Raw genomic sequence first — 63,944 nt, 5'->3', positions numbered from 1 at the left:
TAGCTCAAATGACGAAATGTAGTTAACCCGAATAAAAATGAAACAAAGGTACGAGCATTGTAAACACGAGGCCCACCCACTTGAAAAACATTTCTGAAAGATTTGCAATAACCATATCATCGTACAAAGGTACGATCTTACAAGGTACATGAATATGACGAACATCCACGAGTTAAGATCTTGGATGAGCTCTTGTCTCTTTGTTAAAATTTGAAGTGTGGGTAATAGAGTATATTGATGGCAATAAATTAGAGAAGAAAAAATTAAGTTTTATTCATCTAAAAACTCTAGTACTTTATTCATCTAAACTCTCTAGTTTTTTAATTACAGATATGTAAGACTATATATAAAGAATAGAGTCTTAGCTGAAGAAGAAAACTAACTCACTTTGAACTCTAGTTGGCAACAGACTCAACAAAAATTAAATACTGAAATACTAATAAAAAATAAATACTGGGAACAAAAGGATAAGTACGAGCAGAACTTAATAAGTATAGGCAGAACTTTCAACAGGCATATTAAAATAAAAGGGAAATCCCCACTATAAATAAGTCCATACTCCCACACACTTGAGGGGCAGATTCAACTACAAAGCCATCATGGTGAAAAGCGGGGCATTCGCTTACTTTTTTTAGGATTAAAGGCAATTTTTGTCCCTTAATTTAAGATCATTCTCGTTTTAGTCCCCTAAGTTAGTAAAGTTCCATTTTGGTCTCGTAAAACTGAAAAAATTTCAATTTTGATACAAATTTGATCAAAAAGTTGAGTCACTCGCTAAAAAAGGCATGTGACTTTTTAAATTGGGACTTGCATTGTGATTGGCTAAAAAAGATGATGTGGTGAAGATATGACCTGAAGTTAGGGGACTAAAACGAAAATGACATGAGGTTAGGGGACGAAAATTACCTTTAAACCCTTTTTTTTATTTTATTAGGACTCACACTCTTAAAATGGCTTCGATTACTAGAATATCGTAGCAAAATTCTTTATTTAGCTAATCTATTGGGAATTTTTCATATTTATAAATTTACCTACATCAGCCATCGATGAAAAAAATAAAATAAAACATTGAGCAAATCGCAATACTTTGTAATTTTCCCAAAATCCTATTCCCAAACTATTTAATTGTAATAATTTAGAATTTTACTAGAATAAATGAAGTATATTTAGAGTTTGTAAAAGAAAACAAACAAACAAACAAACATAATTTATTTTGTCTACATAATTTTCTAAATGTATTTGCGAACTAAACTGCAAACAGTCTGGGGTAGCTTTATATATATAATCACCACCGTTAATCCTTCAAAAGGCGTTAATCATGGCATGGGAAGAAGGAAACCAAATATCAAACAAACTCTTTGATGAAATTAAGAATGGCAGTTGCCCTCCTTGTGTCGATCAAATCAATCCCATGAAATCCGACGTCGTCGAACCGCGCGTCAACGCGCACTCCCTGGTTTACCAGCATATGAACAAATTCCTGCTGTCGGTCGAGCAACGGGTCGCCACCGAACCCTACCACTAAACACCTACACAGATTCCTCGCTTTCTTCTTCATCGCCTCATCCAGAGATGGGTTGCAGAATCGGTGATCGCGGTCGGCTCCGACCGGCAGCGCCAGTTCCCACACCAGATCTTGAACCGGCAGCGGGAAATACTCGTCTGTTGCGTGCTTTAGCTCGCTTTCAGTTCGCTTCTTCCCGCCGAAGAACGGCTGGCTGAGTATGATTCCGGCGAGTTTCAGGGGCTGCGGCCTCATATCCGGCAGCCGCAGTGCGGCGTTGAACGCGATGTTAGCACCGCAGCTCACGCCGTAGAGGTAACACCTCGTGAGATCGCCGTAGTCCCTTATCCATGGATCGCCTCTCACGCGGTCAGACGACTGGTTCTTGACCCAAAGGAGGGCGTCCATGGCGTCCTCGTACTGCGCCGGTAGGCGATGCTCTGGCGCAAGGCGGAACTCTACGGCGATGACTATGGAGGAAACTTCGGCGGCCAAGCGGTTGCTTTTCTCGTGGATGAGGGTATCGGCAACGCTCATCATTATCCAGCTACCGGGATGGAAGTAGATTATGATGGGGAGGCGGGCGGAGGAGGAGAGCTTAGTGGGGCGGTAGATTCGCATCCATGTTTTCCTCTCGGAGTCGAGGGTGACGTCCTTGCTGAGGACGGCATGGCCTGCGATTTGGGCGTCGCCGGTGGCGGTGGAGGTGGGGAGCTTGACGTAGCGGGTTAATGAGCCGTCTCGGTTGAGAGAGACGTTGAGGTGTTCGTAGGGGTCAAATTTGGACATAGTTTAAGTAATATTTCTTTTTACTTTTGTTTTGTAATAAGTATAATATAATTTTAGTATGAGGTATAAATTGGCAAAGTGGGTATTAAGGCACATGGATTTTTTACTAAAAAAAGTAGGGCTACCCTTACATTTCGTTCCCAAACATAATAACGGTTTAATTTATGGGGGGTTAGTTAATTATTTAAATAAAATCATATTTTAAAAATAATTACACCTTAAAAGATGTATATATGATTTCAGGGCTGAAGTCAAATCCTGTCAAGCCCATATAGTCGATAGAGATTGATTTCGGGTCGAGGTAGGCCTGTCAATAGGTAAAGTTTATTCTACTCAAACTCAAACCAAAAGAGGCCTAATTTAAAAAAATTTATGTCCAAATTTTACCCAATTTATTGAACCTAACTCAACTTCCATGGGTCTTGAGATCTATGGGTTTTTATACTCGACTAGCTTTGATTTATCAGGTCGGGTCCGACCCATACCACATTCTTTCTTTCTTTCTCTCTCTCTCTCTTTTTTTTTTAACAATAAATCTAATCGATCTTTAGAAAAAGGAAAAAATTATTATTTTAGTCCACTAAGTATGCCTAATTTTAATATTTTTGTCCGATAATTATATCCATTTTTATTTAAGTCCAGTAACTTACGAAATTGCTTGTTTTTAGTCTTCTTACAAATTTTCGGACAAAATTTTATCCCTATACAACTTTTGAAAGACAGTTTTAGTCCATATGCACTCATAAGGGTAAAATTATCCGAAAATTTACCAGAGGACTAAAAATAAGCAATTTCGTAAGTTATTGGGCCTAAACAAAAATAGACATAGTTATCGAACTAAAATTAAAATTAACATACTTAGCAGATTAAAATAATACTTTTCTCTTAGAAAAAGTAAAGGAAAATTATAAAGACATAAAGTCACCCCCAAACATAAAAAAACCTCAAACTTTATTCCAAGAATTCCGTCACTTGCAACATTTATTATGGCTATGAATCTTAACAGTTGTTGTTCATTAACATATTTTCTTGCCTCCAAAACTTGATCCTCATGCATCTAAACACTTCATGCACTAAATTAGAGGTGTTCAGTTTGATTAATCGATTCTTTTCATTTAAAAACCAAAAACATCAAATTTAAAAAATAAAAAATGAAAATGATTTTGCACAATTTTTTTTTTTTTTTTAAGAAAACTGAACACCGAATTGAAAATTTGATTCGAACTGAATTTTGGATTCAATTAAGTTGGACCAATATAGCCGAATTGTGAACACTCCTACACTAAACCACAACTAAAGGGAAGTACAACGGGAAGGAATGTAGCGCCATTAGTGACTGTGACTTTTACAGAGGTGTTCTCATTTGTACATTTGAATAAAATGAAGTTTTGCCACAGTAGGCTTTTGCACTGGAATTTGGTCCAACTTCTCAGTCTCTATCAAACACATTGAAACAAATAAATCTTAGTAAGATGGGATGCAAAAAAGTAAATTGATACATAAAACAAGAAACAACATGGAGTAGGGCAGAACCTGTAAGAATGAAGATATTGTAAAATTTCTAGTGAAAGTACACAAGAAAAGAGTATAAAACATCATTGATAAGAGAAGTATTCCACAAATGGCTAAAAAATAATGCAGAGTTTTTCTGAGAAATATTTGTACAGTGTTCTTCAATTCTTGAAGAAGATCAACACTGGTCGTGTATACATATTCGCCTTTATGTACAATTTCCAGCCTCTAACTAACTTAACTAACACACCTCTTACAGCTTATAAACTCGCGAGTGAGCTTACATAAAGAAGTTGCTTTCTTGTCTTTTGACTAATAAAGTCGCGTTTCCAATGTTATACTATAAAACGCCAATCCTCATATTACATTTTCTTCGAGCTTCTCTCCGAGCTTCAGCTTCTGTTCATTCTTCTACTTCAAAGCTTCTGCTACAATGCCTCCTCATCCCGATGTTTCTTTACACGCCCTCCTCAAGTGGAGCTTGTCAAAATATTGACGAGGCCCAACTTGAACACAAGATACATGAATCTGGGACCTAGTAGTGCTTTAGTAAAGATATCTTGCTGGTTGATCTCTAGAAACAATATGCATTGGAGCAATTGTACTTGTCTCTAACCAAATGACAATCTATCTCGATGTGCTTAGTCGTCCTCTCATGAAAAATAGGGTTAGCAATTATGTATAGGCTTGCTTGGTTGTCACAATAGGATTGAATTGGTGGTGTTGTTTCAATCTGAAGATCCTTGAGCAAGTTCTGAATCCAAACAAGCTCACATGTAGTTATTCCCATGATTCTACACTCCACTTTTCCTGTGGACCTTGAGACAGTCGTTTGCTTCTTGATTTTCCATGATATTAAGTTTTTTCCAAGGAAGATACAATATCTAGTTAGAGATCTTCGTTTGTCTTTGCAGGTGGCCCAATCAGCATCACAAAACGCCTTTAGCTCAAAATTGTCCTCTGTGTTGGAACTGAAGACCTCTGTTTACAGTTCCCTTCAAGTACTTGACTAAGTGCAAGGCTGCTTCCCAGTGTTCTTTATACTTATATTGCACAAAATGACTGAGTTGTTGTGTTCCATGACAGATATCAAGCCTAGTGAATCCTAGATATAGGAGCCTTCCCAACAATCTCCTACAAGACTCAGGATTGGGCAATTGTTTTTCCCTTGATGCAGTGAGTTTCATACTTGCTAGTTAAGGTGTACTGGTGGCTTTAGCTTGTGTTAAACCATCATCTGAGATTATATCATTGATGTATTTGGTTTGAGTGATCACAATCCCTTCATCAGATCTGGAAATTTCCAAACCAAGGAAAAATCTGGCTTTTCCCAGATCTTTGATAGTAACCAAGTTATGCAGATAAGCTTTAATTTCTGTAACTGTGTCTTCACAAGGACCTACAAGCAATACGTCATCCACATACACAAGCAAATAGAAAAAACCATTAACAGTAAGCTTGGTAAAAAGATAGTGGTCAAATTTGGATCGAATGAAGCCAAATTTCTCTAATTGTGTTGTGAATTCTTGATTCCACTGTCTAAAGGTCTGTTTAAGGCCATAAAGTGACCATTTTAGTCTACATACATGATCTTTGGGCACTGAATAACCTTCAGGGAGTTTCATATATATCTCTTCATCCAAGAATCCATGCAAGAAACCATTGTTAATATCTAGTTGATGTAAGTGCCAATGTTGTTTGGCTGCTACAGCTAATACAGTTCTAATTGTTACAACTTTGGCTACTGGTGAAAAACTATCCACATAATCTATTCCTTCTATTTGATTATATCCTTCAGCAACAAACCTAACCTTATATCTATCTATAGTACCATCTGGATTTAATTTCAATTTGTAAATCCATTTACAACCTATTACTCTTTTATCCTTAGGAAGCTTTGTTATTTCCCATGTCTTATTGCATTCCAAGGCTTTTATTTCAGCTAACATTGCATCCATCCATTCCTTTTTCTTTATAGCATCACCTTATATTCTAGGTTCCTGAGGAATTGCAGCTGCTGCAAGTAGGCAATTACGCATAGATGGGGAATGTATAATGGTAGGTGTATCTATGTATTCTTGAGTTTTGGAACAAACATAGTCTTGGAATTTAGCAGGCCTAGTAGTTTGTCTAGAGGACCTTCTTAACACTAAATTTCTCTTGCCTAATTTTCTTGACTTTCATGCAAAAGTACATTGTCTGCAATTTTAGAGTTTACTGGATTTTCTTCTAACTCTGCTGTATGTTCTTGATTTTTAGAGGTTTCCAGGTCTATTTTAGTCATCAATGTAGGTATTGAACAAGTAATAGGGTCAACTAATTGGCCTATGTAAGGGAAGACATCTTCCTGGAAAGTAACATCCCTAGAGACTAGCATACTTCTTTTATTCAAATCATACAGTTTATAGCCTTTCTGATTAAGAGCATACCCCAAAAATACACACTTTAAGGCTCTTAAATCAAATTTAGATTTACGTGGCAAGTTATTTGTTGCAAAACATAGACAATCAAAAGTTTTCAAATAAGAGTAGTTCACAGGTTTCTGAAACAACACTTCATATGGAGTCTTCCATTTCAGTATAGGGGTACGTATTCTATTTATTATATATGTGGATGTTAAAATAGCCTCAGTCCAAAATATTTTTGGTAAATTAGCTTGAAACATTAAGGATCTAACTACTTGCAAGAGATTTTTATGTTTTCTCTCCACAATGCCATTTTGTTGAAGAGTGTATGTGCAAGATGTTTGATGAATGATTCCCTCTTCTCTAAAATATTGAAAGATTGTTGAAAATTATTTGAATAATATTTAATATTCAATTTAGAAATTACATTATTTTCAGTATATTGATTATATGCAATATAACTTATTATAGGATTCGGGATAAAGTAGAGGATTGAACAACTCCTTATTTGCTAGTAAAACGTTGTAAGATCGAGGTAAGTAAAAAATTAGTATTATCTATATATGTTTTATTTTTTTATGGTGTTATTTTTATATAACTCTGTGATTCGTTGAAGTTGATTTATTCGAAAATATGTGAGCGGTGGTTTGATTTAATTTGTGTGATTATATTGGTGAACGTGAGATGAGGAAATGCACTGAAATATTCCATTGTTGTATGATGTGTTGTTGGTGCTAAAAATGAAAATATATCAATATATGATTTTACGTCGCTAACTGCTTACAAGAATAGTGATATGTGAATTGAGGGAGTGGTGAAAATTAAATATAATTGTGATGTGAATACCCCTTAATGTTGTTGAATAGCCTATGTGGCAAAATAAAAAGAAAAGAGCTATGATGCAATGTGAAAAGACATACGATACGATATGTAAAGAGCTATGATTCGAATTGAAATAGCTATAATGCAAATAAAATTGATGAGCCGGCGTGTCAAAGGAATTCAGTTAAATATTGTATAATAAATGGTGAGATTGAGTTAGTGAAGAAGAAAACTATATTACCTTCTGGTAAGCAAACTATGGAATGAGGAGCTTAGTTGATTGTCTTGTTATGAGTTGACTATTTTATGTAATAAAGTTGATTACATTGTAGTTAAATTGATTGTATTTTATGCATGTTGCTCTTTTTGTCTTGTCTGGAATACAATTGATGTACATATATAGATAGTGTCGGTTATTTACTTGATGAGTTGCAAGCTCATTCCTCTACTAACATTTTTTCAAGAGTAGATCTTGAGGTGTCTGCCTATCGAGGGATAGGTCCAAACATTGCATTCAATCAGGTCGGGCCAATACATGATTTTCTCCTCATTCTTCGGTTAAAATACAAATCACGTTTTGGTTGTATAAAGAGGAATTAAAAGTGTATGGAACTACTTATGATGAGTTATCTTGTGGTGTTTGATATATGCATATATATATAAAGTTTTGGATTGATTGTGTCTGTTGTGACGTTGGAATTATGTATGCATCATTATGTGCATATTTATATATAGAAATAGGATTTACTTTAAGTATGATATTTAGGGGAGATATAATCATAGTATTGATATAGGGTGCTACAGTCTCAGTAGCTCGCGGAGGTAACTGGTTTAGCCAAGCCAAAACATTCCTTGAGATATTGATATGAAATAACTTGAGTAAACAACATCATTTATTTCCAGTAGATCAGCTCTAGCTAGGAGTGAACTAGATGGAATTGTGGATCTCCCCCTTTATACTAGTCCAAGTTTGGATTTAGCCCCGGATTGCAAAAGTTCAACCATTTTGGGATGCAAAAGGACTACATATTCAGTAGTGCAACTGGTAATGGGAAAGTTGGGATTTTCCCTGATCTTACAAGGTGGACGAACTTGAGTGGAAGAGGTATTTGACCTTCCATCTCCCTTTGAAGTTATCCTCATCGAGACGTCACTCCTCCAAAAGGGGGAGGTATCTTGAAGCTCCCCTTCTTGTGATGGCTCTCTTCCAAGTGGAGGAGATGCTTGACCTCCTTCCTCTCCTTGGCCATCTCCTCGTCGAGATGACAAGCTTCCATGAGGAAGAGGTGTTAGACCTTCTCTCTCCTTGGGATTCTTCTCTTAAGAGGACACACCTCAAAAGGAGGACACGCGTCAAAAGGAGGAAGTGCTCAACCTCTTCTCTCCCCTTAGGAATTTGATCCTTGCAATGACTCTCCTCTAGAGGGAAGTGCTTGACCTCCTTCCTCACCTTAAGAATCTTCTTCTCGAAATAACACGCCTCCTCGACACCCTCTTTTCAATTGGGACTCTTCTCCTTGCGATAGCTCTCCTACAAAGGGAATGCGCCTGACTTCCTTCTTGTACTTGGGGCTCTCCTCTTTGAGATGACAAGCTCTCAGGATGAGGTTCGAGCTCCTCTCTCGCCTTGGGATTCTTCTCCTTTCAAGGGCTCTCCTCCAGGGAGAGACACTTGATCTCATTCCTCTCCTTGGGACTCTTCTCCTCGAGACTCTTCTCCTCCAGACACGCCTTTAAGAGGAGGAGGTGCACAACCTCTTATTCCTTTTGCGACTCTACATGTCTAACTCGTGCAAGGTGTTCATCTTCAATGTTTTGATCAAGTTCTCACAGAAGGAGCCAGTTTTGATGGGGAATTAATAGGGAACTTGCTATCTAAACATATTTCACATTTAGGAACTAGGAAAATTCTTCCTCTTTTAATTTCTCTTTCAAAAGCCTTCTTTACAATAAAACTAGGAAGTATTATGTGTAAAATCAATTTTATTCCCTCACCAACCACTAATTTGTGGGTACAATTTACTATTTAGGGGTGATCCAGTAACTTTGTAATAATTCAAATCATATAATGTTGATCTCTTGTCGCTTTTTATTGAAATGATTGTCGTTTTGAGTGGCCTTTTGATTGATGTTCTTATCTCCGTCAGTGATACTTTCGTTATGCATTATGACTAGGTTTAGCAAGTCTAACGTGGGGAGAATCAAAGTTTGACCGGTAACGTGCTATTCACGAGTGTGATTATGATCAATTTTTGTTAGAAAATTGATGGTGGACCAAATTTGTGAATGATAGGACCAATGTATGAATGGTAGGGCTAAATGTGTGAGAAAATGAATTATATATGTGAAGCCCAAGACTAAATGTGTGACGTCCCTAAAATTTTTCACATAATAAAACTTGAACGGATTGAATTGGAGTTCGTAATAATATTTGAAAATAAATTATATTAATTAAGAAAATTAGGAAGGACGTAATGGATATTTTAAAAAAAGTTTAATTAAATAAATAAGATAATAATAACATTATATATAATATATATATATAAACATATATGTAACAATATATATACATCAATATATATTTTTATAATCAGAGAAGAGAGAGAGGATGGAGTGGCGGCCACCGCCCACCCACTTCTCTCTCCTCTCTTTCTCAATTACAATACACACACATGTACAATTACACACACAACACACATTGTAAATTACAGTTCTTCTATCGGCCGAAGGTGAAAACAGAGGTATGAAATTATAATTATAATTTTTATTAATTTATATAATTATATTATTTAATTAGTTCATTTATTATATGTTAATTATATTGAACAATGTACTATTTAATCGAAGTATTTTTCACGAGTTTGGCTATTTAAATTAGTGTCGAAGTAAATATCACGTTTGTTATAAAAATGATATAGTTGGTTAATTAAATTATTAGATTTATTATATTTAATTATTATTATAGCTAATTTACACAATTCCATCGGAATGATAAATCAAATACGTAATTCTATGTATTATTATTTAATTAAATTGTATAGCAATGATAAATTGATAGAAAATTAATAGAAATATTTCGAAAATTATATTTAAGAAATATTATGTTATTAGAAAGGGAAGATGAGGTTTAATGATAATCTCATTTACGAATGTTATTAAAAACGATAGTTATAAATATATAAGGGGTTTGATTAAATGAATTTTTACGAATTAGTTGATAAATTAAATATGCGTTTTAGATTTAGAAAGTGTAGTTATTTAAAATCAAATGGAACACGGGTTTGGACTTTAATATAAAAATAGAATATTAAAAGATTGATGGAAAATGTACGAACATTATATAATATTTTATTTAGAGTTTATGATATTCTAAATATATTGATTATACGTATAATATTCTATTATAGGACGTGACGACAAAGTATAGGGTTGAGCAGTCCATCGTGAAATCGAAGCATTTTGGGATTTAAGGTAAGTATAACTAATTGAATTTATATGTATAGCTATATGTGTAGTGTTGTATATATATATTATATATATTGGTTTTTTGGATGTGATCGTGAACTTGGCTTTATATTTATATACGTGGATTTCATATATTGATTATTTATATAATTAGTTGTGGATTATTTGTTAGATTCCTGTAATATCGGTGAAATTGGTACTATGTGTTATGTGATTATAATGTAGGGACATGCGAGAAACGATTATGTGATGATTGTATAATTGATTGTTGTAAGAAATCAAATTTGGAGTTATTATTGAGGAAGTAATTATTATAAAGAATAGAATGATGATTGTTAATTAAAATAAAAGATGATGCTTACCTAGTTGGGAACACAGTCCATGGTTTATCATAAAATGATTGATGATGGTGTGATGATGATGTGATATGAAAAATATATGAATTAAGCTAGGTACCATGGCGCGTAGAGTACCAAGATATTCCAGGCAGCGGGGAATATCCTGTGCTGTTAGCTACATACTGGGGTGGTTTGGAGATATCATGCTTGTATGTCCCGTGCTGATATTGCTACACAATAGAGTAAGAAGAGTGTGGGAAAATTACATACAACGGGTATTTTGTGTTGTATATGATATGACGATGAGATGATGATGGCCTTTAGTTAATAAATGATAACGTCAAATATTATGCCGTGGGTTGTTTTACAGTTGTAGGGGTGTATTACCGCTTATATATGCTATTGCTATATGATGAATATTTGTTAATGATGTGATTGCATTTTACGTGACATCTCAAGCTGGAGTTTTCGGCTGCTGGGTTGTTAAATATTCTAGTCCTTTATCGGGTTTGTGTTTAAAATTGTGGTACTACTTTCCTTGAGGTTATGTACGTGAGGTCATCTAGTGAGGGTAAATATAAACTTTTTCTGGTATCTATTATCTTTTAAGATATATATATTATATTGATAAATTAAAATTTATTTTACGGGTTGAAAGGGAACTACTTATAGAATGAGTTCTAAGTAAGAAAATGATGAAATAGTGATAATTAAATGTAGTGAGTAGGAAGTGCTACAAAATGTGTCAATTTGAAGACCAAGTGTGCGATGGGTATAAGTTGCATTACTATATTTATAATTATTATGACTACAATATTACAATTGTCGTACTCTCATAGTTACAAAACGAAAAAAATAATTCTGCTTGAAATTAATCTTATTAAGTAGTTGGCCTACAATATAAAACAATGATCAATCACATTCAAGTGCAATAATATTTACAATCTGATCCATTTAATTAATTTGTGCTCAAGTTTAATTCATGTAAACAAAAAATCTCCAACACAAACACAAAAACGAAACAAAAGATGAACAACCTCAAACATAATTCTCAAGAACTAGCTTGCCCTTGTGCTGGCAACTCATACTGTCGTCCCTTTCGATTATAATCTCTCACCACTATAGTCAAAACCGGCATTATAAATGGCATCACAATAGACAAGACGATGAACAACACCAGGATCCAGCCATTGGGTGTAATCGCCACCATACAAGTGTCATAAGTCGCTGTCAACGCAAAAAGCGCAACTCTAAGCTCGAACTGCAGAGGAAGTCCAATTGTAAGAAAATTCATCATGTGCAGTGCCATGAAGAAACCCAGGGAGTTGAAAAGTAGGAAAAGACCGTATGCCACGGCTTTGTTAGTCCCCATCACTGCCTGCCCAGCCATGTGTCGTGGTGGTCGCCTAGCCGATGAAACATTATTCTTAGTATCTGGCCAAAAGTCGTCCTGCCACACCCCACCTGGAGGGCTAAGCACAGCCTGGTACGTTGCGGTTGCTATAAGCACGGCTATCACGAGCAACGTGTTGCGAACTTTAGTTGGAGAGTCTTTGATCTTGTCATACTTGAAGTAATCCTGCAACTTCTTGGAGGCGGATTTGCGAGAATTTCTCTGTTGTTCTTGGGCTGACTGATTTTGCAACGGAATTTGAGATGAATTTATTGAATTTTCCGTTGCCAAATCCGGCAATGTTTGGGTTGTCGTAGCCCCACCTCGACTAAGCATTTCCTCTATATCAGTATCACCTCCTTCTGATCTTAGGACATCATGTGGAGTGAGGCCATTTTTGTTCAAGAGATTCATCTCCAATTTGCCCTTGTAACCAAAGTTCTTGTCCAGCAACAAATCAATGACCTGATATGTAACAAACTAATTTAGTATTTGAATCATCTGTGTAAGATATCAAGAAAATCATAGAGCAAAAAGTTTAGTTAAGTTACTACAAATTCCCCCATGTTAGTGTAATTATTGATCCTACCTCTTCCATTCAAAACGTTGAAACCTCCCCTTAAATCATTTAATATTCGGGTTTACTACAATTTACGCTCCTGTAATATTTAAATAAGTAAATTCCCTATTAAAAATAAATAGCAATTTATTCCCTTATTTAAAAAATGAAACAATTTACCTTCCTGTTTAAGGACATAAAGAGGTAAAATTGGTAAATTTTGAAAAACATAGGAGGGTAAGTTGCTATTTTATTTTTTTTAAGGAGTTGTTTGCTGATTTTCCGTAACACAAGTAGGTAAATCACAATTTACCCTTTAATATTAATATCTTAACAAACACATCAGTCCATCGATAATCACCTCGTACTGCTTTCTGGACGTCGCGAGGTGCAAGATAGTGTTTCCTCGATCATCCCTCTTGTTCAAAAGATCCTCTTTACCGAACACAATGACGTGCTCGACCAAAACCTTAAAAGCTTCAAACTGATTGTTCTTCACAGCCAGATGAAAACAGGTTTCTCCTCTAGCAGTCACTTCAGTGATGGAATCCGAACAGGCTGACAGCAACTGTATTATGACCTCTATTCTCCCTTTAGCCACTGCACAATGAAGTGGAATTCTCTTCTCTTTTCCCTTCACCAAGCAGAGATGGCAGCCTAGTTCCAATATTTTTCTCGCAATCTCTATATCTCCATTAGCTGAAACAATGTGCAAAGGGCTAAAACCGTCTTGGTTCAACTCCAAGACGAGCTCCGGGCTAAGATTCAAGACATCTTTCACAAAGTTTACGTGGCCGCCAACGCAGGCAATGTGCAGCGGTGTGTCTCCATCTGCTAGAGCAACGGCCCGTAAGAGGTAGGGGTCGTCTTTGAGCAAATTGTGCAGCTTGTTTACGTCTCCCTTTCTTGCAGCCTCAATCAGCCTAATTCTGTCCATTCTTCGTGAGACTTTTGGAGTCTTGGTCAGTTTTGAGTGTGCTTGTGTTTTGTTCTTGCTGTTCCTTAATATGTTAGGTTATGATCAGGTCAATGGATGTCTGAACACCATACAAACTCCAATGTCTAAACAGAATGAGAATCCACGTCATGTTGCACAGGTTAGGTTGACCTGGTCCGACCATTCCCACAAACCTGAAATCTCATCCCTTGATTACAAATATTTGACCTTTACTTGCAATCCTATTCGTCCACTCAACTGTTTTGTTAGTCAGGGCATTTACACAGAGCAGGCAATGTGAAAGGAAAAAAAATTAAAATACATGCATATTTTATCAGCAGAAAAAATAGAAAATATTGCCCAATTGTCCACAACAACAAAATGAATAATAGTTAAAAATCCAAACCTTATAGCAAATATTGAAGGTTGAACTTTAGGTAAGGTGGAGAAGATACTATACACCAGAATCATCGTGTTTAAGTTCAGGTTCCTCGCAAATTTGGTAGTCTTGCAACGAACTTGATATTTTGAAAAAAAAATGGTTGTATTAATAAACGTGATCCGGCTCAAATTTAGTGATCCCGAGACACGAACTCGTCACAAATAGTTAACTCCTCCAAAATCAGATTTTGGGTTCCTTGAGAATAAGACAAGAACCGTGAGCTCGTCGGGCACGTCCCCGACAAAGACCCTCCAACGCTCAAGTTAGGTTGATCGAGAGAAAAGTGTGCGATCTCAATGTTCGATCACAATAAATGCAGAACAGTTACCTTTAATTACGGCGTTTCGGGTCTATATATAGGGCACAGCATGGTAGTGTTGACCAGCCACGTGGTCTCATCCTACTGGCCGGCGTCCATGATTGGACGGCTACAATTGTCCGGGTGTTCAAAGGCAGACGGATCCGGGTCGGGTCCTTTCGACCTAACCGATGAAAAAGGCGCGGATCCTTGCTTAAATGCCTAAAACGCCCTTAATAAAGGGCATTTTTTATATTTTCCTAGCACTTCTTCTTAATCCCACATTAAAACGAATAACATAAAATATTCAAAATTATAACTAATAATAACGAAGAATTTTCCAACAAGAATGATGCTACTATAAATCAAAACTAGTAGCCATTGAAGAAGGGAGACGTAGGGTGGAAGAAGATGGAGGAGAAGCTTGCCGATCTTCAAAAATGGAGACAAGAAGGCGAATTCTTTGCAACAAGACAGCCATCGTAAGTTTAAAAAAAGTGATTGACATCGTGTCATGTCATGCAGGCAATTTGATGAGATAATTAATGAAAATCAAGGCTGAAATTGACAATTTTCATACAAGAATGGGGACAATTTGGGTATCACAAAGTGGTGGGCCATGATGATTAAGTAATAGAGTCCCTCAAATCTTGATCGAGTCATGGCACAATCAACAATTATACCGGGCTGAGGGATAATATCACGGGCTGCTCAAAAAGTAAGTAAACAAAAAATAACCTCAAGTGAAGGTGTCCTAAGGATAGAACTGTTGTCTTGAGGAACAATATTGCATGTTGATCCCGTCATCTTGACACTGACCATTAATATAAAGGGTTAATTATATTTAGACCCCCTTTAAAAATATAAAATTATAATTTTTTTATAGAAAAGTTTTAAAATTACACTTACATCCTTCTAAAAATTCACTGTTTACACCTAATCCCCTTTCGTTATGGTTTGGACGAAAAATACTGACGTTAGCAAAAAAAGTGCATAAATTTTCAATTTTTATCCCTTAGTGAACATTTTCATATAAATATTTTATACTTATAAAGGAAAATATAATAACGTTAACTCACTCTCTCTATATATATACATATAATATTTATTCATTTATAAGTATAAAAATATACATGAGAATATTAAATAAGAGATAAAACTGAAAATTTATGCAAGTTTTCTTTACTGATGTCAGCATTTTTTTGTCCAAACTCTAATGGAATGAGGTTAAGTGTAAAGGAAGAATTTTCGGAGGTAGTATAATGTAATTTTAAAACTTTTTTTAGAAAGAAATATAATTTTATATTTTTAGAAAGGTCCAAATGCAATTAACCCTTAATATAGTGAGTAACAGAGAAACTAATGAAATTAACCATGGCTTGTGTAATGGTTTGTTGAGTTTATGATAGTAAGAGGGAAAACGCCATTGAAGTTTTCATAGCATGGTGTCATAACTTCTTGATTTGATGTTGTAATGAATTTAAGAACAGTGAAGTAGTGGAAATCCCATAACTATGTAATAAACATGGTTTTGTACTATCGTTGACTATCATAATTAAAAGTAGGGAAAAGTATTATTTTAGTCCGTTAAATATGCCTAATTTCAATTTTAGTCTGATAATTATGTTCATTTTTGTGTAGGTCCAGTAACTTACGAAATTGCTTACTTTTAGTCCTCTAGCAGATTTTCGGATAATTTTACCCTATGCAACTTTTGAAAGGTAGTTTTAGTCCATATGCACTCACAGGGGTAAAATTGTTCGAAAATCTACTAGATGACTAAAAGCAAGCAATTTTGTAAGTTAATGGGCCTAAACAATAATCGACATAGTTATTGGACTAAAATTAAAATTAGGCATACTTAACGGACTAAAATAATACTTTTCCCTTAAAAGTAAAAACAAAACAAGTGATACTAATTAATTACGGCTTGTGCAAAGGCTATTATGCGTTATTTTTTCAAATGAAGACAAAATATTTGTCACAATTTTCAGCAGTAGCAAATTTTTTACTATAGGTAAAATCATAACAAATGTTGAATGACTGAAGTCAAAACTTAAATTTTCGTATTGATTTTATCTAACTGTGATAGATTGTGTTGATTACTATGATTCTTAAACCTTAGTGAATTATAGTACATGGAATAATCAATTTCTTTTGTAGTGTGACCGCATGTTGTGGGTGAACTTATAAGTTTTTAGCAATATTTTATAAGACATTTGAAAATTTATAAAATTAATGAATAAACTATTTAAAAAATTATAAAACATATATTAAATCGACATGAATAACGCGAGCCCCCAAAAAACAAACAAGGCATAAAGGAAGGAAAAATTGCAATTTTAGTTTTGTAAATAATGGGGTAGCAATTCATATAAAACTAAAATTATTAAAATGTATTCTTATAAAATTAAAAACCTACCTAGGTTTTGAAAATAGCTTGAAAGGCCTCTCTGTAATATGAAACCCTACGAAAAAAACCCCTCCTTGAAAAACAGACGGAGGGTGGCCTACACGATCTAGAAAGGCGAAAGGAGCAAGTTTTCAAGTGTTTTCCTATTTGAATTGACATAAATGCCCCTTTTCATCCTTATAAATATTGACCAACACAACGTACATTCTACCCCATTTTTGCAGTAGCTGCTTGTGCAATTACATTACAGGTACTAAAATTTTATTTGTTCTATTTGTTAATATTTTGTAATTTCTTTTGATGAAAATTGACATGCTTTGTTATTAATTTTTTTTTTTATTTTGTAGAATGTTTTATGTAGAAGATCTTCGTCCAAAGAAGGAAAAAATTGATTTGAGATACCAAAAACCAAGATGTTATTGTAAAAAGTATGCCGCAATTAGAGTTGTAAGTTCAACCAAAGAAAGTGATGGAAAATTATTTTGTAACTGTAGGACAAATGAATGTAATTTTTTTTGTCGGTTGGACCCGATTAGTATTTTTGGAAAAGTTTCACAGTCAAGTTCAACACCTACACATCCAACAGTTCAAGAAGAAGTTCATTCTCGAAGTGGAACAATTGAAGACAATTTTAAAGACGTATAGACAATTGCCATGAATTAACAGTGAATATGAAAACGTTAGAGGCAAACTAAAGAATGATGAAGGCATTATTTGTACTTGTTATTGCTTTGGTAATTGCAATAGTATTGAAATAGATTATGTATGGAAAACTGGGACCATTTTCAAGAAATGCTCTTCATTTGCTGTTGTGAACTCCTCAATTACGAGTAAAACAAAGTGCGTAGAACCACAAACCACTCAAAAGGATTGGCAAGAAACCAGAAATTCAGACAAGGAGATGTAATAACAAAGCAGAATTCATATACATAGTCAAATTTAGCCAAAAACATAGACAAATACTAGCCAAAATAATGCCAATAATGAGCCAAAAAAATTCAACACCTCACAAATTGAGACAATTAAGTACATTTCATTCATTCTTCCCAAAAAGGCCAAAATGATGGAACCTGTTAAATACATCATTAGTCAAAGATGTAAGAAACTTAAAAAAACCATAGTATGTCTACTGCTTACAAAAAACTACGAATGGTTTCACAAACCATATAGCATGTGTCCTTCTTAGAAAGTAGTTTCCATCCAAATATAGTAATCAGGTAATTATAATCAGTCCACACTAAAAACTTACAAAAAAACTAACAAGCTATCATTTTTCACCTTGACTTGGCCTGTATGATGCAAAAAGCTTCTTAAGTTGTGAATTCAAAGTACTTATATTTAAAGGGCAACATTCCCTTTGAAAACGGAGGCCTACTTTCTTTTTCTTGGAACCTGTGGTAATGGCCTTTCAATGGAGGCCTACAAATTATATTAAAGTGACATTGGGGAATTACTTTAGAAAATAGTGTTGCACAAATAAACATCTTATTAAAGTAGAATACCTCTAGGTTGCTCATTGCTTGAGACTCAATAGGTGCAACCATTTGCACATACTCATACTCAGCCTATGCAGTATAATACAGAATTAAATAGTTTTTCTAGTAAACAAACTGAAATTAGTGTCTGTTCGGAGATATTAAATACCCGAAAAATGTTGTTGGATTGTGGGGAAATCTGGAATGGGCTTCTAAATTGAGTGGTCACATCTCTTTGTGTAGGATTTGAATACCTTGGGGTCACAAAAGTTGATTTTGAATCATATTGTATGCGCCTCCTTAACCTCTGTAAAACTGAAGAAGGTAGGGGCCTTTGTCCACTCCTCATCGGTTGAGTAAAAGATGGTCTTGATAAGGGAGGCCTTTGGATTGTTGTGTTTGTTTCTCTTGCTGCAAGTGTGGTAATAGGATTGCATTTTGTGCTTATTTCATGTGATATTTTGACCTCTTTTATGATCAAAATGCTCCTAATTAAATATTATTTTGCAGCATTAGTCTATTAAGAAAAAATAAAATGAAAAATAAAGAAAAGAACCAAGATTGAGATTTGGACAAATTTGAAAAAATAGTTAGGCGTGCCCACGCCTAACTGGCAGATTTTCGCCTGGAAAAGGAAACTACTCAAGCTCGATACTGGCAGGAATTTGGGGTTGCTTGAATTACCTTTTTGATGAATGGAAGACTCTTTTTGCTAAAGGAATATCCCTAAGACTATGGAATTAATTCCTCTAATACTTTTAGACTTGTTTAGGAAACTACCTTTTTAGCATTAGTAAAATTAGGTAAGTAGTAGTCTATATCTATGTGATGTAATTCACTTTGGAAACACTTTTTTTTGGACTCTTGAAAATTATAGACCTTGAATTTAGTCTCTCTATTTTCTGCGGTTTCATAATATTTCTTACTTTGCTATTCATGCGTTCTTTCATGAGCATGTCTAGCGAAATTCTCTCATTTGGGATTAAGACTTGGTGAATGCTTAATTCTTATGTGTCGTAAGATCTAATTTATGCTTTCTAGTCTCATTCATATTGATATTTGTGTTATTCTCTATGTTTTTATTACAAAGAGTTTGACTTATGAATGATAGGGCTCATTCTTCATTATCAAGAATATATTGTCTAACCAATTGAATTTGTAAATTCATAATTCTTTTTTTAACTCAATAATCAGTGGTAACACAACATAATTGATTATGCACAAGTTTTCGATTATGTTATGGAGAATGCACAATCTAACTTAAATAAATCCTCGTAGGAACTTATTGGTTAGAATTGGTCCTTTTTAGTTCTTAATGTTGTCGGTAAATTAAATCTTGACCATGTTCCCAAGGTTGTAAACTGATTAGGGATTTGGTCAACAGACGTTCCTTGACTGTCCACAAGGTAAGAAAATATGAGGTTGTTAGATCGTACCAATGCCCATAATCAATTTATCTATTGTGAATGAGTGTCATCTTTGTATCTATAATCTACCATGGAATTAAGCTTCATCTTGTCTTTAACTGGAATATCCTTCTCATATTTATTCTTCTTTGAAATACTCTTTTTATCTATTTAATTTCAGATCTAGATTTTGAATCAAAACCCCCTCTTTTTTATTTTATTTCTATTCTTCAAGGAATTAATTTAAAAATAATCCCTATGGATTCGACCCTGCTCATCACTTTCACAAGTTTTTAGTACGACTATTTGGTGGATTCGACACCCATCATGTGGGGAAATAGAGTGAGGTGACAAGTCTCTGGGGCAGTATTTCAACATTGTTGCTTTCAGTCTGGAGCATATTCTGGGGTATTTGCATCTTGAACAAGTGCATTAAGACCTTTGATTTTGAATGTTATCAGATAAAGAACCAAATTTTTACCTGATCACTTCTTGATTGGAACACTGGTGTCGCACTTGAAAGGTATGATTAGCTGAAAATTGTGATGTCTACAACAAACAGTTCATAATGTCAATCTGAAACTTAGTTAAATTAACTTAAACTATATTTAAAGTGTTAAAGCATGTGTTAAACCTCTTCAGTTTGGGGCATATTCTAGGGTCTGCATCATGAACAAGTGTATTAAACCATTGATTTTGAATGTTATCAGATAAAGAACCAATTTTTTTACCTGATCACTTCTTGATTGGGAAGACTGGTGTGGTACTTGAAAGGCATGATCATTTGAAAATTGTGAAATCTACAACAACCAGTTCATAATGTCAATATGAAAGTTAAATTAACTAAAATAGTATTTAAAAAATAAAATACCTGTGCGTTTTCAAATTGAGATGAGTAGGATTTGTACGGCTCATTTTATTATGGTCTGTTCTTAAACAATTTGCACAAGTATGAGACAAGCCCTTCCTTGACACCACTCCATCTCTAATGTCATTGACATCCCTCGTTCTTACTTTCTTGGGCCTTCCAGGTTTTGATCTGACTTGAGGAGGTTAAACAGTACCCAATGGTGATTCTTCATAATCATGCATTTCCGGCACAAGATTAATCATGTGCCCATACACCCTTAAGTAAGTATCTTTGTTGAAGTAATCATCAATATACTCCTCCTGTCGTAGCTTATTGAGGCAATTGCATGACAACAAGGGAAACTTACCAATTGAAACATTCCAAAAGAACAGTGTCTATCCCTCAGATACACAATGTGGTTTTCCATAAAGTGTTGCACTTCAAATTTGTCTTCACCAGCCCAAACTGGAAAACAATTTCTGCTCTCATGCATTTAGCTCTCAATCTTTTTGCAAATATTAGGACAGACAACACCCTGATATTTCTCCATTGCTTCCCTTTTCACCTGAATTCTTGTCATACATTTCCTTCTTATGCTCTCAAATATTTCTATAATGGGTTGTTCCCTTGGATATAAAATGTAACTATTGAAATACTCTAAAATATTATTGACCAACGTATCACATTTTGTTCTTGAAGGGAAAAAACACTTTGCTCAATGAGGAACAGGTATCTCACTTAACCAATCATATGTAGTTTCATCTTCAGGGAATGTATTAGGCATCAGTCTTTCTATCTCTTTCATCCACCTCAAATGTTGTTTAACATTGTATGTTGATGCAGCCTTCCAAAATAATTTTTTCAGTTCTTTCCCCTTAAAATTTTCCTTTGAAGTTGTTGTACATGTGTTTGAGACCTGTCAACCTTCAACACAAGCGCACTCCTGGGGTTGTGCTTCTCTACGGTTGCACAATAGGCATATAACCGTTCATATTGCTTTTTTATGTTGCCCTGCACCAACTATTGGACATACATCATGGCTCTATACACTTTATGCAGACTACACTCAATCTGAATGTCCCTTCTGATCTTGGTTTTCAAAGACTCTAACCCTCATTTTGATGATCCCTTATGATGTGCTCAATTTTTCTCCCAATATACTTGTAATTTGCTTGCTTGTTCTCAGTTCTGTGTGCACATGTGTGTCTTCCTTTAATTGATTTAATTTGGAGTATTGTTGTTTTTGTGATTGTGAAAGCACGGATCCTCCATAACATTCATTCTTGCATGTGGCAGTAATCTTATATTTTTCATTCTTTATGAATTTCAAGTCCCAACCTCTTCTCACTGCCCAATCTCTCAACACATCCCTGTATTTCTCTCTAGTAGCAAATTTCATCCCTGTTTGCAAGTCAACATCCCCACCATCCATTATATCATTCCACACTTGAAACCCATCACCTTCATCTTCTAACCACCTCAAAGATACAAGCTCGTCTTCTTCACCAACATCACTGAACCACCCACTCTATCTTATTGTTCTCTCCTCTTGTTTTCTCTGTTCTCTCTCTGCCCTTCTTTTCATTTTTTTGTTCCCTCAATAAAGCCAACATTGTTTTAAAAAGTCTTCTAACATAACGATTTGGCTTACTCTCAAATATATCATCATCAAGTGGACCCTTATTTGGCATTAAATTACATACTTCTATTTCCGTAGGTGATCATAGAAACAAGGACTACTAGGGTATCTAATCCCATTCGCTCCCCTAGCTTTCGTCTCTCAGTGTCAGTGTCGGCCCAGCAGAGTGCTTTCACCGTTGGTGTTCTTTCTGATCTCTACGCATTTCACCGCTCCACCGGAAATTCCCTCTACCCCTACCGTACTCCAACTTGGTAGTTTCCACCGCCTGTCCAGGGTTGAGCCCTTATCTACTTATAAGTCGTTTCATGGCAGTTCCGTCTATCACTTTATTGTGAAATACCATACTGGCCCGTTCTGCCATAAGTACCTCCATATTTTGCTGAGTACGTTTCGACAATGGGTTTGAGTCAGTAATTGAAAAACTTCCCCCATGAATATTCTACTATAACGGGTATTCAAGAATCGGTCCATGAAATTTTAATGAGTCTCATACACTACGGGGATGGTGAGAAGAGATATATTTTACATCCCAGAGGGGCTATAATTGGAGATACCATTGTTTCTTGTACAGAAGTTCCTAGAAGCCCTCGCTTTTAAGCATCGGGGAAGCTAGAGTCGGTTCATGGTCCATCAGGGGGACTCTAGTATCCATGAAGGACATTGGGATGTTGAGGAATCAGAGCCACCAAAATCTGAATCATCCCCACCCTCATCACTAACCTTCTATTGGTGGATTCTCAGGGTAATTTCCACCTGTTTGTTCAGGTTCATGGGGGTCTCAGGTGTTTGCTCAATTTCAGTAGGATTTTCAGGTGCATATTCAGGTTCAAGAGGGTTTCCTGATGTCTATGAAGGTCCAAGTGGATTTTCAGATGTTTGGCCAAGTTTAGGGTGGGTTTCATATGCATTTTCAGGTTTATTTGTGATTGGGAGATCTTGCTGGTCATTTTTAGTTGCAAATTCAGGTTCAGGTTGGTCATTTTTAGTTTCAATTTGGGGTTCAGAGGGATTTTCAGTTTCAATTTGGTCATTTTCAGGATTTTCCAACATATCAACAAACAAATCATCTGTAAATTCATTTAATGGATTACTTTCAGGTTGGTTATATAAGGACAATAAAGGTATTGTTCATCTGTTGGAATAATACTACCCTGAGTATCAATCACAAATAAAGGCCCTATTTTTCTTCAAAGTAAAGTTGTATTACATCCGAACCTTCATATGCTCTCAATAATTCAACAATGCCATCACCCCCATTCAAAAGCCTAATACTATTATCCAAACTTACACCAGGAAGACAATAATATACAACAATATTCAAACCCTTACCCCGTGCCTGACTATACATATCAATTATATCTCAATAGTACAATCTCTCTCTATCTACTTTGGAAAATCACATCCTAATACCGCCCACATACCTAACAATGCGTACCCATTCAATAACCACACCAACCCATTTATCAAAATCTGCATAATTAGCCAACACCATGCTGCATAAAACAAAACAACCTACCATTACTAACAGAATTAATTCTACAGAACATCAATAGGAGTGGCAGATGAGTCAAGTCGAGCCTCGCGAGCCGGCTCTATTTTGAGCTCGAGTCGAGCTCGAGCTGAATTATTTTTGTTCATCAGCTCATGAGCCTTTTTCTATTTCTTTTATGTATATATATTTTTTTAAATTTTTATACATTTAATTCCATATTCAATACTTTATCAATTTTATACTCAAAATTGACAATATATTATAATTATTATTCAATATCATACAATTTATTTTGGGTAATAATAAATTATGGTACTTTTATTTATACATTTAATCTTTATACAAAAATAAATTTAATCAACAACTTAGTAAATTATAATATTTTTTTATAATTAAAATTATTATTTAATATGACATATATAAGCTTTACGTTATATTTTAATATATATTTGTATTACGTTATACTTTTTTAAAATTGACAAGTAATTCACTTATGATTTTTTTATCTATTTCTAAGTTTTATATTTATATAAGATACATACTATGCATTATGAAATCTATTTTATTATTTATAAATTTATATCAAAATTTAGTAATTCCTATGAATTAATCTAAAAATACGATAATAATAATAATGATGGTTGAACAATTTTAATTATTATTTTATTATATATATAATGAGATCTAAAAGTTTAATCAATAATTATGATATCATAAAATTCGGGCACCCGATTCATACTAAACTTAAATATATACAAGACTGTGTCCATTAGATTATATCAGACGATATGATTTAAAATTACATGGCCTGATTTAATAATATATCATCTTGAATGATTACTCTTATGTTTCGAGTACGATATCTCGACATCCCGTATATCCAATAAGTCTAAAATTTTACCAAATGTATTTTTCTATAAATTTGATCATATCTAACGGTTTGATCTGAATTTTGATGGCCAGATTAATCCATATTATTCAACAATGTAAGATGATAGTTATATCAATGTTATACTAACATTTATAAATATATAAATTTTGCAGATTGTGAATATATTAATTTCAACTATAAAATATTTTTATGTATTCAATTGCATTATTTCAGATAATGGATACTTTTCACAATTCTAAATTGTTCAGTATAAATTTTATTTTGGTATATTTTACCCATTTTATTACTACTAAACTAATCAGTAGTTTATATTTATAACAATAAATTAAAATTTCATGCTATAGTTTGGTATATTTATAACATAGTATATATTACAATAATCTATTTTATTACTTATAAATTTATGTAAAAATTTGATGATTTGATCCCATGATTTAATCTACTACTAATAATAATAATAATAATAATAATAATAATTAAAAAAATTATACCAAAAAATTAGCTCGAGCTCAAAATGTAAGAATTGAGCTCGATAAGCTCATAAGCTCGAGCTCGTCAGATGGAGCTCGAGCCACTCTCCTGCAAATCGAGCTCACTAAAAAATATTAAGATCGACTCAAGCTCGACTCGTTTACACCTCTAAAATTATTTAAAATTACTTCAGTCATGAGTTGGGGACAGGAAATGTAGGGGACAAATAGGCTATACAATTAACTAAAATTACATCACAAACATCCAGCTGGTGGGGACCATTAAAGAATCCAATTAACTATACAATTGAACTTACATAAATAGACCATTACTTAAATAATTCAACAGAGCATCATTCAGTAAAACTTTAGTAATATAAAAAAAACCATATGAAGATACCATAACATAAAAGGCCATAAACAAACATGAAAATTAACCGCAGATTTGTTGGGACCAATATTTACCAAAAGACAAACCAAAAATCCAAATTCCTAGAAATATGAGGACCAAAAAATTAAACTCAAAAGCAGGAAATTAAGAGCTTATTGATTGTGTTTTCAATTAGATTTTTTCCACTTTTTTACTGTTTGGGTAGGTGCGAATTTGTTTGGTCAAGTCATTTTTAGTGAGAATGCATTCCCATTTTAATTCTCAATTTCAAATTTACATAGGTCACATGGGCTTGTCATAGTTATCTTTCTGTCACATCAAAAATACATATACATATATTTAGCATTCTCACACCTATATAGCTATATTTGGAAACAACTAATCTAAACATATTCTCAGTTTTTGCATAAAAATCAATAAAGCATTTCTACACATTTTCAATTGTTGGAAACTGAAAATGAAAATGAAAACAGAACCGAACGAGCTCTAATATGCTAACCTGTAATATTCTTCTCAGGGTCCCAATTCAACCAAAAAAGCAATATACTTTTTCAGTTCTTGGGCAAGTATTTGCTTAGTTCCAACAAATAAAAAAAAAAAAAAAAAACAAATCAACATTGAGTCAACAAAGACCGTAATATTTCCACTATATTGAAGAAGATAAACAAATAGAGTTGATTACCTCCAAATCGCCTTGCTTTTCGACTGAGTTTTCTAAATCGAACTTCGACTTATTAATCAACATAGAAATTTAGTTTACTTTCACTCAATTTTTACGATAATTTCCGCCTATCAGTAAGATCCAAATATTGAAAGAACCGTGACCCCAACATTATGTTTGGATTTGTATTTTAATTGTTTTGTTTTGTGTTTTGGAAATAGAGAGAGAAAAATAGAGATAAGTAAGTGTGTGTTGAAAATAAATGATATGTTTGAATTTGTGTTTTGGAAAAATTTAAAATATTTTAAAATATGTGGTGTAGGTTTGATGTTGGGATTTGGAAGACAAAAATCACTATTCATTGTCAAATCATATATTTTTATATATAAATATGTATATATATTAATATTTTATGTTTAATGTTGTACTTTTGGGATACAAAAATTACTGTTTATTGTCAAATCATGTCTGTTTTATATATATATATATAAATGTATATATATATATATTATATATAGAAAGTTGAAAAACAGAAAAACACGCAGATAAGGTGTAAAAACACAAAAACAAACATTGAGTGTGTTTTATCTTGTCTCGGGAATTGCGGAGTAACAAATCCAAACAAAGCCCAAATGTTTTGATAAAAACCCTACTCCAAAATTTTGACTATCATCTCCCGCAAAAACGAATGGTAAAAATTTGATTTTTACCTTAAATAAGTAACGAGGGTATAACGGGCATTTTCTTTCACACACTAACGCCGTCAGAGTTGACTAATGGTAGTGGGACATGAGTTATATTTAATTAAACACATAGTTTTTTTAGATTTAATTAACATAAGGGGTTTTTTTAGATAAATCAAAATGCAGGGGGGTTTATGCAATTATCCCATTTAAAAAAAAAAAGGATAATACAAAGCATGATAACAAAAATGGATTGACACTAGTTGCCGTAGTAGCCCCGGCAATGCAGATGTAGCGGTGGGCCTGGTGGCCAGTCAATTGACCACCGCAATTCACGGAAGTCAGCCTTTTTTTATCTAAATAAAAGTAAAACTCTTTTATATTCAACATAATAATTATGAATAACTCCTTATTATTAAAAAATTATAAATACCGGAATTACTAAGTGTTGAATTGAAGCTTAGAATTAGCAACTTTATCTTTGTTTTATTTTTTTTAAAAAATTGAAAAAATAATAAAAAAAGTGAATGAAATGGGTAAAAAAATTTAAAAAATTACAAAAAAATCACTTAGTCCATAAAAGAAGTTTCAAAATTAGTTAACAAGGGTATTTTGGTTATTTCACCTTAAAAAATAGATGAACACTTTACAAAAACTAACGGGTTGAGTTCATTGTTGGATAATTTCAAAATCAAAAGGTACTGATAATTTCGACAAGTATTTAGAATAATGTCAAATATTAGGGCAGTACGTTAATTTACCTTAAAAAACAAGTAGGAATAATTACAACATGTAAAAGTTCATAACAGACAACGCAGAGGAAAAGCCATGAACATTTAGTAGAGTTTGCACAACAATTTGCTTTTAATTTCGGAAGTCTGTGTGTTTACAGAAATGGCAGCTACCCCTTTAGATATAAGTAGCTTAGAGGCGGCAAAACAACCAAGTCTAGAAGCAATTAGTTAACTACTTCAGTAAACTAACTTAACTACTGATTTGAGAAAGACTGCCAAACTAATAAAAACATAACTAACTAAAAAACATTAACGCGTCGAAGCTGAACTAAAAAAAACAGAAAACATGTTGGACTAGTAAAAGTGCAAGGGAAGGGACAACAACGACTTCAACTATTCATTTGAGTGCTTCATATCAAGTTGATTCCACTGATGCTATGTTGTTGTTGATGCACACTTCTTAACATCCCTTCCTCAACTTGAGTTGGGAGAATATTGATCAACCCCAAAATCGCCCAAGAGAGGGTGAATGGGATGTAGTCGGAATCAGCCGGAGCTTCTATCTCAACGATATTTTGGAAACGACGGGATGAAGATGCAGGAGCAAAGAAAACGGGGTCGTTGGATGTACCTACGACCTCCCTAGGGGAGGTTACGGACTACCCAGACATCAAACTCAAACTAGAGTTCGACTCAGACTCAGACTCTTAGTGAGAACTAATACTAGTAGACATTGAAAAGCAGAAACTTAAAAGAGGGATGATACTTGGAAGAAGGAAGCTGATAAAGCAGAAGACTGCCGGAGTAGATCGAAAGCGACTAAAGCAGGATGGGCGATCAAAAAAATTTAAATGAGGGACTATATACAGGGAAAGAAATGAACCAGCGCGCCTTTCCATATGAAACGAGATGATGCCACGTCATCAACATCAATGGCTAAGATTCTGCGATCTGACAGGCGATTGATCAACTCCTCTTAGTGTCATTAATGACACTAAGAGTAGTAGGAGAGTAATGATGAGGGTAAATATTAAATGACCAAAATACCCTTACTTTTTAAAGGATTTTACTCCTAATGGCAGGATCCACGCGTGAATATGCAAGTCGGGTCGGATGGACCCATAGAGTCAACCCGTCTATCCAGCCGTTGGATTGCATGACGTCAGATCATCCAGATGATGACACGTGGCGCTCAACCATGCGATACTGTACCAGTATAAACACCAGCAAAAATGAATATTTCAGTAAGTACATTTATTACTTTTTCTTGATCTCATTCGTCCTCACTTGATCGCTTTCTACTCCATATATCTAACTTAAGCATCAAAGGGCCTTCGCTGGGGGCTACCCAACTAGTCTCATGTTTGTTCTGTTATCAGGATCTACTTGTAGGGAGCTCGAGAGAAGGATTCAGCGACCCGATCCAAAATTTGCGCGACCTACATCAGACAACAATGGATTCAACTATTCGTTTAGTGCTTCATCTCAAGCTGATCCCACTAATGCTCTATTGATGATGATGCACACTTCTTAACACAAAAGCCTCCAATGAAATTGCATTTAATTACATATAATTCCTTAAATTTAAAAAATTACATACATCTCCCCTAATACTAATGGTCATTAACCCAACAATTTTGATAAAATAACTATTTTTTCCTGCATTATAAATTACACGAACCTCCTGTGAAGTTTATTCAAAGTAAAGGCACTTTTCTTAAAGATTTGTCATATTACAATTGTTCCACAACAATCAACCAATAAGGCACACCATTCTTCTTTAACATGATAATGAGAAGCTCTCTGTGAACTAGTGATAAAATTATAGTCGGATTCGATCAAATTGTAAATCAAGCCCATGATAATACAATTCAAAAAAAGTAATTAGTCATATGCCAAGTGTATTAAAGTTACTATATCATTAGTTCGATCAGTCATATCTAGTGTGGAAAATCACAATTCCAGCCCTCTGGATTGGATATATTATTTTTTTTCTTTTTATTTTGAAGGAGGTTAATTTGATATATCTATTAAGAAATAATTGCGATTTACAACACTTAATATAATTCATTATAATATCCAATTATTGGATCTTCTATTTGCATTAATCATCATGTCCTCTTTCATATAATGTTTGTCTCAGTCTACAAGCTTTCTTCAGTAGCAAGTCTATCTCAACATTCGCACTCCAAGCAAGCTCCCAAATAAGAGTCTTGCTCTATTATACGGAGAAAGTTTTGGTGCAAATCAGATTTGGTAAATTAAATTAATTATTTAGTAAATATAATTATATTTTTTTTATGTGATTGATCACAATAACTTCACTATACATAATCTGAATTTGTTCCGTTGTAAAATAACCTAATTAATAATAGTATTATGAATTATTGACATGTTCTCCTTGTCGTTTTGGCAATTCACAAAGTAAGTGTGAAAAGAAAAATTTGAGAAAATTTTAAATTTGGTACTTCCGTTAGAAATCTAATGACAAGTCGCACGTGGCCGTTAATCATGCGCCTTCACATGAGTGGTTGTGGGTAAAATAATTAAGACACAGAGAGAGAGAGTTATAATTTTGATACTATAACTTAGGAGCCCCTTAAAATATTAATACCACAATATTAGTTGCTTGCAGTATTGGTATCATAATTTGGAAAATAGCTTGAAAAGGTGCCACAAAATAGCCTCCGTCTTCACTTTTGGTGCTTTTGTTAAATTGACAACAATAAGACTAACACCGGGATGGTGGACAAAAAATAGTGGGTTTAATGTATTTTACCCCATCTCATAGTTGTAGGGGAAATAGCATTTTTGGTACCATATGTTAGGCCTATTTCACTTTTGGTCTCAATCATTACGGAATTAGCATTTTGGTCCCACAACTTATAAAAATTAGCACTTTTAGTTCTTATTCGATTTTTTATCTATAATTTAACGATGTAGGTCACGTACCCAGCACATGAGCGCTAATTATTTCTAGCTGGATGGAAAATTTATGCGTCTTCCAGTTTGGGACCACTTTCATGGGGAAATGTAACTAAGAAAAATAAATCTTGAAGAAAATTAGGGGAAAAAAGAGAGATTTCTCTCTTCTCTCATAAAAATTGAATCTCATCCTTCCCATGTTTCTATAAGTTAAGGTCAAGTAAAAGCAACACAAAGAATAAATCTTGCACAAGTGAATCAAGTAGGAAAAATGGGGCATTCACGTGCTACTGTGTGAAGAAGGGCCAAAACCCCCCCAACCAAAAATACTTAACAGTCACGTGCTAGGCATGTGTCATACATTATTAAATTATAGATGAAAAGGTATATGAGAATCAAAAATGCTAATTTTTATAAGTTACAGAGCTAAAAGTGCTGAGCTCATATGGCCGAAGTGAAATAAACCTAACTTATGAGGCCAAAAATGTTTCCCAGATAGTTGTAAAATTAAAATAAAATCTCTAGAAAAATTAAATACCAAAAAATCCCCTTATAAAAATATATATAGGCAAAAGAACCCCACCCCCCACATCATGAGTGCACAACACCTATCGATTTTTTTTCGCAACCTTATAGTCAAATAAATTATACCCTTTATCATAAATCATTACTATAGTACCATTATTATGATTGAATGATTTTTTCTTAAAAAGAAACTATTATAAGGGGATAAAATGCATTAAACCCACTATTTTTTGTCCACTACCCCGACCTCAATTAACAACCACTTGCAGTGCATGTGGTTGCCCTTAACAATTTAACAGTAATACCAAAAGTGCAGACGAAAAGACTATTATGTAGTACCTTTTTAAGTTATTTTTGAAGTCATGATATCAATATTGCAAGGAACATAAAATTATGATATCAATATTGCAAAGGACTCTAAATTGTGGTACAAAATTTGCAATTTTCTCTTTTTTTTTTTTTTTTTTTTTGTTTTGCTTCCCCCATCCCACCCCACCTTCCCAAGCCACTTAAGTGAAGGCACTTGATTTAACAGTCACTAATAGAAGTACCAAAAGTATAAATATTCAGTTACCATAATACTTTTTCAAGTAATTTTTTGAATTATGATACTAGAGAACCTAATTGTGGTATCAAAATTATAATTTTCTCGAAAAAATTATATTATTTTTTATATTGAACTTGATTAAAACCCGCAAACTCGTATAGTTGGGAGAAATATGTGTACTCTATTATTGAACATTAGAATAAATCACATAATATAAAAGTAGGGTAATTACAATGAGCTCCTTTAAAGTTTGGTATAACTATAAATGTTCTCTTATTGTTTGAAAAATTATCACTACCGATCTAATTTTAACATCCATCCAACAATTTGTCACATTCCTTTAGTATCTATTAGGCTCCATCCATTTTTGTGGTTGGCTGACTATACCCTTGTCAACTATGAATTATTTTTACCTATTTCAAAAAAAATTAATTTTTTATGGACTAGAAGGGCAAGAAGAAAACTTCACCTTATCATCCTTTGTTACAAATTTTTGAGTTCAAAAGGAAAAAAATCAAGGGCAAGCAGGCACTTCCAGGCCTCTCACTAAAACAAAACGGGATTTGGAGAGAATTTTATGACTGTTCCAATGCTCGTTTCTAGTGGGAACAATCATTGGAATTATTGAGGAACGAAATCACGTCGTTGATGTCACATTCCTCTTATATTCCATCCTTTAGTTTTGGAACGGCAAGTCCGTTACTACAACTGTTCAATTATTGTGTTATAATTTGTGTTTCTATTATCGTGCCAAAAACAAAAAAGTAAATATTATAACATAGTTTGGAACGATTTTGTAACCATTGGAACAACCCTTCAATGGTATATGGGTATCGTTCCAAAATGTGGTCCAGTGGCCGTTGAAATATGGGAACGTGAAAAAAAATCATTCCAAAATAAGGTACAATCTGAGACGATTCCAGTCCTTAGAAATGCTTGTATTACAATACACATTTCTAAGTATGGTATTTGTGAGATGTAGTTTGTGTTTCAAATACTATTCCAAAGTGAGTTACAATTTGGCACAACTTTGATAGATAGAAAATATTGTTTTACAAGACCCTTTCCAAATATATTACAATGGCTAAATTTTAACGGCTATTTTTGTATTCCAAACCGTGTGTCAAACCCCATTCTTAAATGTGGTGCAACGGCTATATTCTAATGGCTATTTGTCGAGTTTCAAATACCATTTAAATGCTCGTTCCAAATTTTCTTATAAATATGTCGCTTTTACTTCATTTACTCTTACTCTCTCTTTTGTATTCTTATACAATTGATAGTAAATTTCATCAATCTCTCTCTAATTTTCTTTGATCGTTGAAGTTGTTTTAATTAGGTAACAATTTAACCTTTTTTGATCAATTAAAATGAATGCAGTACTTCTTAATTGGTTATATTTGTTCTATTTTTGTCAATTAAAATGCATTATTTATAATATATATATATGTATGTATATGTATGTGTAGGACAAACTATGTTAAAATAATTGGGGAGATGGATGCTGAGAAGAATTTGCCAAGGATAGTTGGTCTTCTGTTGGAGTTTGAGGATGGTGTTACTGCATTTCTAAAATGGTCCAAGTCTCAACATGCATATATGAACGATAAGAAGATTAAGTGTTCATGTCGGAAGTGCAAAAATAAAATTTTTAAAACACCAAGAGAGGTTAATTTTGACTTTTATATGAAAGGGTTTATGCTAAAGTATTATAATTGGACTCCCCATGGCGAGAAAAACGTGCAAGAGTATTTTAGTGCCGTCATTGTACCCTCTCTGCAGAAGGAGTAAACTCCAGTTGCTCAGGAGGATGGTAGTGCACACTGGAGTGATGCAGCACAGATGGATTGGGGGTAGAGGATGATTTTAGATGCCGTCAGACAGGCTTTCTAGTCGTCTTATAACATGAGGGTGTGCTTGCTGATGGTATGAGGTCCTATCCAACTGATGTCGTGCCTAGTTCATATTATGGCGAGGGTTGTCAGATTATTTTTTCGACGAAATGCGTGCTGTCAACCAGCATTGTGGAACAGCTGCACCCAATCTCAATTGCCAATAGTTGTTAGTTTGGTGAATATCAAGCTGAGAATAATTTTTAAAGCTAGCATATGATTAAGTATCCTAATGGATTAATAATATGTTGCCCCGCAATCACACCCTGCCCCTCGATTTCTATAATACGAAAAAGAAGAGACTTGGGTTTACCAATTGAGAAAATTGATGCGTGTAGAATAGTTATATGTTGTATTAGAAGGAAGATATTGATATGGATTAGTGCAAGTTTTGTGGAGAAGCCAAAGTTCCAACTAGGAACCAAATCCTTACTGCAAGAAGACTCCGTATGTCATTTTTAGGTACCTGCTGCTTACCCCTCGGCTGCAAAAGTTGTATGCTTCAGAAGCAAATGTCGAGCACATGACGTAGCATGCCAATCATCAAACATAGGAGGAATCCATGCGTCATCCATCTGATGTAGAGGTATGGAGGCATTTCGATTGGACATATACCATTTTGCAACAAGGCCCCGTAATGTTATACTAAAGTTGTGCACGGATGTTCACAGCACACGGGCAATATGGTCATACTTACTTATGTTGGCCTGTTATACTTACACTGTACAATATTCCATCGAGAATGTGCATGAATTTTGAGTATATGATCCTGATGATGGTGATCTCTAAAATGTGGGTGTATTAACCCATGATAATGCCACAAACCATAAGTTCATAATGCGTGTCGCATTAATGTGAATAGTGAAAGAATTACCTGCTTTTGGGATGGCATTTTGATGGAGTATCGCTGGTGTTATTGGGAGTCCAGTTTGTATGAATGACACATGGGCATTTCATTTGCAGCATTGTAGAAAGGCATGCTACTTTGACTACCATAGATAGTTTCTCCCCTAGGACCATCTGTACCCCACGAACAAGAAAGCCTTCATTAAAAATCAAGTAGAAAGGAAAGTTTTTCACCTCTGAGGCTGATTGTAAAGCAGATAAGCGATTAGGTTGTAGAGTTCAGTCCTGCAGTTGAAGTACTATTGACACTCCCACCGGGCTACAATAGTGAGCACAAGTGGATGAAGAAAATCATCTTTTGGAAGCTCAAATACTAGGGGAGGCATCTGATACGGCACAATCTTGATGTCATGCACATTAAGAAGAATGTATTTGACAATATATTCAATATTGTGATGGATATAAAGTAGAAAACAAAGGACAATTTGAATACATGGAAGGACCTAAAGATTATATGTAATAGGCCAGATCTTGAGGTAAATGAAAGGAGACCAAACGTGATGCCAAAATCCGTATATACCCTAAAGAATGACCAGAAAATGAGGATATGTGATTGAATTTGTAGTCTTAAGTTTCCTAACGGTTACGCATATAACCTAGCACGTTGCATCGACATGAAGCAACAGAGGGTGAAAGGCATGAAAAACCATGATTATCACGTATTCATGTAGAAGTTGATCATTGTTGCCTTCTGTGAGATGCTTCCTAAGCATGTGGGATAGTTTTTACAAGTCTTGAGAGTTTTGAATATATATTTATATGTATCTTCTTTTTTTTACAAAAAAACATAGGTCATTTTTAATGAACTCTATGAGCACTACCATTCGGATGACCCAAATATTGATCAACTAGTGAAACTGAATTCAAAGATGGGTTCAAACATTGGTAAGTGTCAAACCTCATTTATTATGTTATAACTATGAAAAGGTTATTCGTCCATTATCTCTGCTATGTAAATTGCAGGTGAAACCCGAATTGAACTACACGGACAACGAGCTATTGAAGTTGCATTATTGGGGTCCTAGGGTAGAGGTGAGTACGTTCCCGTGTTACTTCGTGAATTGTTATATTTTCTACACTGAACGTGACAACGTCGGCAAGTCAAATATAAATTGCGGGGTGTGTGTTAAAAGCTCACCCTATACAAATACAGACAGTGACTTCTACGAGATACTCGAAGAGATAATTCAATTGGATTACCAATTTATTCTGGACATTCACATCATTTTTTCCAAGTGTCGTTGGGTCGATCCCCTAAGACGTATGAAGATACACCCTCGTTATCACCTTGTTGATATAAATTTCAAAAAGGAGTACCAAAAGGATGAACTATTCATCCTGGCGCAACAAGCGGTACTATACGGAATACTAGAGCATGAAGAGAGAGAAAGGTGATTGGATAACTGTATGCAAAACCAAGGCTCAATGAATAATTGATGACTCTCGATGGATCAAAGTCGCATTGGAGCTAGAGGAAGCCATAGTTACTCCAGAAGTTACTACAGATAATTACGACCTACATCATCCAAAAGGTATACAATTAGTCGTTGATCTTTCTGTGGCACATCAACGGGGAGCAAGTACATCCTTTTCAGCAAATTGTGAATCTAATGATGGAGATGATGAAGATAGCTTTGAGAGTTATGAGACTGAAGAAGACCATGATTGAGTGTCTAGCATTTAGTTATCAATCCAATTTGTAATAAAAATTTGAAGTTTATACATTCTATTAATTATACATTTTTAATAAATAAAATAATTTTGAAACGGTTCTAAATATAAATAATATGATTACACAACCATTGCTAACTGAATGGTATTTTTGTAAAATTTGCAAGGAACGGTGTTTTTCATTTCTCCACTCGAATGCCCATTCCACAAGTAAATTAGATATGGCACCTCCTGTATAAAAAGGAGCGAAATTTAAATTTGAAATGGTTATTTCAGTTTGAATGTTCCACAACTAGTTCCAACATAATTTAATATGGCGCCTTCTGAAAAATATGTGAAAAATTCAAAATTGGAACAGTTATATTATTCTAAAGCCTCTCCTAATTATAGCCTTCCAGTTTATAAATTATCTAGAACGGTTCCAAATGTTACTTAGAATCATTCCAAAATGTGTATAAAAAATATCCAATGTACATTTTGGTTATGATATCCTAAAGAAAGTGGATCGATCCGGAAAGCGCAAAATTAAAATTATCGTATTAAACGTATTAATATTCGATAAAGGGGTGTATCCTTGATCTTTTTTAGGCGTTTGGTGTATAATAAATAAGAAAACAAGCCATGAATCAAAGCAAGGAAAACAAGAGACACAAAATCGTAAAGAGAACTTTACCCTCATCGTTTTCTTGAACCGGCTACAAACGTTGTTCCTTTTTCAACCCTATCTTTCTCCACAGTCCACTAGCAAAACTAGGAAAGGGAAGAAAAATATCACCGAACACGTTATGAGTTAATGACCTTGTATGGATAGGGATAAGAGAATGGCTGATCTTTTAGAGGGAGAGAGGCTCAAATTTGTGAATTAGGTGTAGGTTAGTGATAAGAGGATTTGTTAGTGTTTTTGACCTAGCCAAGAATCACTAAATAAGACCTAGCTTATCTAACCTCTTTTCTCACAAACCCTAGGCTAAATTTTTAGCCTTTCAAGCTCTGAATTTCGTCCACCCCCTCTCCTGAAATCAGCCAACATGTTATTTGACCTAGATAAAGTCAAATTGGGTCATGGGCTTAGTTTAAAGTGGACTGGGCTCCAAGAAATCAAGCCCATGTCAATGAACCTAAATTCAATCCAATTTAATCTTAAGTCCATCACTTTAAGTAATTTAATCCAATTAAAGGATCAAGCATATTCTCTCATTTAATTTATAAATTCAATCCATAAATTAATTTAATTAATTTAAAAGGCTTAAAACTCAAAATTAATTAATCTAATTAATTAAACTTTAAGAAAATCTAACCCGTGGATTATATAAATAATCCAATCATTTATTCTCTTCAAAAAATTAATTTAATCCAATTAAATTAATCTCTACCTTTTGCAACTAATTCTAAATTAATTACATTTAGAGTGTGACTCTTTGGGTTCACCCTCCACTAAAATTGGGTGTGTTTTCAATGCAATTAATTAAATCTAATTTAATTACTTATTTTCGATTATCTCATAACCAGAAATAGCCCGTTACTATGGGTGCCCGTCTAGCAACAGTTCATGGCACTTGAGATTAGGTGAATAATGATGAACATTTAGGCAACCAAATTTATATAAGTAAGGTCCTTCATTTACCCTACTGAACTATCACGGGGAAACCTATCCCACTGATTCAGTCATTGTGACAACAGATTCTAATGGAAACAAGTCTTAGAGTGCATAGGAGATGTCACTGTCATAATACTGACAAGGGATGGATTCTGTCTTGGAATGCAACGTGTTCACTACACAATCTGACTACACTAGATAAGGCTTATAATGGTCTTATCTTTTGACATAGATATTGCTAGCCAGATCTAAGAGCCATCATATGCATGTGACTGCTATGGTTCTCCAAGTCCGAGCATTAATCTCACACTATCAGAATCGAGAATCCCAATCATACCGACCAAACATAAGAGGCTTCCATATGACGATTCCCGCGAGTCAGCACAGTCAGTCAACTATCTTGCCAAACAATAAGTTGCACAGACGACCTAAATCTCCCGCTAAAGAAACATGGCTGCAAAAAAATTTTCACTGTGTTTGGTTTTATGTTTTTCCAATTCCCAAGACAAGATAAAACACACTCAATATTTATTTTTGTATTTTTACACCTTATCTGTGCATTTTTTTATTTTTCAACTTTTTATATATAATATATATATACACTTATATATATAATATAAAAGAGACATAATTTGACAATAAATAGTAATTTTTGTTTCAAAAAAATACAACATTAAACATACAATATTAATATATATACATATAAAAAGGATATATAAAAAAGATATGATTTGACAATGAACAGTGATTTTTGTCTCCCAAATCCCAACAGCAAACCCACACCACTTATTTTAAAGTATTTAAATACCTCAAAATATAAATTCAAACATATCATCTATTTTCAACACACATTTATTTATCTCTATTTTTTTCTCTCTATCTACAAAACACTCAAAGCACAAATCCAAACACAATGTTTGAGTTTACAATTACCCGAACCCAATTTTGAATAGATCAGGTCGATTTTCAGGTGGAGATAAATGCCGATCAGGTTAATCAAGTACCGGACATCTAATTAAAAAATAAAATATAAGTGACTCATTGTCCTAATTGAAAAAAACATAAAGTCAAACTTAAAAACTTTAGACTATAAATTAGAAAAGACTTAAGCCAAACCTATTGTCCAACATTGAAAACGTATCAACCAAGTTTAAAAACTTCAGGCTACAGATAAGGAATAGTTTAAGCTAAACTTGTTGTCTTAGATTGGAAAAGCATAGAAGTTTAAGTACTTGAGGCTATAAATATGAAAAAGTTTAAGCACAAAAAATAATAATATTTAACTATATTTTTTATTTTAAATAAAAAATAAGATCAAAATCAATTTTGATTGGGTCACCGGGTGACCAATTTTGGCTAGTTTTGATCGGTTCTCACCGATTTTAACCATACCCATTGGAACCTACAAATTGGCGTGGACACATGGCTGATTCTTGGTTGAACTAGTCAATCCTGCTGAGCCAATCTGATTTTGAAAATATGGCATATGTAACGAGTGTGCTTCGATTGTTAGTATTTTTTATTAAGGGCAATATGGTATTTTTGTCATGTATTATGTAACTATAGGCCGTTAGCACTTTTGGTCCTGTGATTTACTTCATTTACACATCTGAGATGTTTAGAACTAAAATCATAAAAAGAGAGAGAGAGAGAGAGAGAGCAGAAGAAGAAGAAAAAGAAGAAGAAGAAGACGAAGTTAAATGAATCAAAAATATTAACGACCTATATAATTTTACCATTTATTAAGTATGGAGGGGCTAGAATTACTATTTTTATTGACAGAATTCATATCAACTAAAAAACCATAATGCATAGTTTTTTTACACAAAATAGTCATTTTTTTAAAATTTTTCTATATATAATATTTATTAATGCACATTTAAAATTAATAAAAAAAATAGTTTTCATTAGTTCTTTATTTTAGTTTTATTCTTTTTATATAATTAAATAAATAAAATCATATTGTATTTGCTCCATAATTTAATATATTTATTAAATATGAGACCCCTAAAGTAACGGTGATGAGGGTCGAAATGGATGAGAGCTCTTTGATGGTTAGGTCATGCTCGTTCTCATTCTCCTAGAAGTATAGTTCCTGAGAAAAGAGAAGATTTTTAGGGTACTTAGGAGATCCCCAACTAAGATCCTGCGATGCTCAAATCAGTGAAAGTGGTGAGATGGTCGCAAGCGATCTAGAGGAATAAATGAGGTAAAAAAAAGTAGTCAATGTAACATTAAATGCATGCAAACAGTAGTATTATAGGCCCAAATGTCCGTACGTGGCTGGTCTACGTGACGACATCTTGCATGGGGTGTCCCCAAAAGATCTATGGTCAACGCTCCAGGTTTCTAATACGGGTCAGAGCCAGCGGGTTGGGTATGCAACCAGACCCACGAGAATAGCGCGGATCCTTTAGGTTTTAGTGTGTTCTTTTCTCTCTTAGGAGGGGCATTTTCATCCATTTAACCTACTAGATAATGTACCCTCATCAAACGGTAATAGTTGGCAAAGTATGAATAGTGTCTAAAATGCCGCTATCTATATTTATATATTCCACAAAAAATAATCTTTTTTTATTAATTGATTTTATTGATTGATCCTTTTCATACATATTTAAAATTAATTTATTTTATTAGCTCGTTTGAGATCAATTAATAAAAGCTTGTTTGAATTTTATTTATTAAACCTAACAAATCAAACTTGATCTTTCTTTTTTTTTTTTTTTTGTCAATAAGCTTTCAAGCTCGATTTGAACTCGATTTGATTAGTATAAAAATAACAAAATATACTTAAAAATATCATATTACTCGAGCTCGACTCATATTTTATTCAATAAAAATTTGTTTAAATTAGATAAACCAATAATCAAATCAAATTCATAATTTTCAAACTCAATATTAGTTCAAATAAATTTGAACAGCAATGCGTTCAATTGGACAACAATCATATGTGGCCCTAGTTGGGAGCAGAGGGAAACGGAATGGTAGTATTACAAAATATAACAAACATAAATATAAGGGATAATTACACCTTCGAGGTTTGTTGTAATTATACGTAAATTATCATGATTTGAAAAATTAAAGTTAGTACTCTTGATATTTATTTTTATCTAACAAATAAATCTATTCGTTGGTCAAAATTCACAAAATTTGCTGATATTAGAAAAAAAAAATTTGAATGAAAGTCTATATCAACCCTCGATTAACTTATTATGCGTCAAAAAAATATTTTTGTAATTATACTACCCTTGTACGTTTTAACATTATAATGCATGTGAGGAGGTATATCTTTACCCTTATAAGGATGATTTGATCAAAAAAGATTTGTTTGACGTGCGTTAAATCATTAACAAATCAACTGTGGGCAAATATAATTTTTTTTACAAATATCAGTAAATTTCTGAATTATTGATGTAGGAATTTATTTGTTAGATAAAAATAAATATAAAAAATATTGAATATAATTTCTTATTATAAAAAATTTACCTATAATTATACTAAAATTGAGATGAAAATGTTGTAATCACCTCTAAATATAAACCGCGCGCCAAGCCAAAAAAAAAAAAAAAAGGGAAAAGATTGAGCACCCAAAATCAAATCGAAATCCCATTCACTCGCGAGGAGGAATTGAATAAAAAGGGGGAAAAAGAGAAAAGAAAGCCCACGCGGCCACGCCTCTGGTTTCGCGCACGATAACAGCCGCCCACCTCCCCCGGCGCACGTTAGCCTCCCCTCCCTAAGCGGTGGCCTCTCATCTTTCTAGATCCTCCAAGTCAGCCCCCCGCCTGCCCCTGCCGCCCCCTTTAACAACCCTACCCCACCGCTTCCCCCTCTCTCATTCATTATGCCACAACCACTCACCACCACCACCCCCACCCCCACCCCCACCAGATCTGTTGTCCTGCGCACCCCCTTCCATCCCCTCCCCTCCCATGGCCACCATCTTATCCCCATCCTCCAACTCCCCCCACGACCACGACGACGACCACATCCCCACCGCCACCCTAGCTCTCCCCTCCATCGCCACCGCCTCCGCCTCCCGCCGCTTGCCCCCGCCCTGCTGGTCCCCTGACGAGACCGTCGCCCTCATCGATGCTTACAGAGACAAGTGGTATTCCCTCCGGCGCGGCAACCTCCGCGCCAACCACTGGCAGGAGGTAGCCGACGATGTCGCTTCTCGATGCCCCGCCAGCCCCCCTAAGACCGCCGTCCAGTGCCGCCACAAGATGGAGAAGCTCCGGAAGAGATATCGTGCTGAGATCCAGCGAGCCGCCGCTCACGGAGGGGTCCGCCGCTTCACCTCCACGTGGGTCCACTTCCAGAGAATGCACTCCATGGAGAAAGGCCCCAATCCTTCCCCTCCTTCCTCGGACGACGAAGAGGAGGATGATCATAAGAACAGCATCAAACGAATCAATGATTTGTATAATTATAATAATCAAAAGGGTAATTTCGGAAGTCAAGGGCTTGAGAGTAACGGGGCAACAAGTGCTTTTCGAATCAAGATCCCGGGTCGGGCGACTACGGGACCTTCTGGGGCGAAGGTCTATTCTAAGTTTGATGAGATGGGTGGTCAGAACCCTAATTACCCTAACCCTAGATTTGCTAATTCTGTTGCTGGTGTCAACGGAGCTGCTTCTAGTAAGGTTTTGAGAGATGCGTTTGTCGGAAGAGGTGAAATAGGAAAGAGGGTGGGTGAGATTTCGAAGAAAAACAAGGGGGATGGGGTGGGCGAGGTGGTGGCAGCGATACAGGCATTGGGAGAGGGATTTATGAGAGTTGAGAAGGTGAAGATGGATATGGTGCGACAGGTTGAGGAGATGAGAATGGAGATGGAGTTGAAGAGGACGGAGATGATACTCGAGTCGCAGCAGAGGATTGTGGAGGCATTTGCAAAGGCAATATCTGAAAGAAGTGCTAAAAGGGTTAAAAGAAATTCCACTCCTCCTGACTGCTAAAATTGGATTATGAGTGAAAGGTTGGATATTGGATAGTGTATCTCCATCTGTATGTAACTTGAGACTTGGAATTCGGATTTTCTTTGCTTAGAGGTGGTCTTTTCCTGCTCTATCTGATTGTTAACTTAGGCATTTGGAAGTTAGTTGGTCCTAGCTTGTTCGGAAGTTGGTGTAGCTTGACCTTGCTTTTTGATCAAATTTTTTTTGAAAGGTATGGTCTCTTGAATATGTAAATCAGAGTTTCCATTGTTGAATTCATAAATTTTCAGTGAAGCTTCTTCCTTTATGAATGTTCGTTGACAATTGGATTGGTTTTATGTTGATGATTTCTTATTCTCTAAAAAGGAGGTGTATCCTTAGCATTTGGCTTGTAAGAACTATATTTCCAAAATCTGTATGAAGAGTGACAGAGAGGAATATGGAACGGAAATATCAGTTTGAAGGTGAAGAAAGATTTGAATTTCACCATAGAAAGTATGAGATTACAGAGCTTGCAATCTAAATAACTTGCAGGTTACTTACTGTAGCTGTTATTGTAAGCAGTTCTCCGTTATGGCAAGACCCACCATTACCTGGGGCTCGTTGTTTTCTTCAGTATTCCGCAGCTGCAAATTGTACAACAGGGAGCTCTCAGAGTTGGAGCATTCTTGTTTAGTACATGTGCGCGCATTGCAGAGGGGTGGTGTTTATTATCATGTTGTTTTCTGTTCTATGTATAGTCCATGCTACATATTCTCAGTTGTGCTTAGGGGATGTCTATTTCCTTTCTGGTTAGTTGCCTTCAATTGCGTGGCTGCATAATCACTATTTGACGAGCTCTTGACTTCTTTCGTTCTTTTTCTCTTGGGTCGTGTAATCCAAGTATTTTGTGCTTAGCTCATTACACAGGTACTTCAAAATCTGATTCTGGGATAGTAATTGAGAATCTGCGACTTGATCAGAGAGAAATGTTTAAACTGCTTGCATCGTCCCTTCTTTCATCTCCCAATAGATGATGATCCGGGGCGTGCACTTCTTTCTTTCATCTCCTAATAGATGATCAAGTAGTTGTTTGTCTCATGGTTGCCACTATGTTCTGAATTCTTGAGTGCTCTCCAGTAGCTTGTAGTGCTGCAAGAACTATTTTCATTTATCATCATTGTTTTGTGGACTATACACAAAGCTTGAAGGATGACTATGTTCCAATCTTCCTAGTCTTAGGCGATACAATTCAATATCTGTTACTGCTGTTGGCCAGATTTGAACTAAGGTTTTCCGATGGCCTCTTTCTAGCTATAAACCGCCTTGAACTTCTACACTTTTACATCAAAGCTGCGCTTGCAAGAAATGCTGGAGTCAAATTTGCTGATAAAATGCTAAGTATTCATACTCAATTGAAGTTCATACAAATTTCAGTAGAATATACTGTTCAACTAAGCCCATACATCACTTGTAAAGTTCTTCAAAACTCGAAGGAGAACTTTTCGAACTTCTTCAAGACTTGAAACAAAAAGCTTCGAATGCACTTGACCGGTCCCTCCATATGCTTCTGACTTTTGAGCACACTGCCGAGTTTTCTACCTGCTTTACTCCATTCATGTGCAATTCAGATCTGTATTAAGCGTCTACAACTTTTGAAAACGGAACGAGAGCGTCCGAATAATCTAGTCGTCTAGTTTGAAATCCCTATGTTATTTTAAGTCTGTGTATATGAAATCAAAGTGCAACTGTGGTTGACGACCACGTTGAGAAGCTTACGGACTTTCAGGATCAAAATCAGACAAAAGGATGGGATCCAGAGGGGAATTGAACCCGACGTGAATCGAACACGCAACCTTCTGATCTGGAGTCAGACGCGCTACCATTGCGCCACGGATCCGTTGTGATATTGCTTCCGCTTGTAATATATAAAATCGAGGTTTTTACCTTTGGCTTGGACTTCCCATGCTATCAAACACAAGACGATCTGGAAAAGCACACTGCTATAGGGACTCGCATTCGCCTTAAACATCGGTTTATCGCACATGCTCCTTGAAACTTATAGCCAGTGCCGGGGAAATACAAGGCGTAGAGGAGCGCCCAGGAAACAAATTTACCATTTGTTTTGTCTGCTATAATAACGTATCATCTTTCAGCTTAAAGTTCGGCCCAACAACAAAACAGACTCGGGGCTCATTCCAGAACATTCAAACTTCAGAAGCACTAAATTACTACCTCAATATTATGTTATATCTTAGAGTCATCTGTAAATATCATAAGCAGTTAAAAGCGAAGGTTTTGTGCCCAAGCGAGTAATGAAGGTTAAATAAGTCCCCTGCTATTGCTCATTGCAAATCAAAAGGAAAAAACAATCACTCCCTCGATTGTATCATTTCTTAGATCGTTGCACGCAACCAATGCTCCTAGTACACAAAGCAACCCCACATTTAGATCAGGAGCAACCAATCTTGGACACTCAACATATTTCTCAGATCATTCGACACAAGCTGTGTCTCTTAGATTGCTTCGCCCAACCAGCATTGCAAGTTCACAAACAAAGGAAAACATGACAAATGTATGAAGCCCCCGAAAACAGATGAAGAAGCCTGCAACCTCATGAAAGCTACCTACGACGGTGTGAGAGCTCTAAGCTTAGATGAGAAAACATGTGTCATCTCGATTGCACAATCTAAATAATGAATTTAACACCAACTGTAAATGAGGGTGCATAAAAATTCAACTGGTTCTTACAAATAAAAGGAATCGATTGCATTTTGTTTACATATTACAAGAACCGTGCCATGTTACAAATTACATTCTTCAAACTGCCAATCTAAAACTCAGAAAATTGCGATCCTACCTTACACATTTACAAAATCAGAAGGAAAAAAATAGAAGATAAACAAGTCACAGAGCACACATCGTCGAAAAATTCAACCACTAGATCCTGCGACCAAAACTTTGTTAGGTAAATACAATCCACCTGCCTCTAATTTTCCAATCTAGGGCAAATAAAGGACCAACATCCGGTGCCTAATTGAAAAGTCGGAAGATAACACCATGATGCATGTCCAAGTCATTTTTTTCTTATCATTGCCTTTTAGGCACCAATTTGATTGTCACTGTTTACTACATTCCTAATTGTAAACTGAGAATTTATCTTTTATATAAGAACCACACCAAAAGAGAGGACAGGAAAAAATACAAAGATATTAAAATAGCATAATCAATTAATTATGATTAAAACAGAAAACCCACAGCTATTATCTGAATAATTACGTTGACACCACCAACACATGATGCCCCACTAAAAAAACAGGTGTAAGAACAATAAAAACATCACAGGTGGAAGGTATACAAAATGAAAGACAAAGCATAATGTCCCGTCTTAACAATCTGAAAGTCGATAAGGCGTAATTATACTATGGAAAACCAAGTGTTTTTTTCAATTCTATACAGGGGTTCAGAAAATCAAGGTTCAAGAATGCAACAAGGTAGGTGCAACATTTCAGACACTATATTTGCATTTCACACATAAAGATATCGCACCACCAACATTCCACTGTTCATGAAACACTTTTGAGTAACAATTTTAATCCACACAAATTCTCGAGTAGCACCTGGATTTAAGAGTCGGAACGTCAATGAATCCAATTACAAATCCATATGACTTGCACGATGGGATTCGGATCCTTTAACAGCCACTTCAAGCTACTTTTTACATCTTTATGAAAGACTCTAATAGCAATTCTACCTAGCATATTAGTAACTTGATATTCTTAGCTCCAGGTCCCTTCCTCAATCATAAATCCATTCAGCTGTGTAACCCAAGTAATAAACAGATTCCCCCTAGGATCACATGTCCGTTCACAATTATCAGACTAAATACTCCACCAATTCAAACTATTGGGCAACATGGGATATTTACGGTTAAATCAACACCATAGCAGCCAAACATCGAAAAACTTCTCCATCAACACAAAAAACTCATGTAGAGCTAGTGCAAATCAGATCACCCACCATCAATAACCATTAGACACTTATTAGCGAAAGGAGCCCTCTTAAAGGATGATCATCCCACCGCCAAATCAAGGGAGGCAGCATTAGGTACGAATGGACATATTCAAACAACTGTCTGATCACCATTTGATCTTATGATTCTTATCCATTATTATTCAGAAACATCTTTCTTTTTTAAAAAAAAAAAGGCCTAACAGAAACTAGATCTCAGCATTTCTAAGCTTTAAAACACCAGGAGCACTCAGGCTTGAGATACTAGTATTCAATATCAAAAACATCCCATACAGATGACGCAATCCTCAGATCCAACTACTCAAGTTCCTATAACCCAATTGCTTTGAGGTAAAGTGCTAATATCAGTACCTGCTGAGCAGTGTTGGGCAACAACAAATAAGACATGCCAGAGGCACACAGACAGAACACTGGAAACAAATGTTCACGCAACAACTTCAACAAGCCAATAGCACCAAATGGGAAAGGACATGTACCCCACTGATAACTTAACAGTATCCATGTCTCATCAAACAGATCAAGCTCAATACTTGACAAGCCCGCTACTTCCTACTGATGGGAAAAGAACTTCTTTGGGCACTTTATTGCCCAAACATAAGCCGTTTCCTTACACGTCAAACAATAACTGTAGAAATTAATCATTCAAAAGAACATATCTTGTAATTTAATTCCAAACTTGTCTGGTAAGTCGGATAGTCTAAGGTTCAAGGAGATATAGCAATGGACCAGAGTTTTATCATATCCAGAAGAAACCTTCTTATTTAATTTTAAAATCCTATGAATACTCAATCCACTTTAAATATTGAATGCCATGCCATTATTGCTGAATCACGAGATAGAGAAGACCAGAAAATTTGCTGAAACTTAATAGACAACCTTCTCCGTTATGCTCTGGCCTTCCAAGTTATTCAGTTCATCCACCAAAATTAGAAATGAAAGAGAAAATAATGAACCGTACAAATGGAACCAACTTTCTCCATCCAAAAACTTGAACCAAGTAGCACAACCAACGATTCTTATCTTAACACATGAAACACGTCTTCCAGCTTTTTCCATATTGTTCACCATCTGACCAGACAATGTTTACTTTCCACTTCTTAAGCACACAAGATTTACATAATATTGCACACTAAAAAAGTCTCCCTTTTAGTTCTGAAAAACTCCAGTGTCCTTACAGTAGAGAATAAACGAGAAAAAATCCAACCACGGATCTCAAGCCTGGTGCAAAACATTTCTCACTCTCAATCCATGAAGAGGCTTTATATGTCCAAATAATGCTTCATCTGGAATCTGAGCATCAATATGCAAACTTTCAATAATCCACAGCCTACTGCAGCCTCTTCTCAATTCCACTCTGTGCCATTGACAAAGTCAAGAATAACCACAATGCTCCAAATCCATCGAGCACAACATTTAGCGAGGGGACTTGTAAACTTTGATTTGGGGAAACCATGATTTAAACCCGAAGCAACCATTGTACACTGTCTGGTAACGTTAATTAAGCAAGCTGATGTAGAAAGAAAGAAGGATACATAAAAGAAAGTGGCATACCTCAATAGTATGATCCAGAACCACCACTTCCCATATAATTATTACCACCTAAGCTACGTCCAGGATAGTGTGATGAGTAAGAGCTACCACCAACCTACAAGTTTCATAGACACACACATTAGAAAGTCATGGCAAGCCATAAGAATCATCCACATAAACAGAGTATAAACATACATCAGTTCCCCGAGACATATAATCACCACCGTAGCTTGATGAGTACATACCACCAACATCACTACCACCATAAGAGCCTACAAGGAGAAAAGTGAAACAACACCGGAAAATTGTTTCTGTTTCTAGCAAAAACAAAATCAAGCAAACAAAATTTTAATCTAACAAAATCTCAACCATACCTCCACCTCCACTGTAACCCATACCATGACGGCCGCTATAGAACCCATGAGAATCTTGACTGGACATGGAGCTCCGACCACCGCCATATCCTAGGTTCGACCTCCCAAGCCTGCCATATAAACAAATAAAAGCCAAACGGCAGGCCATTAGTTTTATAACGGAAAGAAAAGAAACTAAAAGGAATGGAAACACTATACAATAATGACAGACCTATCACTATAAGCATCCCCATAATGGGAAGCACTGGTACCAACATCATAATCCAAGCGAGCACGAGAGTGGCGTACTCCTGTCTCAGTATAGCGTGGAGGAACATCATCCTTATATGCATACAAAAAATCAATTTCAATATTGCACATTGCAGATTTTGATAGAGTAGAAAAATTGCTGAGAACATAAGATTGTAATAAGTATTTCCAGCAAATTACCATGGCAGTATATGGACGTTTGGAACCAGAGAGAGTATCATAATCGCGCCCATGCGCCTCACGATAAGTCAGAGGTGGCCTTTCATACCTCTGGTTGTAACCCTGATCAGGATAAGCTCTTCTAGCTGTAGATCGTGATGTACCACCTCTAGGTAAATCTGGATAACCAGATGCTCGAGGAGAATAATCGTCTCTATATGGTGCACGTCTATCAGAAGGAAATCTTGAACTATAGTCTGTAGGTGCTCTGCTCCTGGGGGGAATTTCCTCACGATGACCATAATCCCTATTCAAGCCACTCTTGGGATATTGGGGGACTGTGGATCTACGGATTAGAAACAGTGCAGAAAACTAAATTGCTCTAACACAATGAAGAGATATGCATACCAGGTGGTCTCCTATCATAGGGTCTTGGAACTGGCGCAACAGGTCTGCTCCTCGGAGGAACAGCCATAACTGGCCTTCTATCTCGAATACTGACAGGCCTTTTGAACCCACGATCAACAACAGGTGGAGGGCGAGGTCCAATTCCTCTGGCACCGCGAAGAGGAATACTACGTGAAACAGGACCACCCCATGCACTCCTCACACCTCGAATCGAACCACGAGCAGGACGGAAATCTCCACGAGAGATATTTTTTCCTTTGCTTCTCTGAAGTGGTCTTGACAGTCTCGCCCTAACTTTAGCCTGAAACATGTAGTAATTTAACATAGCAACTCAACAGCATTCACTGAATTCTCATCCAACTCAAGAAGATGAATGAGCAGATCATCTTTTGAGTACTAACCTTACTATCTCCTTCCCCCAACTCCTCATTATTGATACTTTTGGCACAAGTTACTGCAGCATCATGAGTATCAAATGTAACGAATCCAAAATCCTTTCTCCTAGCAGATGGCATATTACGGGCAAGCTCAACCTTCTCAATCTCCCCATATTCTTTAAGCAGTTCCTTAACATGACCCTCATCCCAGGAAGCAGGAAGACCATCCACAAACACTGTTTTGACCTGATCTCAAGGTTATGAGGCCGTAAGCATAAGAAATGAGCAGAGAGGATCTAAAGAGAGATAAGCAACAAGGTTAAGAATTAACCTGTGGTTTTCACCAAGAAATCAGAATTCCAAACAATACCAGCTAAGGTATCATGTAATAGTGTAAAAACATGTGCAAAAAAATATCTTATACTCTAAAAAGATTGCATTCTCATAGGGACGAACATAAAGTTTACAGCCAATCTGGATTCCTAAAAATATAAAAAGTTATGTGAAAACATTTTCTTCAATGTTCAGCTCAAGAGAATGTATCATAAACCAGAGATAGCAGACCAACTGACCATGACAAGACGGAATATAAACGCATCAAATAAGCCAAGATACCACAAGAGAGGAATGTAGCCATTGCCAACCATAGGGTTTTCCAGAATCTATAATGGAGCCACACTTCATGTTGACATTAAATATGATGTAAACTAAGCAGGGCCATGATTCTTCTAACCAAGTAGAGAACTTATCCAAGTACGTACCTGGGCCATGATTTCATCACCAGGGTCAATGAAGGAATCTGCAAACGAAACCTTAGCAGGCCGTTCCACTCCAAAAACAACGTTCCTCTTCTGCAGACGCTTAAAAGCATCCATGGCATCAGATCGTGAGGCAAACTCCAAGAAGGCAAAGCCTCGATTCATCCCCACATTATTAGTGTCTTCAACCAAAGTCAAATCCTCAATATTCTCAACACCATAATGCTTCAACTTCTCTTTCAACTGGTAGCAAATTGAATGCAATGAGAAGCAATTAAGTGACTACTCAAATATACCAATGGTGGAAAAAAATTGGTCTACTTACAACTTCTTTTGTCCATGTCCTGCAGATGTTACCTAAAAATAAAGTATCGCTGTCCTGACTCGGGGTTACACCACACTGCTTGCCATGGACCTGGAATTTGGGTTCAAGGACATGCCATTCAACATATAGTAAAACTAGTACACCTGAAAACTACAGAATTAAGAAAGTACCACAGGATTTTTCAGCTGAACACAAGCTCGTTTTGCCTGTTCCACTGTTGCAAAACGCAAGAATGCAAAACCTTTGTTCTTCTTAGTCTGGGGATTCATCATAAGCCTGACTTCAGTAACTTCACCAACTTCACTGAACACTTCTCTAAGATCATTCTCGGTAGCATCCTTGTCCAATCCCCCAACAAAAACTTCAAACTCTTTGCGCTTGCGTCTTTCTTTGACTACTTCATGATGTTCTTCTTCCTCTGCAGCGTCAACCATCTCAGCGCGCCCCTCTCCTACATGCTCATCATCTTCCTCAGGTTCGAGTTCTTCTCGCACACCTTTCATCTCATCCTCAACCATGTCACCCTCCTCTTCTCCAACAACCTCCTCAGGTTCTTCCTCTATTTCATCTCCCTCTTCTTGAGGATCTTCCTCAATTTCCTTCTCATCATAGTCTACGGCACCATATTCTTCAGGTTCATATTCAGGGTCATTGTCCTCCAAGTCTAACCTTTCATCTTTTTCGTACTCATCAACAGGTTCCTTTGCATCATCATCCTCTGCCACAGAAAAGATGGAAATACAGACATCCAAGGGAAAGTGAACAAATTGAAACAACATATGTTGGAACACCATTTATACCCACTCTTAATAATATGTTGGCCATATTTCAGTTCATCCAGAGAGATACAACATCACCAATATAATAATCCTTCTAAACATAAACAAAACAGATAAAATCCAAAGATTGGAAATAATAGAATGTTCCTCGTATTAACCTTAGCATAGAAATCTTGATAACTTAATAAACCATAATGAAACAGCACCATAAAACCATAACCTAAACGAGGTTCAACCACATCCAACCTTTAGAAGGAGAAGGCAATAAGAGGCAAAGGATGCAGAATATACTCAACCAGACAAATAATTTATCACAATAACTAAAGCTCAAAGAAAGGATAAGGAGATCAACTAACAAGCAAATGGAGCCATTCATTAATTAACTGATTTTACTATAGCAGCCATTTCCTTCATCCAAACATAGCCCACACCACAATCATCTTAACTTAGTCAAAACTCAAAGTCAGGAGTCATGGATCATGAATTGAATTCAGTCTATAATTTGTCCTTTCTCTTTCCAAACAAATGCCAACTGGTTCACATCATGTAGGACTTATATCACTTGTTGGCAAAAAAAGAAAGAAAACCACGAGTAGTCCAAGCAGCAGCAAATGTGGCAGACTGCTCTATGGAGGAGGCTGCTTCTCAGCTCATCCAATAAAACCAGAAACAGGCATACTTTAAAGTTGAAATATACAACAAATGTACTACTTATCACATCATGTAGCAGTTATAGTAATACCTATACATATAAGTCAGTTCCAGTCTGAATAGGAACCAAGATGCCAAACCCTCATCAATTTCTAATAGGAAATAAGTACGATTGAAAAACTAAACCAATCATAACACAATAGAAACATGAAATCAAGTCGAGAAAACCACTTTAGTTACCTGAAATAATTTTAACATGTTTGCAAGACCAAAGGAAAAAAAAAGGAATGCCCAGGGAGGAAAAACAATTTAATTACCATAATTATTTCTCATACCTTTCGAGAAGACATCAGAGCCAAGGGAAAATAATGTGCAAATAAAAAGCAATCAAGAAGTTATTTTTAGGAAAAAGCAAAGGTCAATAATGGCGAAAACGATACCAGCTAGGAGAAGGCAGTTTAATTACCCTAAATAATTAATTCCATTCAGAAAAGGCATTAAACAATGACATGTATAAATGTGGGCTTGGCCCGACACTTGGAAAAAATCAATTGAGTAACGCTAAAGGTCAGATGATGAAAAAACAATTGGATTACCTAGCTAGTCCTTCTCGAACAGAAAAAGACAGCACAACCACGACAAAAGGAATGCCACGTGAAGAAAGCGCAAGTCTTAGCCAGTTATGTTATTACTAACGCTTTAAAGAAGTATGCCCTCTTTGAGAAAGGCAAAACGACAAATGAAAACTTTGCGCCAAATTATTTCCGGGTTGTTTGGACTTTCAAATATATCCTGTTTGGTTATTATCCTTTACAAACAATGCACACTCCAAGAACAGCTCCTCTTAGCATCAGCACCAATAATTTGAAATAAGCATCAGCACCCAAAATTTGAAAATAAAGGCCTATCTTTATCTTTACATCTAAAAAATGCAAATAGTATATATATTTTTTATCATGGCATCTACCAGGGAAAAAACTTCACCTCATCAGACCCAAAAGAAATAAGATCAGGAAGAAGACGCCTGATCCCCCAACTAGAAATTTTTCAAATTCAGTAAACAGTACACAAACAGTAATACAACAGAAGGATACAGGTTTATATAGAGAGTAAGACGATTAAAAGGCAAAGAAAAGCCCCAATAGAGAGTAATATTTCCTAATATTAACCATTGATATACACAAATCAAATCTGGAAATAGAAAAGATTAGCCATTCACCCGACATTCACATGCGAACATATAAAGATACAATATAACACAAAATAACCAGATACCATCACAAAATCAAAGCATAACCTTGACTTACTCTTTATGGAAGCATCTCGATTTTGCTCCAGACCTATCTCCTCCTCCGCCTTTACCATTTCCTCTTGCTCCATCTCCTTCTCTTTTTCCTCCCTAATTACCGGCGGTTTCTCTTCTTCAACCCTCACCTCCTTCAATTCTACCTCCTCCTTGTCTTTCACGTTCGATTCCTCAGGCACCGCTTGTACCTTGGCAGCCGCCGCCGCCGCCGCCCTTCCCCGCACAGCTCTCTTGCTTCCTGGACCGGCCGGAACTCGCTTTGCCGCTCTTGGTGGCATCCTTTCTCGCGTAATTTAGTATGTATATATGTGTAGCCCCAGAGAAACCCTAGCAATAAGTTTGCAGAACAGACTTCTTACAAAGAAACCGGTCGCTGATTTATATACGGGAATCATAATCAGGTGTTCGCACTTGCACAGGTAATTGTTACACAGGCGCATTATTACTTGACACGTGTAAAAGATTCTGTCTCTCTTGACGTGGAAGCCCGATGTAGGAATTTGATTGGATCACCAGAATGGTACTTTCAACCGCGTAATAGCAGATCTCATGCTTGAACCAGGCGGTGGAAAATTGCAAATGACATCTCATTTTTAGGACAAATTGCACTTCACTCCCTCAAAATATTGAGGTCTTCAACTAAACCCCTAAAAACATACAAAAGAGCTTATAATTCTAAAAATTACGGTACATTATAATAAGCTCTCCTGAGTTTGGTATAATTATAAATACCTCTTATTTTTTTAAAAATTAGAAATAGCCTCTAATATTCGATGAAACCATATAACATTTGGATAGAGGTTTGAAATTGTCAACCTTACTCTTACTGTACTTTTTTTTTCTAAAAATGAAAATGTATAAACAAATTGGACAAAGCGGATACAAAATTTTGAAAAATTATTATTAAAAAAAAAAAATTTGTCCGCTTAATCCCTAAAAAAATTCATAAAATTTTTAAAAATTAGAATTTATAATCCATAAGGGATTTTTGTTAGTTTACAACGAAAAATGGATGGGCACCTAATAGAAACTAACTGATTGAACTAGTTGTTGGATAACTGTTAAATTTTGGGGTATCAATAATTTTTCAAACAACGAGCGTTGTAATCTATCCAAACTTAAAAATTGTTACATATTGCCCCTAATAGATCAATAATGCCCTTACAAATGCTTTAAAATTTATTTTTCTCGGGAAAAAAGTCTTATTTTCTTGATTTAGAGGAGTTTAGTGCTAAATTCAAAAACTTTGAGAAGTAAAAATTTGGTTTTGTTTAGTTACATTTTCATTTTCAATTTTTAATTTTTGAAATAATAATTAAAATAGAACATGTTGGTTTATACGTATTCTTATTGGAGATGCTTTCCTATCATTTTAATTTCAGTGGTTACTTTTTGTTATGTACATACATATATATAATATTTTTTTAATCAATATATTATAAATTAATTTTTTTTTTATAATACTTTGACATGATATCACTAACAATAAAAAAATAAAGCTATTATCTTTATCAAATAAAGAAATATATATTGATTGGACACTATTGACAACATAAAATACAATCTTATTAACAAATCCAAACATATTATCATTTTCACACTAAAACATACACAGAATCGAAAACACTTATGTCTCACTAAAAATTGAAAACTAAAACAAAAACAAACAAGGTTGTGTGTGTGTGTTTTCTTTTTCTAGGGGCAAATAACACGGTAAGTGAAAACATGTTTATTTATATATATTTTCATTAGAAATATTGATTTGACATCACAGTCTAATATAAAATACATTCTCATTAATTAATTCAATCATATTTTCATTCCGGACGAAAACCCACATAAAATTGAGAACACCCATTTCTCACTAAAACTTGAAAATGAAAACAATTAGTGTCTTTTTTCCTCTTTCTGCAGCCAAATAACATGTTAAAGTGGAAAAGTATTTGTTTATACGTATTCTCATTGAAAATATATTAATTTGACACTACAGTCTAATATAAAATACAATCTTATTAATTAATCCAAACATATTCTCATCCACACGGGCACCTATATAAATTTTAAACATATATTTTTCACTAAAAACTGAAATTGAAAATGAAATTGCATCTCCCTCCTTATAATTTTTTAAAATTTTGTTAAACATTTTAAACTTCCAAAATTGTTATTGTTGAGAATCAAGAAGAAAAGAACGAAGATTGTTCCATTTCAAAACAGAAAGAGAGAAAACTCTGGTTTCTACAGCTGTGCATTGACGAAAACTAAAGAAGGAAGAAAACAATTAAAAAACAAAAAAGCCTAACCAACTAAACTAACTAAGTGTCAAAATAAAAAATGGCTAAATAAAAATGTGTTCATGAGAAACACGATTTAAACTCAAACTAAAGAAGGCTGCCACTGTTCTCCTTTTTATATACTATGACCTCTATTTCAACTACGCGACCTAAGCGCAGTCTACGACCTCAGCTTCAAGCACTTCACCACCCCCCTCGCAAGTTGGGCTTGGGTTCAGGACAACCAAGCCTAACTTGGAACGTAAATGAAGAAAAGAAGCACTTGACAAAGTCTTTGTAAAAATGTCCGCAACTTGTTGTTTTGAAACTACAAAAGTTGGTTCCTAACCACGTGACAATCTATCTCCAAATATTTGGTTCTTTCGTGAAAAAACGGGATTTGTTGTGATGTGCAAGGCTGCCTTGTTATCACAAAAGCATGAGACAGAAGTGTCAACTTCAATTCCTAAATTGTTGAGTAGATACAGTAGCTAGGTTACTTCACAAGTAGTTGTAGTCATGCTCCTGTATTCTGGTTGTCTACTTTTTAATCTTCCATGATATAGGACTTTCACCCAAGAAAATACCGAAACCTGTCAAGGATCTCCTAGTTGATTGGCAAGCAGCCCAATCTGCATCACAAAAGGCTCTTAGCTTAAAATCCAAATTCGAAGAAAAGAACAAACCTGTAAAAGTGTTGCCCCTCAAGTATCTGACGAGGTGTATAGCAACATCCCAGTGCTATTGGGAAGGATGTTTGACATGTTGACTAAGTTGTTGAGCTGCGTGGTATATATCAGGTCTAATAAACCCAAGATACAAGAGTCTCCCAATTAGCCTTCTGTACCTGTAATGATTGGGAAGAATGCCCCCAGCTTTTGAAGTGAATTTTAAACCTGCAGGCAAGGGTGTGGTGATAGGTTTTCCATTAACTAAACCAGTATCCTTGATGATATCTAGAGCATACTTAGTTTGAGTTACCACCAAACCTTGTGTAGAACATGCCAATTCAAGGCCAAAAAAATACTTTGCAGTCTTTAAGTCTTTAATGGAGAAGAGGTCATCTAAGTACCTTTTAACAGCTTGTATGAGAACCTCTGTTGATGCAGTGACAAGAATGTCATCTACATATAAAAGGAGGGTTACTAAGTTTATACTTGTTTCCTTCACAAATAGGCAATGATCATGACTACATTGTTCAAAGCCAAAGTCCTTCACCTTGTTTGTGAATTCTTCATTCAACTTCCTTGAAGCTTGCTTCAACCCATACAAAGACTTCTTGAGCTTACATACTTTTCCAGGTGGGACTTCACAACCTTGAGGTGGATCCATGTATATGTCCTAGTTAAGTGTACCATACAAAAAATCATTATTTACATCCAGATGATGCAAAGGCCATCCTCTCCCTGTTGCCATAGCCAAGAACAATCTCACAGTGACTGTCTTTGCCATTGGTGCAAAGTAGTCATTGTAGTCTTTTCCTTCAACTGGGCTATACCTCTTTGCAACTAACCTTGCTTTGTACCTTTCCACTGAGCCATCAGGTTTTGACTTCACCTTGTATATCCATTTGTAACCAACAATGTTCTTCCCTTGAGGTAAGGTTGAGACCTCCATGTCTAATTTTTCTCAAGTGCATTGATCTCTTCATGTATAGCTTTTTTCCACTCTATTTTTCTCTTGTGCTTCCAGATAATCCTTTGGCTCCTGCATATTAGACAATCTTTCTACAAAACAACTGTGTATATTTGTCATGGAAATGTCTATAGGTATGGTCATATTAATTAAGTTATTGCACACATAATCATTCATCCTAACGAGGCTTTATGACTGGTCTATTTGACCTCCTAGGGATGACAGGTTCCTTATTTGTGTACTGCCTTGTTCTCTGATTTCTTCTACAAGTTCATCAATGTATTCCTTTTCAATATCTTCATCTTGGCTAATCGTGGGAAGGGGACATACTAATTTATTGTTGCTGACACTAGAGAAGGGAAAAGTATTTTCATGAAAAACCACATCCCTAACTAGATATATGGCTTCAGTGTCTAAATCCATTACTTTGTAACCTTTTACTCCATGAACATACCCCAAGAAAACACATTTTAATACCCTACTCAAATTTTGCTTTATGAGGCAACACATTTGTAGCAACGCAATGACACCCAAACACTTTCATGTGATCATAATTTGGTGGAGTTTTATACAGCAGCTCATAAGGTGTTTACCATTTCAAAGGCTGTGCAGGCAATCTATTTATAAGGTAAGTGGCTGTCAACAAAGCTTCAGTCCAGAATTTTGAAGGCATGCTTGCTTGAAACATCAAGGATCTAGCAATTTGAAGTAAGTGTTGGTGCTTTCTCTTAACAACACCATTTTGTTGAGGAGTGTATACACAGGTCTTCTGATGTATGATTCCTTTATTTTGAAAGAAAACTTGACATTGTTCATTAATGAATTCTGTGCCATTGTCAGTCCTAATTTTCTTAATCTTGGTTTGAAATTGAGTTAAGACCATGTGACAAAAATGCTCAAGTTTTAATTGAGCTTGCGATTTATGTAACATCATATATGTCCAAGTGGCCCTACTAAAATCATCCACTATAGTTAGCATATATTCACAATGTGAGTTGGAGTATTTTCTGTAAAGCCCCCATACATCTACATGGATTAATTAAAAGCAAGACTTAGCTCGAGTTTCAGTAAGAGATAAAGGTAGCCTGTGTTGTTTGGCTAGTGGACAGATTTCACACTTAAAATGTTTTGTTATGTCATCATTATAGAACTTCATATGTTTCAATACATCAATGCCTGTGTGTCCTAATCTATTATGCCACAAGTTCTTATTACAATTCAAATCGTGCTTGTCTTCATTACATGAAACAACACATTGTTGTCCATTATTGGATAATTCTGTAATTCTAATTGTGATGCCCCAAAGATTATAATATATAATTGGGGGATTAATTGTTAAATTTTTATGAAACATAGTGATTAGTAAATAAATTATAGATCATAATTGGAATATAATAAAACTTGAACGAATTAAATTGAAGTTCGTTATAATATTGGGGGACAACTTATATTAATTAAGAAAATTAGGAGGGACGTAATTGGTATTCTAAGAAAAATCTAATTAAATAAATATTATTATTATTATTATTATTTATATATATGTCTTAGTAAATAATCTATATATATTAGTATATATATTAATGAATAATATACATATACATGTAATTAGAGAGAGAGAATTGAGAGTGGGAGGTGGGGCCATCCCCCCCCCCCACCGCCTCACTCTCTCTCTTTCTTTTTATTTCGTTGTTCTTGGTACATACACATTACACAACACATACACACAATTTTTGGCGGAAAGAGAAAAGGAAACAGAGGTACGAGAATTGTAATTTTAATTTTTATTAATTTATATAATTATATTATTTAATTAGTTCATTGATTAAATGTTGTTTATACTAAGTGATGTACTATTTAATTGTGGAGTATTTTACGAGTTTGACTATTTAAAATAGTGTCACATTAAATATCAAATATTTTATTTGAATATTATTATAGCTAATTCCATCAGAATTGTTAACCAAATACGCAATTATGTGTATTATTGTTCAATTAAAGAGTATAATAGCAAGAAATTGATAGAAAATTCATAGAAATATTTCAAAAATTATATTTAATAAATGGTATGTAATAAAGATGAAAAATGAAGATTTGTATTTCGATAGAAATGAAATATTAGAGAATTATTAGAAATTGTACAAATGATATTTAATATTATATTTAAAAGAAATTACGATATTCTCGATATATTAATTGTATGTGGTATAACTCATTATAGGATACGGGGTGAGGTGAAAGGACTGACAATTAGCGATTGAGTAGAAAGAAACTATGTGAGGTTGAGGTAAGTAAATAATTAGTATTATCTATATATGTTCCATTTATTTGTGATATTACTGTTATATAAATTTTTGGTTCATGCTGACGTTGGTTTATTTGAAAATATATAAGTGGTGAATGATTTAATTTGATTGACGATACTATGTACGTGGAATGCGAAGATACGTTGAAATATCATGTTTGTTGTATGTTATGTTGTGGGTGTCTAAAAGTGAGAATATGTTGATATACTATTTTACGTTACTAGTTGCTTACAAGGATGGTGATATGTGGAAATGATGGAGTGGTGGAAATTAAATATAATTGTGGTGTGAATACCCCTTGATGTGTTGAAAAGCCTACAAGGCGAAATGAAATAAAAAGAGCTTTGATGCGATATGAAAGAGCTATGTGCGAAATGAAAGAGCTATGTGCGATATGAAAAAGCTATGTGCGAAATGAAAATGCTATGTGCGAAATGAGATTGATGAGCCGGCTGTCAAGGGGGTTCACTTAAATTTATATAACGGTGAGATTGAGTTGGCGGAAAAAACACAATATTACCTTCTGGTAAGCAAACTAGGAAAAATGGAGTTTGATTGATTGTCATGTTATGAGATAGTCATGTGGTGTAATAAAGCTGATTATGTTGGAATTAAATTGACTGTATTCCATGTGTGTTGCCTGTTCCTCTTGTTTGGGCTGTGTTTGATATGCATATATAGATAGGGTTGGTTATTTACTTATTGAGTGGCAGGCTCATCCCTCTGCTGACATTTTCATTCAGGAATAGACTTTGAGGTGTCTGACTATTGAAGAGTAGGTATATGCGCTATACTCAGGCAGGTCGGGCCAGTATGCAGTTTTTTCCTCTTTGTCAGTTAGAGTACAATCACATCTTGTCTGTACAGAGAGAATATAAACGTACAGATTACTTGTGACGAATCACTTTGTGGTGTGTGATATGTATATTTATATATAATATTGTGGGTTGATAATACCTATTATGACGTGTTGGGATTACGTATGCAAATTGATTAGATGATTATGTGCAAATGTATATATATGAACACATGGATTACTATAAGTATGACGTTTAGGGTAGATATAACTCTTGTAGCGAATGGGGTGCTACACTAATGTTCTCTGCCAAGTGTGCTTGTGGCTCCCTTTCTAAGACATAGAGTCTGCCGTCTTGTCTACCGACAACAATTACCTCTTTAGTCTAAGGGTCTTGCACAACACAATCTTGATGTGTAAAATATACACTAAAAGGTCCATCCTTACACAATTTACTGACTGAAAGCAAGTTGTATTTGAAAGTAGGTATATATAAAACATGCATTAGTCTGATGTTTTTAGAAATGTAAACATCTCCTGCAAGTCTCACTTGTTGAGTAGTCCCATTTAGCAGTCTTACAGAGCTCCATTTTTAGAGGGTGTCAATGTTTTAAAAGCTGTCAAGTTAGCACACATATGGGCTAATGCCCCAATATCAATGACCCAAAAGTTATTGATATAGGTATATTTTTAGTTAGTGACATTGATGTACTTGCGATGCTTTCAAGATCAGTAAAATTGGAGCACAGCTAGCTGGCATTCTGATACTGAATGCCCTTAAGACTTCTTTCCTTATAAGCTTAGAAAGGTGCCCATAAGTTTCTGTCTTGAAGATTTCCTGCAGGTTGCTTTCCTCACATTCCAATCTTGCATTTAATGCCTTTGTATTGGGTGGTTTGTTGTTTTCTTTGTTCTGCAAGATTCTTGTATCAGTCAGGAAAATCGGTTAGTCCAAAACAAGTTTCTTTAGAGTGTACCTTCTTTTTGCAGTGATCACACTACAATTGCTTCTTGTCCATGAATCCTCCTTTCTTAAAGCCTCCTTTATTATTAATTTGTTTTCTGGCTTCTCCAAACTGTGCTGCCATTGCTTAATAAGCGATATTCTTTCTTCAAGAAGTGCAGAGTAAGAAGAACGAGTAGCTACTTTCAGAGTTTTACCGCTCTGATGCCATGTTGAAAATCAAGAAGAAAAGAAAGAAGATTGTCCCATTGCAAAATAAGAAGAGGGAAAGTTCTGGTTTCTACAACTGTGCATTGATGAAAATGAAGAAGGAAGAAAACAATTAAAAAAGAAAAAAACGAAAAAGCCTAACCAACTAAACTAACTAAGTGCCAAAATAAAAAATGGCTAAATAAAAACGTGTTCCTGAGAAACATAATTTAAACTTCAACTAAAGAAGGCAGCCATTGTTCTCCTTTCTTTTACACTGCAACCTCTGTTTCTACTGTGCGATCTGAGCTCAGCTCTGCGACCTCAGCTTGAAGCATTTCATCAGTTATGTTAGTATTATAGGCAATAAAGCAGCGTTAGTACTGGGAAGCACATAGTAGTATATAAATATGTTCTCGACTATATTATGTTGTAATTTAATAATTTTCAATCCTTTCACTTAAAAATATAAATTTTAAGACTTTCTTAGTCACTTGTCTTAAAAAAATGAGTAAATAAAAAAAAATTAAAGAAGCTCTTCTTGTATGTCATAAGAATACAAAGTCGCCCTTTGTTGTAATATATTAAGGCCTTGTTTACTAGGCAACATTAGTCAGGCTATCTGGCCTTATCCAGTCTAATGACTTGTTTATAGAATTTTTGCACGGTCCAATATTTTTGGCAAGACCTGCTACTATGTTGCAATATATAGATTTGAATCCCGCTTGCAAGGGTGGGATTTAATTCTCTCTTCCCACTTGGAAGACCCCCTCATATTGTCTTGCCTAATTTACCCTGATTTTTTGCTTCCAAATAGTCCCCCTTGTCCAACCAAATTACATCCAATTTGCATATTTGCATTAATGGCCCTGACATCTTGTCTCCACCTCGAAGGCTTAAATTAGGTGCATCTAACTTCTTTCCTCCATTACCATTCTCTTCGAATCAAGGTAAGTGAAGCAGTTGTCTCAAGCAGGAAAGGAGGTGATGATTAAATCAGTCATTCAAGTAGTCCCTACCTATGTTATGGGTTGCTTTCGACTCCCGATCACCATGTTAAAAGAGATCCATAGTACAATGGCCAACTTCTAGTGGAGCAATTGGGGGTAGAATAAGATTCACTAGATCTCGTGGAACCGCTTGTGTGAGAGTAGGTTAATGGGTGGCCTGGGTTTTCGTAAGCTTCATCTGTCCAATTTGGCGATGTTAGCTAAAAAGCTTTGGCGTATTTGGATCCACTCAGACAAACTCATTAATAAAGTGCTCAAAGCTAGGTACTTCTTTAACGAGGACGTATTTTAGCCACTTTGGGTAGTAAATCTTCTTTTACCTTGCGCAATATATTGGCAGCTCAGAATCTATTTCGAGCGGGGTGCAAGTGGTGTGGCGTTCGGGTTCTCGCATTTGCATCTGCTTTGATCCTTGGTTTCCTCGGCCTCGCTCTTTTCGACCTATTACTCCAGCTCCTACTTCTTTGGTTGATCTATGTGTTTCGGACTTGATGGATTCAGATAGTGATGATTGGAATGTTCGTTTAGTGCATGAGTTGTTCTGGCCCTAAGACAATGTTGTCATCCTTGGCATTCCTCTCAATCGTCTTGGTGACTCGGACCTCCTCGTGTGTCATTATTCCAGCAATGGGATGTTCTTAGTCTGAAATGCCTATCACCTTGCTTGTTCCCTCAAAGATCAACTTGGTACTAGTTCCTTGGGAGTGGTTGAGTTTCCATGGTGGAGGAAGGTTTGGCAGTCCAAACTTCTAAACAAGGTGAAAGTGTTTGTATGGCACGCTTGCCTCAATGCTCTCCCAACAAGCGCTAATTTAATTAGACGAGTTTCGAGTTTTCAAGCTGTGTGTCCCTTTTGTTTCCCGGAGGAGGATGTTTTACACTCGCTGGTCTTATGTCCTTTTGCTTGCCAGGTATGGGGATTATCCACTATAAGCTGAAATTTCATATTTGGAAAGTTCTTCTTGGTTCTTCAGTGGATACAAAGTGTTTCCTCTCATATGGATGCCGAGGAATTTGGCCTCTTTCTTTGCTTCTGTTGGTCAATATAGTGGTGTAGAAACCAAAAGTTGATGGATGGTAAATGTCTCAACCCCCCTTAGGTTTCATGTTTTGCGTCCCATTATTTGGATTTATTCCTCTTGCAGGCCTCTACTTCAATCCCGTTCATGGGAAACTCTTTCTCCAAACTCCATTAAAGTTAACTTCGATGGTGCTGCTTTTGGTGATGGAAAGGAGATGGGTGTTGCGGTGGTTGCTCGGGATGCGAACGGTGT

At 35.4% G+C, this 63,944-nt stretch overlaps 4 protein-coding genes and 1 non-coding gene across 8 annotated transcripts; 1 reads left to right on the top strand and 4 right to left on the bottom strand.

Annotated features, from left to right (window-relative positions):
• Window positions 1-1,159: 1,159 nt before the first annotated feature.
• On the bottom strand, window positions 1,160-2,311 carry LOC105173272 (putative carboxylesterase 9). The gene has a single exon (XM_088875792.1). The coding sequence runs from the start codon at window positions 2,291-2,293 to the stop codon at window positions 1,346-1,348; it is 948 nt and encodes a 315-aa protein (XP_088731918.1). The 5' UTR covers window positions 2,294-2,311; the 3' UTR covers window positions 1,160-1,345.
• A 9,293-nt stretch (window positions 2,312-11,604) lies between these two features.
• Window positions 11,605-13,794, bottom strand: LOC105173271 (uncharacterized). The gene is made up of 2 exons (XM_011094961.3): window positions 13,149-13,794; window positions 11,605-12,693 (listed from the first exon to the last, which is right to left on the bottom strand). The coding sequence occupies exons 1-2, from the start codon at window positions 13,722-13,724 to the stop codon at window positions 11,887-11,889; spliced, it is 1,383 nt and encodes a 460-aa protein (XP_011093263.1). The 5' UTR covers window positions 13,725-13,794; the 3' UTR covers window positions 11,605-11,886.
• Window positions 13,795-41,218: 27,424 nt separating this feature from the next.
• On the top strand, window positions 41,219-42,880 carry LOC105173241 (Alcohol dehydrogenase transcription factor Myb/SANT-like family protein). Its single transcript, XM_011094928.3, has one exon. The coding sequence runs from the start codon at window positions 41,569-41,571 to the stop codon at window positions 42,592-42,594; it is 1,026 nt and encodes a 341-aa protein (XP_011093230.1). The 5' UTR covers window positions 41,219-41,568; the 3' UTR covers window positions 42,595-42,880.
• A 1,500-nt stretch (window positions 42,881-44,380) lies between these two features.
• On the bottom strand, window positions 44,381-44,452 carry TRNAW-CCA (transfer RNA tryptophan (anticodon CCA)). The gene has a single exon. It is a non-coding gene; the product is annotated as a tRNA-Trp (tRNA).
• Window positions 44,453-45,296: 844 nt separating this feature from the next.
• Window positions 45,297-53,847, bottom strand: LOC105173239 (RNA-binding (RRM/RBD/RNP motifs) family protein). 4 transcript variants are annotated; one of them, XM_011094924.3, is made up of 12 exons: window positions 53,502-53,847; window positions 50,935-51,482; window positions 50,765-50,854; window positions 50,443-50,682; window positions 49,706-49,927; window positions 49,305-49,605; window positions 48,918-49,234; window positions 48,700-48,809; window positions 48,489-48,598; window positions 48,310-48,386; window positions 48,136-48,229; window positions 45,297-45,499 (listed from the first exon to the last, which is right to left on the bottom strand). In XM_011094924.3, exons 1-11 carry the CDS (start codon window positions 53,776-53,778, stop codon window positions 48,137-48,139), a joined length of 2,385 nt encoding a protein of 794 aa, XP_011093226.1. In that variant the 5' UTR covers window positions 53,779-53,847; the 3' UTR covers window positions 45,297-45,499; window position 48,136. The 4 variants fall into 4 exon arrangements, with proteins under 4 accessions (XP_011093226.1, XP_011093225.1, XP_011093227.1 ...); XM_011094923.3 differs by lacking the exon at window positions 45,297-45,499 and adding an exon at window positions 47,533-48,069; XM_011094925.3 differs by lacking the exon at window positions 45,297-45,499 and adding an exon at window positions 47,533-48,065.
• Between the last annotated feature and the right edge of the window lie 10,097 nt (window positions 53,848-63,944).

This window comes from Sesamum indicum, linkage group LG11 (assembly GCF_026168435.1).
Source record: "Sesamum indicum cultivar Baizhima isolate 11 linkage group LG11, ASM2616843v1, whole genome shotgun sequence".
In the NCBI taxonomy this organism is placed as follows: Eukaryota; Viridiplantae; Streptophyta; class Magnoliopsida; order Lamiales; family Pedaliaceae; genus Sesamum; species Sesamum indicum.
This window is presented reverse-complemented; position numbering and strand designations above follow the sequence as displayed.

Bases quoted from the DNA above. Each gene is read 5' to 3' on its own strand.
- LOC105173272 (XM_088875792.1), bottom strand. From the start codon at position 2,293: ATGTCCAAATTTGACCCCTACGAACACCTCAACGTCTCTCTCAACCGA.
- LOC105173271 (XM_011094961.3), bottom strand. From the start codon at position 13,724: ATGGACAGAATTAGGCTGATTGAGGCTGCAAGAAAGGGAGACGTAAAC. The intron at 12,694-13,148 runs GTGATTATCGAT...GTTACATATCAG, and splicing joins CGTCCAGAAAGCAGTACGAG to GTCATTGATTTGTTGCTGGA.
- LOC105173241 (XM_011094928.3), top strand. From the start codon at position 41,569: ATGGCCACCATCTTATCCCCATCCTCCAACTCCCCCCACGACCACGAC.
- LOC105173239 (XM_011094924.3), bottom strand. From the start codon at position 53,778: ATGCCACCAAGAGCGGCAAAGCGAGTTCCGGCCGGTCCAGGAAGCAAG. The intron at 49,235-49,304 runs GTATGCATATCT...GTAGATCCACAG, and splicing joins CTATGATAGGAGACCACCTG to TCCCCCAATATCCCAAGAGT. The intron at 48,230-48,309 runs GTATGTTTATAC...TGAAACTTGTAG, and splicing joins ATATGTCTCGGGGAACTGAT to GTTGGTGGTAGCTCTTACTC.